General features: G+C 40.8%; 4 protein-coding genes across 10 annotated transcripts; all 4 read left to right on the forward strand.

Annotated features, from left to right (window-relative positions):
- Positions 1 to 3,113: 3,113 nt before the first annotated feature.
- LOC311036414 (uncharacterized protein) lies at positions 3,114 to 9,302 on the forward strand. Its single transcript, XM_084045102.1, has 5 exons — positions 3,114 to 3,208; positions 4,355 to 4,475; positions 4,811 to 4,965; positions 5,601 to 6,358; positions 7,137 to 9,302. The coding sequence occupies exons 4-5, from the start codon at positions 5,855 to 5,857 to the stop codon at positions 8,040 to 8,042; spliced, it is 1,410 nt and encodes a 469-aa protein (XP_083901228.1). The 5' UTR covers positions 3,114 to 3,208; positions 4,355 to 4,475; positions 4,811 to 4,965; positions 5,601 to 5,854; the 3' UTR covers positions 8,043 to 9,302.
- A 2,450-nt stretch (positions 9,303 to 11,752) lies between these two features.
- mavs (mitochondrial antiviral signaling protein) lies at positions 11,753 to 21,715 on the forward strand. 2 transcript variants are annotated; one of them, XM_084045101.1, is made up of 6 exons: positions 11,753 to 11,852; positions 14,405 to 14,536; positions 15,644 to 15,824; positions 16,247 to 17,082; positions 17,137 to 17,520; positions 19,300 to 21,715. In XM_084045101.1, exons 2-6 carry the CDS (start codon positions 14,405 to 14,407, stop codon positions 20,191 to 20,193), a joined length of 2,427 nt encoding a protein of 808 aa, XP_083901227.1. In that variant the 5' UTR covers positions 11,753 to 11,852; the 3' UTR covers positions 20,194 to 21,715. The 2 variants fall into 2 exon arrangements, with proteins under 2 accessions (XP_083901227.1, XP_083901226.1); XM_084045100.1 differs by having other exon boundaries at positions 16,247 to 17,520.
- A 1,333-nt stretch (positions 21,716 to 23,048) lies between these two features.
- On the forward strand, positions 23,049 to 32,357 carry pank2 (pantothenate kinase 2). Of its 2 annotated transcripts, XR_014599775.1 has the most exons (8): positions 23,049 to 23,467; positions 24,726 to 25,078; positions 26,139 to 26,392; positions 27,663 to 27,839; positions 28,575 to 28,698; positions 29,762 to 29,887; positions 30,198 to 31,264; positions 31,309 to 32,357. XR_014599775.1 is itself a non-coding variant. In XM_084044226.1 (7 exons), exons 1-7 carry the CDS (start codon positions 23,227 to 23,229, stop codon positions 30,246 to 30,248), a joined length of 1,326 nt encoding a protein of 441 aa, XP_083900352.1. In that variant the 5' UTR covers positions 23,049 to 23,226; the 3' UTR covers positions 30,249 to 32,357. The 2 variants fall into 2 exon arrangements, 1 of the variants encoding a protein (XP_083900352.1); XM_084044226.1 differs by having other exon boundaries at positions 30,198 to 32,357.
- A 1,101-nt stretch (positions 32,358 to 33,458) lies between these two features.
- Positions 33,459 to 60,066, forward strand: loxl3b (lysyl oxidase-like 3b). Of its 5 annotated transcripts, none has more exons than XM_084045259.1 (16): positions 33,459 to 33,672; positions 37,999 to 38,349; positions 39,524 to 39,687; positions 41,707 to 41,924; positions 44,747 to 44,812; positions 46,368 to 46,424; positions 47,330 to 47,537; positions 48,544 to 48,724; positions 51,159 to 51,313; positions 52,310 to 52,480; positions 55,087 to 55,246; positions 55,799 to 56,042; positions 57,623 to 57,738; positions 58,589 to 58,725; positions 59,021 to 59,132; positions 59,366 to 60,066. In XM_084045259.1, the coding sequence occupies exons 2-16, from the start codon at positions 38,007 to 38,009 to the stop codon at positions 59,437 to 59,439; spliced, it is 2,406 nt and encodes an 801-aa protein (XP_083901385.1). In that variant the 5' UTR covers positions 33,459 to 33,672; positions 37,999 to 38,006; the 3' UTR covers positions 59,440 to 60,066. The 5 variants fall into 5 exon arrangements, with proteins under 5 accessions (XP_083901385.1, XP_083901386.1, XP_083901387.1 ...); XM_084045260.1 differs by lacking the exon at positions 52,310 to 52,480 and adding an exon at positions 54,123 to 54,278; XM_084045261.1 differs by lacking the exon at positions 46,368 to 46,424.
- Positions 60,067 to 62,837: the final 2,771 nt, after the last annotated feature.

A 62,837-nucleotide genomic window follows, 5' to 3' on the forward strand; every position in this document is an offset into this window, starting at 1 on the left:
GGTGGCATGCTGGAAACTGGAGTTATAGCTGTTTAAAATCCCGTGCTCATCCCGTGCTCATACGGGCGGACGGACATAACATACGCTGGGGGTCCCTGGACAGAGGGGGCGGGGCTTCAGCAATTCATGCTCGTCCCTATTGGTGGTCTAAGTCCACATACTGAATTTGGACTTGGTGGCATGCTGGAAACTGGAGTTATAGCTGTTTAAAATCCCGTGCTCATCCCGTGCTCATACGGACATAACAGACGCTGGGGGTCCCTGGACCCCTCTTTGATAACCAGTGGCACGTGTGGCCAATGAGAGGAGAGATGGCATAGGCAATCTCCAAGTCCGTGTGTGTGTGCGCGTGTGTTTGTATGTGTTTCTTCTTTGCCGTGCTCATCCCGTGCTCATACGGACAGACGGACGGACGGACGGACGGACGGACGGACGGACGGACGGACGGACGGACGGACGGACGGACGGACAGACGGACGGACAGACGCGGAGACAAAGTCAAGTGTAGAGCGGTTGGCACCGCTAAAAAAAAACAATAGCCCTCTGCATTAGTCTTGCCATGCCAGGCTACCTAACACCTACAGTAGCCTGAAATAAACCATGAAAACCATTAGGCACACCACAGCATCCTCCTGGGCTCCCTGCAGTTTGCATACCAGGCAAAAATGTCATGCATGATTGATGCAGTCATTCTCTAGCAGGTGGACTCTATGGGGACTTATGCCAGATTTATACATGGTTGTGTGCTATGTGCTGTGACGCACTGAAAATAGCTGATCTACAAGCTCACAATGCAATGCACCGTAACACGTTGTAAGCTTATAATTTAGATCAGCTATTTTTGATGTGCAACCAAATATATATCAGGTCTTTCAAGCAAGGATTTTGTTCGTGGACAATATTTTGAAGTAGGTGCTGTATTGTAAGTGATATTTATTTTGTTAAAATAAGTGTTCTATATTCCCATAGCAATCACTGCTAGAGAGTGTGTGTTCAGTAACAGCTCTTTAGTAAACATCTTCAAAGTCTGAGACAATCCCTTTCATCCTCATGTCTTTCTGCACCTCCCCTGCAATGCTCTTGGTCTCACAGTTTGGAAAAACCTTGAACTAAAGAATGTATCAAACAGTGATTCATCCTCTGTAGTCTCTGGGGAATTCAAAGCAGTTTAAAAATCCTTTAACTGATCATTAATTGACTGAGGGTTGATAGTAGTGCCATTAGTGGCTTGATTTAGCCTCAATGTCATGTCATAGTCTACAGTTTCAGTTTCAAAGCCTCTTTGTAGGCTAATGATCAAGTAGAGCATGGTCTCCATTGTTATGCTAGTCTTAGTTTGTGAGTATTGATAGCTGTCTTTGTCCACATGTTTTCCTTTTATTTTCAGACATTATGGCACATGGTTTACATCCATGTAACTTAGGAACAAAGTTGTATGATGATTGGAAATGGCAAGATTAGAAAATAGTCAAATTAAGCAGATTAGTGGGAAAGTGTGGAGCACACGACTACTGGTGACTGCACCTCTACGGCAGTGGTGGAAAAAGTACTCAAACTTTGTACTTAAGTAAAAGTATCAGTACTGCGATATAGAAATAATCTGTTACAAGTAAAAGTCTGGAATTAAAAGTGTACTTGACTAAAAGTACAAAAGTATTGGTATCAAAATGTACTTGACTAAAAGTACAAAAGTATTGGTATCAAAATGTACTTAAAGTACCAAAAGTAGACAGTACTCATGCAGACTGCCTGCCTGCCTGCTTTACTATATTGTGAAAAAAGTAATCTTGGAATATTACTATTCACTATTATAAGTCACTATTGTGTTATCACAATATTAATGTATTTAAAATTTGCCTTATAAGTACTACAACAGTCTGATCCTGCTTAATGGCATCATCCATCCACAATCCTCATAGGAAAACAGGGATCTTTTGAAAGACAATAGTTGTAATATACACTGTAAAATCCTGAGAGTTCATTTAATTCAGAGAGTGTATATGGACCCTTAAGGCTCCATTTGGTTCCATTTGTACACTCTCAGAGTTAAATTAAGACTCAGGGTCCGCGACCCATGCATGGGTCCCGACCCACTGTTTGGGAAAAAGTGCCATAGATAACTGAGAAGTCCTCTGAACATGCAGAGATTGCAGACTTCCTGAATTAATATATAGTGCCACCTACTGGTAAAACACAGGCATCAATACAAATGTATGATGTGCACAATTTCACATTTATCTCAATTCTATTGTTTTACAAATAAGCCTACTACAAATAAAACAAACCTGCTATTGACTCTATATTATTTTTGCTTGCATTTCATTAAATTGTGTAGCCTTTGTTCTTTTGTGATGACACGAAAGAACAAAGAAGACAAAATTGGATCTGGAAACATCAAGCTGATAAATAGGTTCTCTCTCCTGATTGGCTGCAATTGGCAACCACCTGAAAAATATTTTCAATTTATTAAAGAGCTGGAGAGACGGGGAGACCACTGTTACTGAACAAACACTCTATGATTACTATCAGAATATAGAGTTATATGTATTATAAACAGTGGTGTAAATCATGATTTGTGTGCATGGGGATCTGATCTTAAACAAGCTAAGTGCTTATGAGCTATCCAGTTTAGTAGACCTTGTATCGTGAATTTGTACTTCCATGTACTGTTATGTACTGGCATGTACTGTTCTCATGTCTTACTAAATAAAGTACATCAATCAATCAATCTTTACTTGGGTATTTCTATTTTCAGAACTTTTACTTCTACTCCACTACATCTCAGAGGCAAATTTGTTTATACTTTTACTCCACTACAATTATTTGAATTACTAGTTACTAGTTAGATTTTGATTATTATTACAAAACATACAAACATTACCCATTTTAGTCCTATATACATTTCGGCCATTTAAAAATAGCTGATCTACAAGCTCACAATTGGTTGCGAGTCGTGAGTACTTTTTCCATCACTGCCTATAACATGTATTATACAGAAAAAAGACAAAAGGTAGAGCACTTTAATGCACTTTTCCTGATCCAGTCTGCGTGTAGAGCGGATACGGAAACGTTCAGGCCGGATCAGACATGCTCATAGCGGTTATGACGTACCAGCGACGCAGACTGACGCTTCCAAATGAAAACGCAGTTTCAGTTCTAGATTTCCCGACTTCTGAACCTCTGATCTCCTTAACACAGAAAGGTCAAGGTGAACGGGTGCAGTATGTTAGTCCGACAGCGCATTCCTCCGACAGCGCAGCGCTCCGACGTTTCCAATACTAAACCCGAACCAAACCCGCACCCTAACCCTAACCGCACGCGGATGCCACATAGTCGGAGAAAAGGTCTGTCGGATTAACGCATGCCTCCCGCCTAGAACGGTGTCAGCTGACTGTAGATTTTAAAGGGTATATCACAAGCTGTGACACAATACAATACAGTCAGTGAAGGGGGATCTCTTGGTGTATTTCGGTTTGCTGTGTGTGTGGCTCCATGTTAGCACATTTTCACTTTCACTTTCAGCGTTTACCATATTATAAAGAGGGAATAAAAGCCCCAGATATTATTGCATCATTAATGTGTCTTTTATATAACCCAATGCTTTCTTGAAACAAGATGTTTCACATGTAATAACAGGTGTATTGGCCTACTGCAGCCTACTCTCACTTTGCCAACTCCCATTGAACATTGAACTTTTATTACTGCTCACATGTAGCCTATAGTAGCCTACCCTTACATTTTACACATTAATAGCCTATTCGTATTTAAAATTGGCTAAGTATTGTACAATATACAAGCCACTGAAATAGTCTGCTTCTGAAACCACATGCAGCTCTAGAATTGAGTGATTTCATAAGGTTCCTTAATTCATCTCCCACAACTTTACTATTGTGCTGTGGGATTCTTAATAGGACTAGTTGATAAAGATACATTACATTACATTAAGATCTAGTCCTATTAAGAATCCCACATTCCGGCCTCTTCAAAAAAGCAATATCCCGTCTCCAATTGCTACAGAACTCAGCTGCTAGACTTTTAACCAACTCCAAAAAACGTGACCATATCAGCCCCATTTTAGCTGCTGGTTGCCCGTTAATTTTAGAATTGATTTTAAGATTTTACTTTTGACCTTCAAAGCTGTGAATGGACAGAATCTGACATGCTGGAACCCTACAAGCCTGTACGCAGCCTCAGATCTGCAGATAAGGCCCTCCTGGAGACCCCCACACCCCAGCTCATCAAAAAGGGTGGCAGGGCTTTTGCAGTCCGGGCCCCTAAGCTTTGGCTTTTTTATACATATGCAGTTGTAATGATGTATTGCTTTATATCATAACTGCTGTCTCATATTTCACAGATGTCTACTTATGCCGGAGATAAACTGAAACGTCTTGCGAGAGAAGATAACAAAGTTTACAGATCATGTGAAAGTGTCACAGATCCTTGACCACCTGCCTTGCTTGACCCCCTCTGACAGAGTGAGTGCAAATGAACTGGTTAAAAGCTGCAAGTAAAAGTAATATTACTTTGACTTAAGTCAAATAACTGGACTGGACAGAAAATCGAGTCATGTAACCAGAATACTTGAAATATTATTAAAATACAGCCATTACCATTCCTTGATGTTCATTTATTTAACACTATACAATATGTTGCCTTGGACTTTGAAACACTTGTTTATTATTTTGTTTAAAAGATCTATCCCATTTTAAGGATACATTTATCCCATCTGTTCTGTTTTTAGTCTTCACAATTGCTGCCTTTATTGACTAATGTTTTTGTTGCATGTTCCTTTCAAAACTATTACATTTAGGAAGAAATAGAGGCAAAGGAACAAAACAAAGGAAATCTTGTTGCTGTGCCTCTTCTTCTTAAATGTTTGACAAGGAGAGAGAACTGGGCAGTGGAGTTGATCTCTGCGTTGGAAGCATGTGAAGCATGGGATTTGGCTGCTGACCTGAGAAGGCTGTATGACTCACTGAATAGCCAAAGCAGTAAGCATATTCTTGTGTTTGTGTGGAGACAGTCATACTGTGTAACTTTTTCTATTCAATATTTTGTACATAATATTTCACTGGTATATATTTCTCAATAACCATTCCACATACATTTATGTTCTCTAAACCCTATTTTTGTCTGCTCCCGACACTATTGCCAAATAATGCAGGCATAGGAAATGTATTTATTTATGTATTTTAAAGTTAATGTTATACATACTGTTTCTAACAACGCAGTTGTTGCTTTCCAAAATATCCATTGCGCTAGAACTCTGGGAATCGCAGTTCTGGAGCAGAGATGTTGCCAAAAAGACTGCAAAAATACATGTTACACAGTTGTATCACTCTAAAATGAATGCAATGATTATACAGGCTCAGGCTGTTTTGTTGTTCAAGGTCATGTTGAATTCCAAGCCTTGAAAGTACACCATGTCATTAACAGTTTACTATAAAGTATACATTGTCATTAACAGTACATACTGTCCCTAGCATTCTTCAAGTACCTTATTTTAATCTATATAAGTAATAGATACAGTACGGTACACTGCGGTACACTTAAATGGTGTAAAGAGTAACTTTCACATTTATTTACCTCCTTTGCTCTAGAACCCAAACCAAATGCTCCTGCAGCACGTGTCCATCTACCTCCACCACAACCAAACAGTCAAGCGGCTGTAGTGCTCCCACCTCTGGCTCCTTCAGAGCCAGCTGCCCAGGTCTCACCACCTCCAGCAGCCTTTGCCCAGCCAGAAACCCCTGCACAGTCAGAGAGTGAGACAACACCAAGCCTGGCCACTGAAGCTTCTGCCAAGGCTGAATTGTCATCAGATCCTGCTCCCCAGGCCCCACAGTCTCCCCCGATGCAAGCGGTACATCCTCAAGCAACACCTCCTGCTTCTCCTGAAACCCCTCACCATCCGACCACCACTACTTCACCGTCACCACCACCTGTTCACCAGGAGCCAGAAGAAAGTTCTGATGTAGACCTTCAGGTTGTTTCTGGTGATATGGGTCCAGGTACTGATGAAGGAAGTGATGGAGATAGTGAGGTTTCTGTGGTCAGCTCTGAGCAGACCCCTGACCCAGAACCTCCTGTTAAGCCTCTTGTCAAACTCCATGCAGTTGCTTCTACATTACAGCCTCATGCTGTCCGAACAGCAACCCCAGAGGTCAGCCCACCACAGAGTCCTTCTCCTTCTCAGACAGGCTCAGATGAGACAGATGAATCTACATCCACTATAATGACACCAGACAAATGTCCAGTTCAAGAAACTGTCCCACCAAAGGACCAAGTCTTCCGCTGGCTTCCGCTGGCTTCCGCTGTTCTGGAGCCTGAAGAACACTCTGACCCGATTGCAACACAGGTAAATAGAAAATGTCACCGTAAGCCTCAAATTAACATATATTCACCCCAAAAAAAGTGCTTTGTTTTTTCAGTTAAAAAAAAATCTCTGAAAGATACTGTTGCTTTTTAAGAATTTGTTTTATTTATTTATTTTCTCATTTGTCATATTTCTGAAGGGTGATCAAATGCAATTCTGTGGCTGTGACGACAAGATACAAAAATGTTTAGGTCTAAATTTGAATATTATATTTAGCATTTGAAATTACTTACTGTATGCCAGGGGTTTAAGAGTTAATGGAACTAATCGATTTAAACCAAATAATAATCAATAATTTAATACAAAAATCTATTAATAATCAATCCTTACTTTCATTATAAGCAAAAATCTTAAAAGAGATAGTGAAAATAACCGATGACAAAAAATAACTCACGACACGTCGCATCACTATTTTTACATGACACTGTGGTATAAAATAGAGCTTGTGATTAATCCAGATGTTGTCGATATATAAATAATTGATAGTTGCAGCCCTGTTGTATGCTCTCAGTCTTTTTTCCGACAAGGTTTGTCCTTTGAATTTAATAGATCAAATTGTGGCTGTTTATGGGGTATTTACTTAATTTTAGACAATTAAGGAAAGAAACACTTAAGTTTGTTCCCTGCTTATGATAAGAACTAAGACGGAGGGACGAATGGGATCTTATAGTGGCGCAAACCATGGATAGCTTCACTGGAGCTATTCCTTTAAACTTAGGTGCTAAATAAAATAACACATTACATTCTATCTTAATTCCAGATCACTGAAAACTGTCAGCACACAGTCTCCACAGGAACTTCCACACTCCCAGCGGATGGTCAGAATGCTTCGTTCATTGATGAGGATGATGATAGGCAACTGAGTAAGCCTGGGCAGCTCCTCAGTTATCAACCTGAACCAGCTCCTCAAGTTTCAAACGGTTGTCAGGTTGAACCTGGCATAAAAGAGGCATCCTATTCAGGTACCAGCTCTCGTCTAGAAATGAGTGAGTCTGTACTGACTACCCAAGTTCACCTCGCAACCCCAACACCCTCCCCACCACCACGTCAGGAGAACGGTGTGGTCGAGGAGCTTTTGCCACACAATGAGCCTGAGGAGAATCAATATGAGTCCCCCTGTCAGAGCTCCCTAGGAGACCACGAAGTACTGGTCAATGTGGTTCATGTGTCTGAGCCGCCATCAATCCAAAATCAAGATGGCCAGACCCCAAGCATGCTGGGAAATGTGAATCTGTGCGAAACCAAACCTATTCAAAATAACAACAGTGAGCCCGAGATAGCGATTGAAAGTCCCTCTGTGTCCCTAGAGTTTTCTCACAGTTGTGAGGTCAACCAAGGTGAGAAGGTGGTGGGGAATGGAGCCAGCATGTTGGAGGGACCACAGCTTCACATCCTCAAAGGTCAAGCAACCACTGCTTTTGCCATGGAGCCCAATTCTGCACCAGAACTGCCTGCCACTGCTGTCAGAGTATCATTTAATGCTGCCTCCAATGAAAACCGCCACCCCTCTGAGTCCAGGGCAGCTGAAGTTTTGCTGGAGCTGAAACCACAGGATCCAGTGGAGGAGAAACCCTCTAGCAGCGTGAAATTGTCTCACACAAAGTACTTTATGACAGCTGCGGGAGTGGTCATCTTTGCCATCATGGCATGGAAGCTGAAGCGTTAAAGGTATTTAAATCTTGTGATGTAAGGGAAGAGAATGTTAAGTATTTTGAAAGAGGATATTATAGGGTATGGTCAGTGCCGTAGTGAAATCACACTGGACCATGAAGGCTCAAGGCTTTCCCAGAGGTTACCCGTAGTAATTTCCCCAGAACTTTTAGCACTTATTTCATCATCAGTCTATTCCGAAGTTGGATTATGTTTTGTCTGTTTTCTTTTTTTAAATGTTGAATGGTTTTATCCCTAAACTAAAAAGACCAAATACTATAGCCTACATATTTTTCACTGGGCAACGCAAGCACAGCACCCTCCCCAATTATTAATTAGTAGGTTAATATTGGTAATCTAAATAATACATTATTTGATAATTTGCGCAAGTACATCCCCTGTTTTCAGGCTATGGTCTATGTCTACATTAGACTACATTAGACTGAGCTGAGCTCGCTATCTCTTCAAAAATGACAGACAGCAGACTCACAAGTATACAATTCTTCTCTCATCTAGAGACTGTCTCTCAGCTTTCATTGCTAATCAATGTTCATAGAACATTGATTAGACTGTTAGTGCCTTAGTGCTGGTATCTAGCACTGCACACATTTCTCATTTTGCTATTTGCACTATTATTGCTATATTTCAATTCTGGTCCATGCAGTAGGCATACTTGTCAACCCTTCAGTTTTCCCGGGATTCTCCCATATTTTAAACTTCTCTTCTAAATAATGTTTCTGTAAAATTACCTCTTTTTGTATAGTTTTCCTATTTTCCTAATTTTTCTTTTAATATGAACTGAACTGTGTTTGGGAATATTGCTTCCTTGTTTTGTGCAAGGCATACTGTATGTAAAGAAGGGACGGACACATAAATCACGTTCTGTGCCTTCTTCCTCCACACTGGTGAGGCAAACTGGAGTAAAAGGTTTGATGGAATGCATTGAAGTCAGTGGATGAACAAGCCTATGATTAACACTAGCTTTCAGCTGCAGTTTGCTTCCCAATGCAGAGGAACAAGAACTTAGAACAGCGGTTCTCAAACTTTTTGGGCTTTAGTACCCACTTTCCCTGATCTCTGAATCCAGGTATCCAGGTACACTTTTTTTCCCCGACTACATTTTTATTATAAAACTGCAAGAGAAAACCATAGCATATGATGCTATGTATGAATGATAACTCACCTTTTGAATAATATCACATTACAAATAATAAATAGAGTGGAAGAGTTGCAATTGCAAAGTGCCTCCTGAACAGATTTATTTTTAACTGTGGCTATAAGACAGGTATGCCAATGGTAATAGATGACACTTTACTTTTCTCATCACAGCATAAACATGTCTAATACTGTTCTGCTCATACTGCTCACAGCTGGTCTGACCCCTTACTACTTATATTATTTACATTTTATTATAGAAGAGACACTATTGGGTTATCATCCTAATGCATTTAACAGTAGCCTATTATAAAGACCTACACTCTGATTCCGCTTAATGGCATCATCCCTCCATAATCCTCATCGAATAACAGCCCCTATAGAGTCATGCTCATTTCATCAGTTGTACATCAGCTGTTGGTCTTTGATGAATGCCAGCAGTGTTGTAAGGTTTGCACATGTATTTAATACGGGTTGATCCTACCTACAGAAGTCACATGATAAACAATCCTTTATTTGCTGATAGTTAACACTTAAGTAGTGATTAAGTCCATTCTGACTATGCAGCCAGTCAGACTCACAAGACATCACATTGAAAGGGACAGTGGGGACCACAGAACAGAGTATGCGGTATGACTCTGAAGTCCTCTGGGACATGGTGAGTGACTCCCTGAATGAATATATAGTGCCATCTTCTGGTAAAACATAAGTATAGGTCGAAACTAGCCTGACACTCAGTCTCAGCCTGAATTTTCATTTCGTTTCACTGAATGCGAGGCTAGCGATTCAGGGGCTGCTGGAGCCAGGCTAGGTCGAAACACTTGTGTATTACTCAATGGGATAGCTAGCTACCATGTGGAAACGACTACAAATAACGATAATAATGATAATAGTCTGTTTGTAAACTATAGCCTACTACTGATCATAAAAAAAAGTTCTGTTTTATTTGTGGACTAAATGTATTGTTGCCCCAGAGAACAAATTATTCAAAACTAAACTTTGTTGTGGTCAATCTATTCCTGTTCATGCTCTCTATCTATGCGCTGTGAATACACGGCTTATTGTTCCCTGCTGGTCATTTTCTCTGCTGTGCATGTGAAAGGATTAGACTGCCCCGGGGATTAAGGACAGATGTAAACCCTCAAATCGAGATCCAATCTCGGAGCTCAGTTGGCATCACATCGGCGGTGGACAGAGAGGGAAGGTCATCATGGGATTATAAACGCAGTTCCATCGCACGAAGTGGGTGTCACTCATAGAGTTATAATATATATATCGGTGTCGCTCGCAAAAAAAATTACAACGCCACCCGTTGATAGCTTGTAGACCTGTTATTTTTGACGAGCCACTAGCCCAGGTCCAGAGCGTTAGTGAGTTCTCTCTAACGCCCTGCCAGGCGCTGTGCTCTGCTCATACACCGAAAATGCTATTGCCATGCGAGGTCTCCGTCTTTAGTAAAAAATAAACAAAACTACTTTGCCGCTCACCGAAACAAAGCCTGTTTTGTGTTGTTGGAAGTCTATTCTCCAGGGTGGGAAGCCCCTCAGGACCCCACCTACTCTGTATAATACACTTTTTGGGCAGAAAATGTAATATATCCGCCAGACGGAAATTATTGTATTTACTCCACTGCGCCCTCTACAGATCTGGTCGATGGTAATTTATATTGACCAGATCTATAGAGGACGCAGTGGAGTAAATAACATAATTTCCATCTGGCGGACATATTTTATTTTCTACCCAAAAAGTGTATATTACTCAGAGAAGGTGGGGTCCTGAGAGGCTTCCCACTCTGGAGAATAGACTTTCACCAACACAAAACGGCCTTTGTTTCGGCAAGTAGCGAAGTACTTTTGTTTATTTTTTACTAAGACGGAGACCTCGCACGGCAGCAGTGCCGGCTGCAGACAGTAATAAGCAGGGGGGCATTAATTATTCTAGGGGGGGCACCTGCCTGTCCCTCACGCACGCGCGCGTAGCGCGCGTGCGTGATGGACCCGTGCGCGCCGGCGCGAAGCGCCGGCGCGCGATTTTTTTCGGTTATTGGATGGATATTTTACTTTTTTGGGGTGTTTTGTAACTCTATTTCGGTTAATTCGGTTCATTTACCTTGCCCCTATATGCACCAACAACAAATACAATTACAGCATTAGGCCTATAATGTCTTTAATGTAATGTCGGCATTGCATCTCCACAGGCACAGACTCCACAGCGGGAGAAAAAAAAGGCAGGCTATACTGCGCTGCGCTGCGCTGCGCTGCTTGAAAAAAAATAAAATAATAAAAACATCTGGCCAATCTGAACTGGGGGGGCACAAAGTCTAATCTGGGGGGGCATTGCCCCCCAATGCCCCCCCATAGGGCCGACACTGCACGGCAGTGGAGCTTTCGGTCTATGAGCAGACCAGCGCGCCTGGCAGAGCGTTGTAGAGAACTCACTAACGCTCTGCACCTGGGCTAGAGCTACACCTCCAGCGCCTGCGCCACTTTGCCATTGGTTCCCTCTTTTTACGCGCAGCTTTTTCGTCCAATAAGAAGCATTGACAAACGGGATCTCTTTGAGAAGCAAACCGTTCCAGTCAGTCAGTCACCAGGCTGCTCTGCTCTGACAGCAAGAAGAGCCTTTCTATTCAAAGAGATTCACCGACTTGTGATCCTCTCAACACGGAAAGGTGGGTGTCTATGCATATGACATCAATACAAATATGATAACTACTTGTATTTATATCCCTACATTGGACGGCGAACTAGTAGGCTACTTTAATAGTGACATAGCCTGTATTCATATGCTAATCTCACACCATGCAGACATCATGTATGTTAGTCAGAATAATGATTTAAAGCTCTGAACTTTCGCTGCGCACAGTTACTATGAAAGAGCCTGCAGCCTCCTGTCGCTAAAATGGTGTTTGTGCAGCCTTCAGGCAGACAGGCATGTCAAGCTGTCTGAGTAAAAGTTTGGGAACGTCTTTATTTCCTCTCATATCATACAAGTTCGTCATAACTGGTCTACTACTCAACTGGTCCAGATGCATTTTACTGTGTCGTAAACTGGCCATTTTTTTTGGCAAAGCAATAGCCTAATGAGGACTTAAGATTTTACTAACAATGGCTTTACTGATAGGTCTACTGTATGCTTGAAATCTGACCTATCTGAAAAAACAAGGAGGCTGCCAAGAAAGAACTATCATGACCTGATAGTTAGAGGACATTCTTTTGGCACAGTCCTGCATAGGCTAATTGTCCTTGCCTCAAGGTGCTTTTTTTCCTCCATGGCCTTGCACCTGTCTAGTTAATTTGCAATCAATCGTCAGGAAACGAATTAGTTGCTAATTTGCTGAATGGATTAACAGTATACCTATAACTTGTCACATTATTCCACATAGTAGCCTATAAATTATAATAGTAGCCTAATCTCTACATATAGAGATTATAAGGCTTGGCTTCTGTGGGTAATAATACAAGATTGCTTGGAGTCCAGGCAGAAGACTTTGCTCCTTGTTTCCTGTCTGTCTTTAGTGTCCAGTGTCCACACACTGCATGTCAGCTATCCTTCACCTAGCTGGACTAACCAATAGATTAAAAGACTATAAACGTTAACATGCTCTTTGACGCAGGCTGGTGTTGACAGGACACCGCCACCCCGACTTAACTTAACAGATTATTTCAGATGACTGTATGGGTATAAACAGAGTCTAGGGTTTAGAGTGTATTCAATATACAAAACTACACGTGCTGGGTCTCCACTCAACCCTGAAAGGCCATTGGAATGTCATGAGGGGGCGTGTTTGGTGTGAGAAGAGACATGTATTTTTTGACATGTTGAAAATTGCCCTACCCACCAGTCATATTAGAGTCTAGAGGTCATTAAATGAGTTACTAGTCAGTCAGGGCCTATCAAACCTCTCCCTATTGAGAAACACTCTTTGAAATGCAACAATGTTTTATTTTCCTCCAAGAGAAATACTGGCATTTAGTTACCCTGTAGCCTGCCTCCGAATCAGAATCAGCTTTATTGTCACAGGTTTACAGAAGTAAAAAAGTGGGTGAAATTCGTTTTTGTGCATAGTTTTGTTATTTCCATAGAAAAAAAGAAAGGGAAGAAGAGGGGGAGGGGGGGGGCAAGGGGTAAAGGAGATCAGTTGTGTCAGTTGGCTTCAGACTTAATTTAATGAGGGCAAGTCACAAGCTGTAGCCTACTACTACACTGCAGAGAAAAGGAAAAACGTTTTATTTCGGTTCGCTAGTTGTGCATATTTAAGCATATTTTCAGTTTCACTTTCAGTTTACCAAAATAAGAAATACTGTAAAAGCTCCCAGCAATTGCGTCATAGTGTCTTTTCTTTTAACTCAATGATTGTGTGTGAACCAAGGTGTTTTCCATGGAATGACAGGTCTATTACGCCATGATAGGCCTACTCACTTCCTAAAACTATACATTGTAACGTCTACTCAAGCTTTTTTGTGCCCATTGAACTTTAGACTCTATTTTAACCATGTTAGTTAGACCTAATGAAAACACATACATAACAACACATACTGTGCTTCTAATTTGTGAGGGAGTCCTGTTTTTTCAAGTACCTTTTTCATTAAAATGAAAAAAGAAAATTAATGAGACAAGTAATTGAAAAAATACAGCCCCCTCTTGCATTAGGACAACATCAGTCACCAGAAGCAGAGACGTGTGTTTTCAATTAGTCTAACAGGGTTAAGATTGAGTTTGTAGTTCAATGGGCTTATATATAGAGAGGGGGGGGGTCTGATAAAATTAATACCAAATCAAACAACGTAAAAACTGTCTGGGGTGTGGTGCACACAAAAGCCAGAGTAGATGTAAACTGACCCCAGAAGTGTTTTAAAGTGAAATACCCCTTAAAGCTATAGTGCCCAGACAGTATTCCTGTGATCCAAGAGTAATGATATTAGAACAAACTGCCAGCTGTTCCCAGATAATATTCTGTGGTCCAATACTTATTATATTAGATCAAACTTCCAGCCACTGAAACTTTCAGAAGCTCCGGATAGAGTGCTTTCCTAAGGTTCATAACGTTACTAGTTAAACAATAATTAGAAAATAGCCTATGTGGTGAGTGAGTGAGTGGACTGCTTGCTCTCCTAAAAACCTACAGTATAGCCTACCATATTATGCTATTAAAGGTGGTATATGCACATGCAGTTGTGATGATGTTTTGCTTTGTATCCTCACTTCGGTCTCATATTTCAGATGTCTGTGAATGATGAAATGAATGAGAAACTATACAATGGCTACTTGCGGAAGAAGATGGCGTGTATTGCCTCCACGGTGAAAGTGAGACAGATCATCCCTCACCTGCCATGCTTGACCACCCATGACAGAGTGAGTTCAACCACATGAACCCTAATGTCCCTATTCTGGGCATGTCCTTGACTCCTAATAGGTGAACATTTGGCAAAAATAGACAAACATTCAGAGAAAATGGCATATCTACAAGCAATGCATTGTGAGCTTGTAGATCGTCTATTTTTACTATTTGACGTACAACTTAGTATATAGGGTTTAAGTTGTTAAATGAAGCCGAGGTTGAAATGATGCAAGTAGAAGTAGTGTTACTTACTGTATGTTAAAATTGACTCTAGTCAGATTAAAGGCACTGGTTTAGAAAATAACTAGTAACTAGTAGTAAATGTGTAGTTTTAAGTACCGTAATTTTCGCACTATAAGCCGCACCTGAATATAAGCCGCAGCAGCTAAATTGAATGATTTGTACATATATAAGCCGCACTGGACTATAAGCCGCGGGTGTAAAATCCCTAGATTTAGGAGGTCCCCTAGTGGCCGTTAGCTATATAAATCCATAGATAAGCCGCACCGTTATATAAGCCGCAGGGTCGAAAAATGGGGAAAAAGTCGCGGCTTATAGTCCGAAATTTACGGTACTCAGTAAGTTTTGCATTTACATTGTAGGTATTTAGCTGCCATTCTTATCCAGAGCATCTTAGTGCCAACTGCATGACACGCTTCGTTACCATAGATAGATCACCTACAAGTGACAGGAGGATCTGTGATCTCGGAGAATTATTAGTTCAGAACAGAATTATGAAATGGCGCCGTGTGCCAGTAGGCCAAGAGCTTTGTTGAAGAGGTAGCAGGGTTATGTCTTGATGTAAAGATGTGAGTTGAGGAGAGATATGGGGGTGGGGTCTAATTGGTTAGCCTGACAGAATTTGATGGGTTGAAAACAGCCCATGATGTTTATTAGACCAAATACAGTATAGTTTATGGGGCAGGCAGAGGATGTAAATGCAACCACACTACAGTGATATCTGTAAAAAGTAAAAAAAAAAAAAAAAAAAAAAAGGAACATCACTTAGATAATCTATCTAGAATACTAAATAAATAAATATTCACCCATTAACATTACTTGGTGTTAATTTCTTTAATCTAACAATGATCCCCTGTCCCTTTTAAAACTATTACCTTTAGGAAGAAATAGAGGCAAAAAGAGAAACCAGTGGAAATTATAATGCCATGCAGCTTCTTCTTGCCTGTCTGAAGACGAGAGCGAACTGGCCTGCGGAGTTTATCTCGGCGCTGGAAGCATGTGAACACACTACTTTGGCCGCTGAGATGAGACAGGAGTATGACTCACTGAGGCCCCAAGGCAGTAAGCAGATCCTTGTGTTTGTGTGGAGATTTCGATTATTGTGTGCTTTTTAGTTTTTTGATGCTGTAACGTTGGAGTCCTTTTTTACTTCAAGTTAATGTATTGAGGCACAGACTGGTTTGTTGTTCAAGGCCAGGTTGAAATCACAGCCTTAAAGTATACCTTGCCATTATCAGTTTAGAGCTTACTATAAAGTATACCTTGTCATCAACAGTTTACCATTTCCCTATTTCTGTGTTTTTACCTGTGTGTCACCTCGTGATAAGTATATAATGTAGAATGAATAGTATTCTTCAAGTCCCCTTTTTATCTACATACAGTAAGTAGTACATCAGATATGGCACACTGTAAGATTTGAAAATCACATGTTTTTAAACAGCGTGAAGAGTAACTTCGGCATTTCTTTATCTCCTTTGCTCTAGATCCCAACCCACCCGCCCCTGCAGCACATGTTGTCACAGCACATGTCCATCCACCACCACCATCTGCCAACCAATCGGTGTCCATTCCAGAGAGTGCTAGCAACAATCAAGCGGCTGTAGTGCTCCCACCTCTGGCTCCTCCAGAGCCAGCTGCCCAGGTCTCACCACCTCCAGCAGCCTTTGCCCAGCCAGAAACCCCTGCACAGTCAGAGAGTGAGACACCACCAAGCCTGGCCGCTGAAACTTCTGCCAAGGCTGCATCATCATCAGATCCTGCTCCCCAGGCCCCACAGTCTCCCCCGATGCAAGTGGTACATCCTCGAGCAACACCTCCTGCTTCTCCTGAAACCCCTCACCATCCGACCACCACTACTTCACCGTCACCACCACCTGTTCACCAGGAGCCAGAAGAGAGTTCTGATGTAGACCTTCAGGTTGTTTCTGGTGATAATGGTCCAGTTCTTGATGAAGGAATTGATGGTGATAGTGAGGTTTCTGGGGTCAGCTTTGAGGTAACCCCTGACCCAGAGCCTCCTGTTGAGGAGACCCCTGACCCAGAACCTCCTGTCGAAGTCCACGCTGTTGCTGCTGCATTACAACCTTTGCCTCCTCAGACAAACTTAGATGAGACAGATGAGCTTCCTGTTGAGGTGACCCCTGACCCTCCTGTTGAAGAGACCCCTGAACCAAAGGCCCCTGTTGAGGTGACCTCTGACCCTTGTGTTGAGGCGACCCCTGACCCAGGACCTCCTGTCGAAGTCCACGCTGTTGCTGCTGCATTACAACCTTTGCCTCCACAGACAAACTTAGATGAGACAGATGAGCTTCCTGTTGAGGTGACCCCTGACCCTCCTGTTGAAGAGACCCCTGAACCAAAGGCCCCTGTTGAGGTGACCTCTGACCCTTCTGTTGAGGAGACCCCTGACCCAGAGCCTCCTGTTGAAGAGACCCCTGAACCAAAGGCTCCTGTTGAGGTGACCTCTGACCCTCTTGTTGAAGGGACCCCTGAGGTGACCTCTGACCCAGAACCTCCTGTTGAAATCCCTGCAGTTGCTGCTACATTACAGCCTCATCCTGTCCAAACAGCAACCCCAGAGGTCAGCCCACCACAAAGTCCTTCTCCTCCTCAGACGGACTTAGATGAGACAGATGAGTCTACATCCACTATAATGACACCAGAGAAATGTCCGGTTCAAGACACCACCCCGCCAGAGGAAAAAGTGGCTCCCACTGTTCTGGAGCCTGAAGAACAGTCTGACCCCATTGCAGCACAGGTAAATAGAAAATATCACCTTAAAATAACGTGTCTTCTACATGCATGACACGTCGCTGAAGCATGAATCAGGCTTGATTCTGACAATGCTTTTCAAATGGAGCGTGTTTTTTGCGGAAATACGCAAATGGCGACATCTTTCGTCATATTTTTTTCATTATAAAATGGCCATTCAACAGTGTTTATGAGCCTGAGGGTGATAAAATGCATTTAAATCATAAATGGCTATGTCAAGAATACAAAGAGGTTGAGTTTTGTTTAACCCAGTCACATTTCAATCAATTATATATGATAAATATGTTTTAAATATAAGTTTTAAAGTATGTGATAAGAACTTCACAAGTGGTGACGTCTCGACAGATTTGGTCTCTAAAGGCGGGAGATGCACAAACGACCTTTTAGCGGAGGAACCAACCATGGACAACTTCACTGGAGCGGAACCTTTAAACTTGGGTTTCGGTAAATACAGTACCAGTGTTAGGCCCGTGGTGGCCCGTGGGCCAGTGGTGACATCTGGCCCGGCAAATGATTTTGTAAATAATTTACAATATCTGACAGTCCTACAAATAGGTGATTCTCAAAGTGGGGTCCAGGGGTCCTTGAATGGCTTCCAGGGGGTCCCCAGCTAAATTGTCATTTGGAACTAATTAGACCTTTAAAAGGTCTAACTCTGAGAGTGTACAAATGGCATTTGTACACTCTAGGAGTTATGGGGGTCTGTGACCTAAATTTTCATACCAAACTGGAGATCCTTTTAATTAAAGGAGCTACACCATGAATTTAAAAAATAATAATAATATTTGATATCATATTGTTTATGTCCCTCAAACGTTTTTCAAAAGGTTTGAGCCTAAATCAAGCCTCAGATATACTCATTCCAACTAACTTCTCTCTGGCTTATAAAGCACTTTCACCTGCAATACCACATTGTCCTGTTTGGCACGGGGCGCTATTGAGCCAGTTTGTATGCATGTTATGTCCTGGTTCTGTGTGGAAAAAGTAAAAAAAATAAATAAGAAAAAATGAAAAAAAATAAAAATGAAAAAAACATTTTTTTTTTTTTTCTTTTGGTTAGAACTGAAAAACGGGAGGAATTGTTCCCAGACGTGACGTAGGGTGGGGGAACAAATCTGACGGACTGTTTTCAGACCAATTTACATAAAAAACACAGATAGCCTATGAAAGCCTGCATGCTCGAAGTCGGGTATTTGTTGGAACAGAAGAGAGGTGGGGGAGACCAAAAACACACAAAAATGAAGAAAAAGTTAAAATTCATGGTGTAGACCCTTTAAAAGGTTTGAGAAGCTCTTATTATGCACTTTTATCCATGTTTGGAGTGAATCACAGGCATGTGTTTCATAAAGTTTCTCTCCATATCTAAGAAGAGACCTTGGGCTCCTATTCAATGAAAGAGCTTGTTTATCTCTGTTCAAAAGGGAGTATGTCTGTCTATCTGCAGTTTTTTTTTTAACAAAACGTCCTCATTCAAGAATGTAGCCTTCACAGAATTATTATATGCACCTATGCACCTATTATCTGCACCTGTGACATTTGATTACACACAGTTCTATCAGTATGCAGTTAAAACACACAAATCTTTCTTTTGTAACTTTTATAGCAATTCATATATTCATTATTGTATAAAGTTCCAGATCGTAAATAAACCTTTGATTGTGTTCTGGCCCATCATCTAATGACTTAGAAATAAATTGGCCCAATGCCAAACTTACTTGCTGACCCCTGCAGTATACTAACGCATGACATTTCATCTTAATTCCAGGTCACTCAAAACTGTCTGCACACAGACACCACAGGCTCTACCATACTCCCAGCTGATGGTCAGAATGCTTCATTAAGTGACGAGGACGATGTTCATGCGAGTAAGCCTGGGCTCTCAAACGAGGAACCCTATTCGGGTAATACCGCTTGTCTGGAGTTCAGCGAAGCAGCAGCAGACTCTGAACTGACAACCCAGGTTTCTGCTCCTGCTGTGGCCTGTTCAGGTGCTATCCTGGTTCACCAAGCAACCCCAGCACCCTCCCCACCACCATGTCAGGAAAATGGTGTGGTCGAGGAGCTTTTGCCCCACAATGAGCCTGAGGAGAGTCAATATGAGTCCCCCTGTCAGAGCTCCCGGGGAGACCACGGTGTAGTGGTCAATGTGGTTCATGTGTCTGAGCCGCCATCGATCCAAAATCAAGATGGCCAGACCCCAAGCATGCTGGGAAATGCAAATGCGTCTGAAACCCAACCTGTTCAAAATAACAACAGCGAGCCTGAGATTGCGATTGGAAGTCCCTCCTCTCAGTCCTCTGTGTCCCCAGAGTTGTCTTCTCACAGTTGTGAGGACAACCAAGGCGAGAAGGTGGTGGGGAATGGAGCCAGTATGTTGGAGGGACCACAGCTTCACATTCGTAATGGTCAAGCAACCAGCGCTCTTACCAAGGAGCTCAATTCTGCACCAGAACTGCCTGCCACTGCTGTCACAGTATCATTTAATGCCACCTCCAATGACAACTGCCACCCCTCAGAGTCTGGGGCAGCTGGAGCTGCACTGGAGCTGAAACCACAGGATCCAATGGACAAGAAACCCTCTAGCAGCACAAAGTATTTAATGACAGCTGCAGGAGTGGGCGCCTGTGCCCTGCTCATGGCATGGAAGATGAAGCATTAAAGGGATTTAAATCTTGTGATGGAAAGGAAGGTAATGTTTTAAGTCTTTTGAAAGACGGTATGGTGCCTTATTGAAATCACACTGGACCATCAAGGCTCAAGGCTTTTCCACAGGGTGAGGTAATAGTTTAATCTTTACTCAGTAATATCTATCTATTTTCAGAACTTTGATCGCTTATAATCATCAGACTTTTGCTAAGTTGGATTATGTTTTATTCGTGTTTTTTTTTCTCCAAACATGTTGAATAGTTTTAGACCAAACAAAAAGGACCAAATACTATTGGCGTACCCTGTTTATTTGTTTAACATTTTTTTTCTTTTGATGAATTGACTAAAACTGAGTTAACCTCTCAAGGTTATTTGTGTACTGAGTATAAATATGTGGTTTGTAAAGGTATACCCTGTGATATCATATCATGATATAGCGCTTATGTATTCGCTTGTCTGATGAGCACTTTCTTGTTAATGCCCTCGAATGAGTGTCTTCCAGAAAAGCACTCTTAACTGCATATTATAATGTTAAATATACTGTATAAAGATATTAGTGTCATCACATTCCATCATTCTTGCTTCTCCTGTGTAGTAATTTAGTTAGTATTGGGCCTAGTGGTAGCTTATGCACTGTATTTATTTGTGTGTATAAATAAATATTTACATGTCCTTGAGAATTAAATTAAACATAAACTCTCGTATGTGGGTGAAATAAATATATAACATATTTTTGAAAATGTATTCCAAAATCTATTTTAAAAGGATGTTTGCACAATTGTATATTTTTGAAAGATGCATGCAAATATATATTTTCTGTATGGGTTTTAAAGTCTTCTGATATGTGAATTTCCAAACAAAAAAAACAGCCATGCATGACATGCTGTTTACAAATGGGTTATATACAGCAATACTGCTTCAGTAAGTGACCAACAATATGCACAAATCTATTGTCTTGAGACTGTGATGTCAATGGATTCTTTATCCTGTGAAAATATGAGTACGCCATTTTCTTTTCAATTTCTTTACCTGTAGATGTAAAGTAATTGAATGTGTCATGTCTTGTTGGGTGAAAAGATGTGCTTATAGAGTTTATATTGATTTGGTATATTTAGATAATTGTTTTGCACATGAATAGGCAGTAGGAGAAGACGCAGAGGGCATTTTAGAACCGAAGGGGAATTTTCGCACGCTGCGTTCTTTTCCGGGTTTGTTACTTTTTTTTTTTTTTTGTTACCTTAATTCGGTTAATTTGGTTAATTCGGTACAAAAAATGTACTCCATGAAGTGTAGATGTCTGAGGTTTTTTATTTTGACTTTTTCTTCACCCCCCCCCCCCCCCCCTCCTGCGTCCCTGTTTGTCACTCACTCATACTGTACAGGTACACAAGGGCACTGGGCAGTAAATGTAAAAGGAGTCGATGCCTTATCATTACAGTAATAATAAAATATGTTTAATCTCAACTAGAGTTATCTAAATCCGTATGCACTGCCTATGCACTGACGATTATACCAATAAAATTTCAATATCTGTGTGCAAAGTTTTTATTTCCCACAGAGAAAGCACATACATTATTGTGCATAAGTTGTATTATGTATTTCTCTCCCACCAAAAATGCACAATCACTCATGCTTTGTAAGTATTTTATACAGTAGCCAACAGTATCTAGTCACTAGATACTGTTGGCTACTGTATAAAGTGTCACTGTCTCGTGTCTCCTATAGCAGTGGTTCTCAAACTTTTTCATGTCAAGGACCCCCAAAATTATATGTATTTGGCTGCGGACCCTCCATCCCAAAAATATTTTGTGCTAGGGACCTCCAGAAGCCAAGAGTTAACTGAAAATGTAAAAAAAAAACTACAAAAAAACACATCAAATATCAAAGATATTTTTTTTTTCTCTTTCAGATCTACAAGCTCATAGTGGCACTATGAGCTTGTAGATCTATTTTTTAATAGCCAAAGTATAAGATATGGTTCAAGTTTGGCCATAAGATATGGCCAAAGCATAACATATGATTGTGACACTATATTAACAAGTTTGCTGGGGACCCCCTGGTATCCCCCCAAGGACACCTGGGGGTCCCCGGACCAAACTTTGAGAACCAATGTCCTATAGGCTAGTTTTGTGTTCCATAAAACATTACTAGGTGTTCGGGTGCGTGAGCAGTGCACGCGTACAAGCATAGCATTTGACTGATGCCTCATTTATGCGCCGTAGTATTGCGGTGTCGCGCTGCGAAAATGACCGATCTACAAGCTCACATCGTGTCACGGATGCGACGCGAAGTGAGCTTGTAGGTCGGCTATTTTGCCCGCGCCATACCGTCGTACGAAGGAGTTTAAAACCGGGCTTGAGTGGCCTAGTTGCACTGTGATTGGCTGAGCCTTCCATCATCCACTCAGTCCTCTCCAGACCAGTATTGCCATGTCCTTTTTTTATAAGCGACTATGGGCTTGTTTTTCTGTAAAGTTGCTTGAAAATATTGGTAGTTGCGGGTTGCGTTTTTTTTTTTGGGGGGGGGGGCTTGTTTCTAAAGTGTAGTTGCTTATTTGGGCTTTCTTTCTTATGTTGCTTACACCAGTGGTTCTCAAACATTTTCAAATCAAGGGCCCTTGGCCACGGTCCGGACCCCCCCCCCATCTGAAAATATTTTTGTCAGATTTGTGTTAAAATATTTTTAAAAATATACAAAATGTTTCACCTTTTTTCAAGATAGCAGAGCTACAAGCTCACAACGCGTGAGCTTGTAGATCTGCTATTTTCAAATATCGGCCTTGTCGCTTCTTTTGGGCTTGTTTTCATAGATCTGGTTGCTTGTTTCTCTCTCATAACCTGGCAACACTGCTCCAGACCCAGACTGACATGAACCTATATGGACGTTCAAATGACACCGCTTGGTACCTGATCATCAAGCCAAGCAATTCGAGCTGCTTGGCATCAACAACAAGCCAGCGCAATCAAAAAGAAAGAGGCCGCCGACTATTAACAGATCACAAAATTGCGACATATATATATGCCGCTAATAATTATTGTTTTTTTCAATGGCGTTCAATGGCTATCAGCGCGACAATGATGAAGCCACCGACGGAGATGAAACGCCCACGAAGCAGATGCGGTCCACGACGAAGGAGATGCCGAAGCAGCGTCTGGTCCTCCTGAACGAGCCGGACAACGATGACAGCGCCGCCGCCGCGGCCGCTGGAAGCGCCTCGTCCGACCGCCGCTCGTCCAGCTCCACCACGGCGAGGCAGAGGATGGAGCTGCTGGGAAAGAACAGGCCGCGTAAGTGTGAACCTGTCGGGCCCAGTGTTGCCATATTCTGCGAGAGAAATAAGCAAACAGGTCTAGGAGTCAACGGGAGACTCGCCCCAAAACACGCTCGCCCCCATTTTTTCGCGGACCGAGACCAGTGGTTCTTGTATTTTTGTATTTGTTTTTTTACTGAGGATAAGGTTAGAAATACGTCTAGAGTTAGGCCTAGTTTTACTGAGGTTAAGTTTAGTAATAAATAAGGTTAGATTTAGGCATAGTTTACTGAGGTTACGTTTAGGAATACCAGTTGAATACCGCAGGATTTCCCCGGGGCGACTGTTTTGGGACGAGCGTTTTGGTATTCCATATGAGCACAGCTATTTGGAAATACAAGCTCACAATGCGTCCCTAACCCTAAGATGGAGAGGTTAGGTTATAGGGACAAATACATATTAATTTGGGAGTCTATGACATGAAAATATGTAAGAACCACTTGTTTAAATAATAATTAAAAAAAAACGCAACCACCAATATTTACAAGCGACTTAACAAAGATTAAGCCCAATGTCGCTTATAATATGCGGACATGGCAACACTGGTGTCGGGCTCCGTGTATTCACTGGAACGGGATCGTTGTCTGTATGTTTACAAAAACGGAAGGCGTTCCCATGCTGAAGGATATAGTGGTTGAAAAACAATGAATCCTGCGAACGTGCCTTAGTCCAAACAAAAGCCCCATGTTGCATTCAAATGTTGGCTTTTAAAAAAGGCGATACAATGACCATTTATAATGAAATATATATTTAAATGTTGGCATCGGTGTTACGACGTACAGCTAATGAACGCTATATAGACAGGACCTGATTTCCAACAAGATGGCGTTTGTACTGTACACATTGTACTATTGCTCCTGAGAATGGTTGCTTGCAACGATCAGGGGATACACACTGAACAATCGATCCTACTTTTCCTCGTTGTCAAATAGCATTTAAACACCCAACACATTTAAGTTGATATTAAAGCCTGTTTTAGGTAGACATGGCTTCTGTAATTATGTCCACTCCATTGTGTTATTAATTTGTGTATCATTCCATACTGCAGTTCTGAAATCATGTCCACTCCATTGTGTTATTTGTGTATCATTCCATTGTATAACATACTGCGGTTCTGTAATTATGTCCACAGTACTCCATTTTGTTATTTGTGTATCATTCCATAGTATAACATACTGCAGTTCTGTAATCATGTCCACTCCATTGTGTTGTTTGTGTATCATTCCACACTGCAGCGTTCCCATGGTTTGGCATGGACATTGGTGGCACACTGGTGAAGCTGGTCTACTTCGAGCCCAAAGACATCACAGCAGAGGAGGAGCAGGAGGAGGTGGAGAACCTGAAGAGCATCCGTCGGTACCTGACCTCGAACACCGCCTATGGTAAGACGGGCATCAGGGATGTGCACTTGGAGCTGCAGGACCTGACGATATGCGGCCGGACGGGGAACCTGCACTTCATTCGGTTCCCCACGCACGACCTGCCAGCCTTCCTCCAGATGGGCAGGAACAAGCACTTCTCCAGCCTGCACACCACACTCTGTGCCACTGGAGGTGGGGCGTACAAGTTTGAGTCTGATTTCCGCACGGTGGGTCCACGGATAATGACCTTAGTTTTGTTTTGATGTTCTAGACCAGTAATTCTCAGCCTTTACGATTTCAAGGATTCCCAGTTTGAAATGCACAGGCCACTGACACCTATTTTATATGATTTTTCTTTTTATCTCTGGGACCCCAATCTACAGTGTAAAATCGCCTGTGTTCATTCAGATCTGAGCCTTGCACGGCGTGCAGGAACCTATTTGACCAGGAGCACGCGCAGGCACACGCATAGATTTAAAACGACTTGAAATTCACACCTCAGCAAAGTTTACAAAGCTTCCCGACTCACAGCAGGTACATTAACATAAGAATGAGCCTAGATGCATATCAATTGTCCATTGTTTGACCTGTACTGTAGGTGTTAAGCGACGTGCATGTCACGTCATTAAAATACAGTGCAAGCACATCCCAAATGCAACACTGGGTAACACTGAAGAACACAATTCACTTCACTTGTACAGATACAAGGCCAACAGAAGGTTAGGACTCCCAACATGTCAGAAACATACGTTTTGATTGATTGAATATTTTATTGACAATATAAAAGTACAGCACTACGATACGAAAGCCGAATCACAAAAAGCCAAAGGCTTGTTTCTATTAAACATTCAACATGGATATAGGCAACTATACAACATACAGATGAGTAATCTAGTTTTCCTGCTTCAGTGTTTAATATTACTTTGGCCCTGTAAAAAAGGAAAGAGTGTTTCATCTAAAAATATAACGGCTGGGGATTGATTATTTTTTTGACTCACAATTATCAATTCTTCTGAAATAAAAGTTTCCTGTTTCCCACACACACACACACACACACACACACACACACACACACACACACACCCCTCCTGTTTCCTGCTATTCTGTTTGTGTGTCTATGCTGACACCAGTCATGCTTTCTGTTTTCTCTCTCTCTGCCAACCTTATAATTCCTTGTTGTAATGTAGGATGTGTGAAACAGTTCTTAACAGCTGATAGATTAGCATATACATAAACACGAGTTATTATAATCGTTTCAGCAATAATTGTATTCTTACTATTTTAAAGATGGCTGACCTACAGCTCCATAAATTGGATGAGTTGGACTGCCTAGTTCGAGGAGTCCTGTACATTGACTCTGTGATGTCCAGTGGCCCGTCAGAGTGTTACTACTTTGAGAACCCGACAGACCCGGAGCACTGCATCCAGTTGGACTACACTTTGGAGAACCCTTACCCTCTGCTGCTGGTCAACATAGGGTCAGGGGTCAGCATCCTGGCTGTCTACTCTGAAAACAACTACAAACGAGTCACTGGGACCAGGTAATAATAACCATAATGGTAATTATAATCGATAATTAAATGGAACTCAAACTAGAGATGTAGCCGACTACACGACCAGTCTACAATTAAGGGAACACTCAGAAAACACATTTAGATCTATAAGGCCAAACGTCAGCAGAGAAAAGATAGAGTATATACAGTAAAAGCCATTTGAAATACTTAATATATAATATCCAAATAAGATCTTATTTTAAATGCCTTAGAGAAGTAGTGCATTTTCTGTCCGTGGATTATACTCATGGTTATCCTACAAAAAAAATATATCTGAAGAAATTTGTTGTTGAACTGGTTTAATTTCAGACAACAATTAGGAAATGTTATGCATTTCTCATCTGAAATCCAAATGGTTCATTCAACTTAAATTTGCTTTACCCTGAATTCTGTCTTAAAGACATGACTCTGGGATATAAAGAACCTTGAGCACTTAAGGAAGTAGGAAGATCATCATCTATCTACATGCTGTGACTGCGGTGGGATTTTCATTTTAAACACTTTTCACAGAATAAAAGCGTGTTTTGCACAAATGATAGTTTAAGAGACAAGTATTTCCCTGTCAACTAGCAGGAGCAGAACCTTCACATACAAGAGATAAACCTCAAACCCAGTAAACCATACAATCACCTTTCCAGTTGATGCTGGACAGAGGCTTTTGTAGGAGGGTGCCGGTTTGGGGGTGGTCAATGTTTGGTGTCGGCTGCCCCCGTGACTCCCTGGTGCCCTGGTGTTAAAACTAACAAGATTTTTGCTCCCAGATGAGGCCATTTCCTTTACTAGCCATTTGCTCATGAACGTTTTATTTTATTTTGTAGGTAGGATATCAAATTAAGTCAGTTGTACTGTAGGTCTAGTTACTATTTGTTGGTTGGCTAATGGCCCCACACACACACACACACACACTTTTTGTTTCCACTAGTGGGGTTTCTGTCTAGTGACCTTGAAAGGGACTCTTTGATTTAGTTTGTCTGGCACATAACTGCTTAGTTCTCCCCTGAACACAATGCCCTCTGTGTTTTCTGTTAGAAGAGGATGTACAATATGGCCAGTTTTGATTAACAATTTAGAGATTTTAATCTAATCTTGTTGAAATTAGGATTTGTGAGTGATATATTGGTAGTAGACCAGGGTTTTTTGGTCCTGTATTTTACACTATTAAGCACTACTTGCTATGCAGTCACATTAAATCAAGTACAGTAATGTTACAGATGTTGTGTCAAAAACTAAGTGTGTATGTTTCTGTGTCTCTTCCCAGCCTTGGTGGTGGGACATTTCTGGGTCTGTGTTCCCTGCTGACTGGATGCTCTAGCTTTGAAGAGGCCTTGGAGATGGCCTCTCAGGGTGAGAGCACCCGTGTGGACAAGCTGGTGCGCGATATCTACGGCGGGGACTATGAGAGGTTTGGACTGCCAGGCTGGGCTGTGGCCTCCAGGTATCCACTACAATAGTGTTTAAATTACATTTGACTGTTTCTAGTGCAGACAGGGAGGTTTCTAGTTTATGATGAGATCTAAGACTCTCACGATAATGCTCTGAACTTATTATGTACTGAACTTACTATTATTATAAATGTTTTTACATTTAAAAGCTTCTGTTGAGATTTTTTAATTATTGGCCATTTAGCAAAGGGGGCAACAACTACAGTCAATCACTCCCAACACAACACTAGCCAATACACTCACAAGCAGCCATTGAGTGACAGATCAATATTGGAGCATATTGAAAGCGGATACACTCTTTATCAGCTCTGTGTGCACATGTGCCATGTCTGTGCAATACAAATATTAAACAATGAAGCATCTGAATATTGAAATTATGTTTGAATAGCAACCTGATGAATGAGCATCAAAATGTTATTTGAGACAAGCCCTAATGGCAGCCATGATGGCTGCTTGCAATTGTATGATTCGTGCAGAACAAATTCACTCATTAATCCTTACACTGAAAGGTTGAATGTTCGAAGATCCTCTCAAGTAACTATAACTTGGAATGGATAAATAGATGATGGAAAGCACTAGACTAAGTACGTCTCATGGCCTGCAAACGCTCCTATTATCCCAAACTTGTGTAGTATTGAATATATGAAAAAAAATCGAAACTATTGGGTACAGTCTAAAGCATAATGTTCCTGTTAATCTTTTTTTTTATTTTTATTATGTGTGGGCAGTTTTGGCAACATGATGTCCAAAGAAAAGCGGGAGTCTGTTTCCAAAGAGGACCTGGCCAGGGCCACGCTGGTCACCATCACCAATAACATCGGATCCATCACCAGAATGTGTGCTCTTAATGAGGTTAGTTGGACACAGTGGATACAACCTCCTCAACTAGGTTTTAAGTATTATGATCATTACTCAAATTGTACATTGAAAAGGCATATACAGAGAAGAGAAGGAAAATGACTTCTCAGCTTTAGCTGGGATTTGAATCCCTGCAATCACATTTAGGGATGATCCGAACAGAATGTTTGTGCCCGATGCGATCACAGATTTTAATTTGTATGTATTCATTTTGTTGTTCGTATGATGCTGATCCCAGTACCAATTGCATGTATTTATTTACTTTGACATTGTACATGCCGAATTATTTCCATGCTTTTCAATTGTAAATAGCACATAGGCTAGTTGAATTGTATTCAAAGATCTGTGAAGCAGTTAACTTACTCAATATTATTGTTCCACTTCCTCATCCCATATCACAGTATACGTATGATCTGCCTCCACTGTCGAGCACAGTGCAGTCCCTCTAATCCACCAATAAAGCCTTAGAGTAAACTGGCATCACAAGTATGAAATATGCCTTGACATTACATTAGTCATTTAGCAGACGCTTTTATCCAAAGCGACTTACAATAAGTGCATTCAACATAGGTAGGGAACTAAATTACTAATCACCAGAAGTCTTAAGTGCATTCTCTTCTAAAACAAGCAACTAAGAGTATACCTACCGCTAAGGTAAAAGTGCAGCATATCAGCTTCTACTTTCTTAAACAGATGAGACAAATAGGAAAATCAAATGAGCAAGAGCTACAACAAATACGTGTATCGCATAAACAAGATCCAATAAAACAAGACATTATATCTCTTATTTTCTCTGTGCTTTCAGCCTCTTTACGGTGCTGCCTTGTGGAATCTTGATCAAGCAGCATTGTACAGGGCTATGAAGGCGCAGACGGATATCTGCTGTGTCACTGTTTATTATCCATCATTATTTTCTTAGCTTTTGTGAAAAGTGTAAAGTGATCTGAGATCATATTTGTCATTGCAAAAGTCTGTGAACAGGGAGTAACTTAAGTTTTCACAAAATTAAAATGGTGTCCTAATAAGTTGCTCCCTTCTGTGTCTTTCTTCGGTGAAGAACATCGAGAGGGTGGTGTTTGTGGGTAACTTTCTCAGGGCGAACACGCTCTCCATGAAGCTCCTAGCCTATGCCATGGACTACTGGTCCAAAGGCCAGCTCAAAGCACTCTTCCTTAGGCATGAGGTAAGCTCTCCTGTCCCAGTAGCTAAGCAAACATGAAGACAATTCACATTCTGTGGTTAATGGGGCTGCTGAATGAATCTTATCACATGGCACAGTTATATTGAACTTTTAAATTTAGAATGGCCATGGTTGTTGGTATGTTCCATCAATAATCTGTGTGCCATAGTTATAATTACTTAATCATTTACACAACAGTAGATACAAACAGCTCATGAGACTCCACCAAAATGGGAACACTTATAAACAAAACAAAGCATTACTTAAAATAATGATTTACCATGGAATAAAACAACTTTATTTTTGTCTTTAGGGCTACTTTGGAGCAGTTGGGGCTTTGCTGGAGCTGCTCAATCCATCCTAAGCCATGCAGCACTTCTTACCTGAAGCACTGACCATTAGCACTTTAGAATCTGTCCAAATCGAACACTGTATCCCAAAGGTCAACACCGTTGGTCCAAGGACCATTTATCCATTAGGAAGCCACTGCCCAAAACTTATAAATGAAGCCATGTAGCCAACTGTCTTTCTAAGGTCTTTTCCAAAATTCCTTTAAAAAAAATCACCACGGTTGCGTATAATTTGGTTAAAAAACATCTGTGACTGCATAGACTAGTCTCAACACTTACTGTACTATTGGCAGAGTTTTGAGACCTGGTTAAACAGTATTTGTAAATCGTTACTGTACTAAAAAATGTTGCTCCATGGTTGTCAGATAGTTGGCATTTGTTTCCTATGACAGTGCACAGATTACCAGAGCATAGAACAGTAAAACATATTAAATGACATGACTATGTTTCTGTGATTGACATCTTAACCCAACACAATAGATGTCACTGGAGTAAGCCCCACCCATGTGGTTCTCCTCTCAAAACAATCAAAAAAGAATGGTTTTCAACTGCTCTGACCGTTGCATGTTTTCATGTGAGTACAAATACCAACTCTGACTAAATTGAAAATGTGAAAATGGCTATAACTTTATGTTCCACATTGACATTTAGAAAAGCTGATGAAAATAACACTGCTTTTGTTCTCTCGTTTTCCCCCTAAACTTTGGCAGCTTTGACCAATTGTATAGTCACTTTTAATTTCAGTACTCCCCTAAAATGACTGTTACATTGGGTTTGTGCGTTAACTGAGACACTGACTGTTACATTTTTTTGTGCAGCTGATTGCGTACACGTGAATAGAGGCATATTGTAGAATTTTCAGAGCTGGGTAAGACTGGTATTTTGGACACAATACCATATTGGAGGGAGGACTGAGCGACATAGGAATATACCTAAAGTCCAACATGGCGGCACGTCCCTTCTGGAAGCCAATCTCCACAATGTTAGTGTTACAGCACCTTGTCTATTTGAATACTTCTTACAGCACCTTGTCTATTTGAATACTTCTTACCTGAGGACATGTCTTTTATTGAGAACTCAATGCCTGCAGGTAAAGAGTTAATTAATGCTTATTTACCAAATTGTTCAGAGACACCGTTTTAAACCCTTTTCACTTTACGCTGTTTATTTCAGTTTTCCATTCACTGCCTCGCAGAGGAAGTTGTTGCGGTTTTGTGCAATTAGCAGGGATGCACTGAGAAACCAGACCACTGCTCTTGACAAAAACAAAGAATGTCAGAATTTCTTCTGTATCAAAAGTCGATACAAGCCGTGAACCTCTCAGGAATAATATCCTATTCTCACAAAGATGTTAAGGGTACACCCAGTCATTTCTACATATTGAAACAAATGGTCTTCTTGACAGTACATTGTCAAGTCAAAAAAATAACTGCGGTACACAGTATGACTCAATACTAAATAGAGTTGTCCTCATTCTTAGACTGGAGAACACCCATTGTTGCATCCTCTTTGGCAATAGATATACACAATATGGCAAAAAGTGAAAAGGGGGAGATGAAGCGTACTTAGTTTGAAAAGACTAGTCATTTTTAAGTGTGCATTGACTGAGCCTACAAGACTAGACAAAAGTCTAGTAAAATCAACCAGTCCCTTTTTGCCCCATTGAGAATAAATGAGACCTGAAGCGTCATGTTTGTTCAATAGCCTATAAACAGAAGCACTTTTGTTTTTATAACATAACTTTTCACATCAGTATTCTGTGGAAAGAAGCAAAGGGACCATGTACAAATTTAAGCTGGTTATTCATACACTGCCGTCCAAAGAGGTTTGAATTGATTTGGGACTTGTAATAGCCTAGTTGCTTTGGGTTATCAAAGCATACATTTAGTTCTTCAGGATAAAGGTCCTACTGTTTGTATTTAGGTTTCTTATTAAAGTGCCTATGGTGTTTTTTGTATTGAATACAATTATGGTTGACAATCATACGATCACATCGTGGATTTGTATACTAAGGTTTCCCTCTGTTGGTGAATGACATGTACTTTGCAAAATAAATTTGATATTTTTATTACAGAATACTGTACATGTTCTTACTGAAATGTAATAAATGCACATTATTTTCATATCTACGTGTTAACGTGGATGTCTATTTCCCATACAATAGTTTATCACATCTGGGAAAAAAAATGTTTTCTCTCTTTCCAGAAGCCAATTCAGATCAAACCATTTCACTTGTTTTGGTGGATTTTTTCCAGGTGCTGTTTTTAATAGCTTATATATATGTACAGGTCTGAAATAAGTCAGTCTCTTTACGTTACGCAATAATGAGCAAAGGCGGTTCCAAAACCATTCATGAAAGAGGATAGTGTCTTTTCCAGAGGAAAAATCCAGCCCCCTTTAAAGTTGTGTAAAAGTCCACGACAGTGTTGCCATGTCGGCTTACTATAAGCGACTTAGGGCTTCTTTTTCTGTTAAAAAAAAGTTGCTCTGTACAAATTGGTATTTGCGTGTTGCTATTGTTTGGGCTTGTTTCTAAATTGTACTTATTAGGCTTGCTTCCAAAAAAAAAAAGATTTAAACTAGTGGTCTCAAATATTTTCATGAAAATGTTTTGTGCCAGGGAGCATGTGTGTCGTTAGACCAGGGGTCTTCAATGTTTTCAGGCCAAGGACCCCCTAGCTGAGAGAGAGATAAAGCAGGGACCCCCTCTATATTGTATAAAATTGTGTTTCAGATAAACGTTTGCTGCTCTTTTTTTCCCTCTACGCCTATAACTCTTTGCCAAAAATAGCCGATCTACAAGCTCAGTGCGCGAGGCGTTGTGAGCTTGTAGATCTGCTATTTTTTGGCTTAAGTTCTCCTCAGAAAAGGGATGCTAAGGTTCAAGTTGTTAATGTAAAAAAAAAAATCATATCACACAAAGATCTGGCGGACCCCCTGTAGTAACTCTGAGGACCCCCTAGGGGTCCCGGACCCCCTGTTGAAGACCCCTGCCTGCGTTAGACTGTTTAAAAACATATGCCAAATATTCAACATTTTATTGCTAGAGATTTTGAAAATAATGTGTATATATATGCATATAAGGTTAAAAATGCTTATGTGGCCTAAGTTGCTTCTTTTGGGCTTGTTTTCATAGACCTGGTTGCTTATTTCTCTCACACAATCTGGCAGCACTGTCCCCCCCGTCCCCTCCCCTCCCATCCTCAGTGAGGGTTGTACAGCTGGCAATTTACAGACAAAAAGACTGAAAGGCATAATTGGCTGTTAGGTGGAACCTCTTGCCCCCGCAAATTGGTGCCTTTTTATTGGGAGATGAATTAGTGCAAGTTTGGGATGTTCATTTTACAGTTTTATTACGGTTCTTAAAGTTTGCGAACTCCTGGATCATAAAAGAAAGGCTAATCCTGGAATTAGAAGGACCGTTATAACCCTCTTCAGGTAAGAAAGTGAAAGTGATCTGATTCCTTAGTGGCGACCGCGATCAGACTTCTGGACGAGATCGGAATTTCGGTGTTTAATTAATCATCGGAAGTAAAAAAAAGATCACTCTACTTGTATGACCAGACATCTAAACTATAGGCCTACTTATTTGGAGCATAAAAGATGCGATTCGTACGTAGAGAAGACGGTTGAGTTATTAAATGACTACGAAAATTATTCATGCTAATTATTACCAATACTCATGTTAAAATCATTGTTTAATGTGTCAAAAGGCATCTTCTTCGAACAACTTCAGAGTCTATCTGGAGCAGTTGCCTAATTAATGTCCTATTTCAGCTTCCATTTCTTTCTCCATCCAGTATAGACGAGCAGAGCGATATCCTATCTGGAATGTTACAATCGGAAAGAAATGTCTATCCAGTGCCAAACAATGACCTAAACAGACTCCTGAATTTCTTTTACAGTGGTGTACTCTAACCAGTGGTGGAAAAAGTAGTCAAATGTTTTACTTAAGTAGAAGTATCCATACTATAATATATAAATACTCTGTTACAATAAAAGTCTGGAATTCTAAATTTACTTGAGTAAAAGTACAAAAGTATTGACATCAAAATGTACTTAAAAGTACCAAAAGTAGAAAGTACTCATTATGCATAATGTCCCATTTCACGTTTTCAAATGCATAAATGCCAGGGATTGTGAGCTTATAGGGCTGAAGTGGTTAATGTATGTTTTGTAATAATGCAAATCTACAAAGTAACTATTAACTAACGTTTTCAAATATTTTTTGTGGAGTAAAAGTACCATATTTGCCTCTGAGATGTAGTGGAGTAGAAGTCAAAGTATTGAAAACTGGAAATACTCCAGTAAAGTAAAAAAAATACCTCAAAATTGTACTTAAGTACAGTACTTGACTACATGTACTTAGTTACTTTACACCACTGACTCTAACGTCTGGTGTAGTCTATAATTCTGTCCATATGTGGTGCATATCTTCCCAAATGTGTTCAGCCAGACAGTCAAACCATAAAAGAAAGAAAGACTTCCAGAACTAGACTATGTCCTTATGTCACTGTTGGCTCTGGGAGAAAAAACAATAACAACCACTAGATGCTTATTTGAGTTGTTGGCTGACTTCTCACACTCCAAAAAAAAGGGAAAATAATTCTATAGCCTATCTAGATTGTAGGCTACATTGAGTCTGGGAGAGATTTCAGAAACCAACAGCAACCAAAGGTTTTGTGTCACTAAAGGAAGTTTCACTGTGCTGCTGATGGAGTTCTTTTGAATCTACCAAAGTATAAACAGTGAGACACACTCTGATTTCATTAACAAACAGGTCTCAAGTTATAACAACACAAGAAGGTTGCCCTGTTTATCTTTCAGTACCTCTGTCAAGGCAGATCTTTGTGTGTGTGTGTGTGTGTGTGTGTGTGTGTGTGTGTGTGTGTGTGTGTGTGTGTGTGTGTGTGTGTGTGTCAGAGAGAGAGAGAGAGAGTGGTAGATCAAGCATGAAGAGAGAGAAAGCAAATGGGTAATTGAGAGACAGAATGAGGATGAGGAAATATCTGTAAAAGTCAATATGAATGGACTGAGAGAAAGAAGATGGAGTCAGATAAAGAGTGGAAGAGAAAAATAACTGAGTGTGTGAGAGAGAAATGACAAGGCGATAGTTTGACAGATACAGAGGGAATAGGTGGTCTGTGTGTGTGTGTGCGCGCGTGCGTGCGTGTGTGTGTGTGCGTGTGTATGCGTGCATACAGGCGTGCGTATGTGAGACAAGTTAGTATTAAATATGCGTATCCATGCCATACACTGTGAAATTGGACTCAGATGTCTCAGCGAGTCTCAGACATGTGCTGGAAAGGGTAGCTTCAGTTTGTGGTCTCTGGACAAACACACACACCACACTACTGTATGTGTGTCTCTAGTGGAGCAACCCCCCCATTGAATGTTCCACTCTCAACCACTGCAGTGTAACTGTCAACTTATCAATAGCAGTCTTATGCACAACTCAGTAGGTAATCGAGTGGTAGCCTACAGGAATTTATTTATGAATTTCACAGTAAGGGTGCCTGGATTGGTCATACCATACATATTTTCTAGCTGGTTGGCCAGGATGGTTTGACTTGGCCATATTCATGTGTCATCCATGTTGCTCTTATGACATAAGTTTTCAATTTTCTTAATGCATGAAATGACGTGCTTGTCTGTCTCAAGATACGTTTCCTTTCCCACAACACTATGGACATTACTGTGTACAAGCTCATTTAGGGCTGCTGCCCTTTGCATGTTTGTGAACAGACTAGACACTATAGAGGCCTATCGTCATTAAAAAAAATGGTCAGGCTGCCAAAATTATGCTGAACATATTTTTATTATCTCCTCAAAGCAGCTTTTCTCACTGTAGCATAATCCTAAATCTTCAGAAATAACTGGGACATTGCAAAACATTGCACTTAAGAGTACATTTATTTCCTCAGCAGTTAGTCAACCCTGCATTTCTAGCATGGCATCTGGGATTATAACAACCTTTCAGAGGTGACTATGACCACCGCAGGTCACAGTAGGCCACCCGTGATCAGCCATGTCAGTTAAGGCAGAACCATTCTTAAATTAAATTGAATAAACACCACAAACAATTATCTATTTTGTGATAGCCTATATGTTAACTTGATTGTCATTTGAGGCTCATGTATGTTTAAATGTCTGCTGCTATTCCGTTCTCCATTAGAGTCAAGTAAACACTGACCAGATGTTTTAACTCAAGCAGCTGGAGCAACTCTACACTCTTACATCCATCCCACTTCTAGGAGAAGTCACTCATCCATGTGCTCTGCATACTTTCAGCTCTGTTTCATGCCATCTCAGACTTAAGCTCTCTGCAAGATATATTGAACCACTGAAGTGTTTATATATCTGTAATAATGTGGTACTCTGGTTCAGGGTGCGCGAAAATGAAGCCAGCCAATAGCTTGTACTTCATGACCGTGGCTTGTTAGTTAGAGTCCTCTTCCAGACAATTTTTGAAGGTGTCGTTTTCCATTCTAAAGTCACAGAAATAACTGTATAGTATGGACATTTCTATTCATAGCAATGCTATGTTTCTGTGCCAAACAAACGTGCGCACTCCATTTGGTAGTTATTCTTGGGAACGGAGAAGATAGAGATGGAGTAAGAGCAGGTGAGAAATGAAAAACATACGATAGAAAGAACAGGTCAAATAATCAAAAAGATGTATTCATAGAGATAGAATATGTAGTAGCAGGTATGCATAATGTTTAGAACATTAGTGTAAAATTTAATCCATGGGGACCTCCATGATGCGTTTGCTCAATATGATGATGCATTGGTTATTCTAATTTATATGGTATAGCATGAAGCGTCATCGAGTGGCTGTGAATACGGAAGTAGGGAGCTTAGACCTATCTATACTTTTATATTGTGTATATATTGATGTCTAGTCTCACGTAGCAAGTCGATCAGGGACCTCCGTCTACTGAATATGTCTGGTGACATCTAAATTCAATGAATGGCCTAAAACTGTGTGGAATTCAGAGATAAAAAAAAATAACAGCATGGCAGAATCATTTGTTTTTCAAGGCAGTGGGGGTAGGTTTGTTAGCATTGGCTTTCTCTGCTTCTAGCCCATATTGAATTTAGATTTCCCCAGACATATCAGTAGGCAGACATTTCTGATTGTCTGGCTACGCAAGACTAATTCATGTCTAAAATACTGTCACAGGTGTTGTTACACTTCCATTACCAGCTGCATCTCAGTTGTCTCATGGCTTTATAATCCCTTCTTATCCTCTCTCTTCCCCTTTATCTACATTATCCCATTTATCATTTAAATAGATTCAATAAGTCAATTAAAATACAGATCAAAGCTTTTGCCAGTTTTTTCTTTTTTCTAGGAAAGAACATGTGTTTTTAATATTTTGTACACTCAGTCTATTTAAAACACATGGAGTGTCAGGTATGTATTGGCCTTGTACTCACCTCGTAAAAGTATTGCTTATCAAAGCAAAAGCTGACTTTAATTATGGACAAATTCAAACAATAAAATGACCCTTTGTTTTAGATTGCATCATTTGACTTCACTTAAACCAGTCTGTTACTGACTTTCTACATTTGACCTACAACTCAGTTAATTGAATATTGCAATACAGTAAATGCATTATCGAAACTGTATACTGTACATACATACATACATCATCTTTATCATAATACAATTACACGTTTCCACCCAAACATTCAGGTGACAACATCCTGACCTTTAAACCTTGAACCTGACTTGAATTTGAATTTCCATATCTGCAGGTGCAACGATGGAGAATTCAAGACGGCGGCAACATTTAGCCATCAGCCTTCTATTTGGGTTGTGGTTTCCTTCCTGCCTCGCCCAGACCACGCCCTCAGCCACAGCCTCTGTCGCGACCACAACCTCCCCCCAGCTCCGTACCACCCCGGCCCCCGAGCGTCTGAAGATCAGGATGGTCGGATACCCCCGCAAACACAACGAGGGCCGCATTGAGATTTTCTACAAAGGAGAGTGGGGTACCATCTGTGATGACGATTTCTCCCTGGCCAATGCCAACGTGCTCTGCCGCCAGATGGGTTTCGTCTCTGCTACGGGCTGGACACACAGCGCCAAATATGGAAAAGGCCAAGGTAGGAAGCATTGGCATGCATTAGTTATTTTGTTGCTATTCAATACCTTAATGTTTCTGATTTGGGGGGGAAAAAATAGGATTTGTGCACATGGAACCTAAATCTCAATTTCCTGTAACTTTCCTTTCCTTTTCCTTTTCTACCCCGGATTTGAACCCGGTTTTGCACAAGTGCAGACATTTTTACCATTGAGCTAATAGAGCCTGCTTTCTTGTTCAGGTTATAAATTTGAATCTGGACCTTCAGGTCAAAATTCATGTCAGATCCTTTGTCTAGGTGGGACATGACCTTTGACACGATCTAAAGAGCAGGGAGACAAAATAACATTGTATAAGTTATATTGTATTAACATATACTCTACCATACAGATTGGACAAAATTACATTTTACATAGTGCCGCTTTAAGATCAGATAGATATTTGTATCTATATTTTCTATTTGTTTCCCCAAATCAAGATCAAAATGATTGATGAATTATTATTCATCAATTTCATTGTCGTAGATTATTTTACAGGTTTAAAGGCACTGCTGGATTGCTGGATAGATTAGTATTGAAAGGATTCATATTTTTGGTGGAGCTGTAGTCTTGCAAATTGTATCTAAAACTCATATTATTTTTTGGCAGGTCTTAAAATATTGGAGTTTTTTGAATTGCTGCATTCCCAGACTCGCCTCAAAATTGGAACCATCTTCCAAAAATATACAGTAGCGAAACAAGAACATTTTGTGGTTTTAACATTTAAAGCATGTTGAACCAAATATTTCTCAGAGCCTAGGATTATTTTGGAGCTGCTATTGTATATTAACCTGTTAAAACCGGGAATGGATCTGTATCATTTTAGATTTTTGCATTGGCTATTCAAAAATAGTAGATATACAAGCTCACAGCGCGTCACTTCATGCCGCGAGCTTGTACATCTGCTATTTTTGAACATTTTTGAAACATTTTGAAAGTGTTTGAAAAATGTTGAATAATATTTGATTTTTTTAACACAAATCTTGTCTTCTGGGGGTCCCCTGGCACAAAACATTTTCAGATGGGGGTCTGCGGCCAAATATATATCCATTTGGGGGTCCTTGGAACAAAAAAGTTAGAGAACTATACTGATTTAGAAGGCATTGGTAGAATCGGCCTCAGGTCTTAATGGGTTAACTGTATGTTGCCCGTGTGCAGGGAAGATCTGGCTGGACAATGTACAGTGCAATGGAGGCGAGAAGAGCATCGAGCATTGCAAATCTCGGGGCTGGGGCAACAGCGACTGTACCCACGATGAGGACGCTGGGGCGGTGTGCAAAGACGAAAGGATACCTGGCTTTGTGGACTCCAACATCATTGACGTAAGCCTCCAAAAATACTTTTCATTTAGATTATGCCATAATTTGCCTGGTCTGGTCTGTGTGAGCCTGTTTAACACTATAGCTAAACTCTGCAGCTATAAGCCCACAGTTGCAGTGACAATGATCGTAAACATTCTGGGTTAGTGAGGCTGAGAGCTTGTAAGAAGCCTGTAAAAATGCTACCACTTTGCCCTCACTTTACCTTGCCAATATACTGTAGGTTTTGAACTCACATTTTATGCGTCAGTACAACTCCACCTGTTTCCATATGTTCACCCCTAGTGAACATATGGTGGTAATTAGTCTATAGTCTATACCATGTGTGTGCAATCATTAAAAAGGCAGCAGGTTGTCCAACTCTATGACTAGAGTGGTATAGTCAATGGAAAGGTTTTCCAGCTAAACCTGCTAGTCCCCCATTTCATTTGCTTACCCAATAGCCTGTGATGCAGTTTTTTTGATGGACTATTCTGAAATGATAAGGAATGATAAGGGATAAGGAGGAGAATAATGATGGGTGTAGGCCGTTGCTTTAACTATAAGCCCTATTTTATACTTTGGCTATTCATAACTAGCTGATCTACAAGCTCAAAATACATCACATCACATTGCATTGTGAGCTTATTATTGAGCATTTCTGCATAATAGCATGGTGAAAGTGGTTAAATTCATTAAAGGAGATAGTGACTGGGAGATCACAGGTTTGATCCCTGGAACTGGGCAAGTCAGTGAGTAACACTCCTTTCTTCCCTTTCTGTGGCGTACCTGAGCAAGTCACTTAATCTGCAATGGCTCCATAGCGGCCACCATGGCCAATAGCAGAAGGCTGTGGTTTCTAATGTGCACCTCTCGGGTGGGGACGTGTTGAGTGCAGGGCCTTTTCAAAAGAAGAGCATGCGTGCTCAGCAACCTCTCCATAGATAAAATAGGATAACAGGATAATAAATTGAAGGCTACAATTAAGCACCATTTGCTTCAACACCACCAACACATTCCAGCTGTCTGCTTGCCTCTTTTTTGCAGTCCATGTTCATGAACGAAAGGTCTGAGGTGAACAAGGTTAGACTGGGGAGCTCGTCACCACGGTTCCCTGGAAACAGCAGGAACTCTGCATTCTAACTGGACAGCAGATCCATTGAAATGGCTTGAATCACTGCCTTTTGATTTGACATGGCATCCCTTGCCAAGGCACTCTGATGTGCAGTATTTCAAAAAGAAGATGGTTTTCTTAACAGATATTGCTTTCTCAAAAGCCGAGTTTTTGCTTCCTTCTTTACGTCCATCCTGTTGTTATGAGTCAGACTCTGTCAACTGTGACGTCCAGACAACAATTTAGGAGTGCAGCCAGCTTCTTTTCCACTTACTCAACATCGCAGTGACTCAGTGAAAAGCTGGCAAGCAGCACCATCACATCACTTTAACCATTTACAAGGTGTTAGCGAGGAGGAGATTGGAACCCCCCCATCCAAGATTATAGTGTGTAATGGCTGTGAGTGTGACTCACATGAACCATTTACAAGACGTTAGTGAGGAGATAAGAAGCCTCAATCCAAGATTATAGTCTGTAATTGTTATTATGACTCTGGGCGGGGAGTCACAACCATTACAGACAATGATATGTACTCAGTGAATCCTACAGTCAAGAGGTATGCTTAACTTTAAACCTTTATTCATTATAGCATCTTCATAGAAGACTACATGTCTATTATATCTCTCCCTGCATTTGTGTGTGTGTTTGTTGGCACTGCTCATGCACATGCATGCATGCATGCATTTGTGTCTATTTGATGTTCATTTGTGTAAGTGTGACTGTAGCTAAGAGTCCACTACAAAGTTGGGGTTTCTTTCAATCCAATCAAGTGAAATACTCTTTTGGTGGATTATCAATCAATCAATATGGCTGATTCCAGCAACATTTCACAACAAATGTTTGAAGATATTTGAAGGGAAGAATTAAATCCCTGAATCGAATTAACCCAAAATGACCTGACCTCCTCAAACCTGTTTGATTCCCAACAGGCGCATGTTGATGAGAACAAGATAGAGGAAGTGCGGCTGCGGCCAGTGGTCGCCATGGCCAAGAAGAAGAAGCTCATCACTGAGGGTGTGGTGGAGGTGAAGTACAAGGATGGCTGGGCTCAGATCTGCGATGTGGGATGGACACCCAAAAGCAGCCGCGTGGTCTGCGGCATGCTGGGGTTCCCGCACGAGAGGAAGGTCAACAAGAACTTTTACAAGTAAGTGAACCTTTCCCAGAGTTTACAGTCCCATGGAACGATGACATTTCCTTAACCTGGCGAGGGGAAGTAACGGTGCTTTGACCAAACCACAAGCAGACTTCTCAGGCTTTGTCAGATAAAGACCAGTGTTACTTACTATGGACATGATAGGGACAGGCTAAGCAGACATTCCTCACTGTCTGCCAACAGCAGCAGGGCTGTCCAGCACACGTGACAAAAGAAGAAGACGAGCCTCTGTTTGTTTGTCTTATTTTATTCAACTTGGGAGGATGTTTGTGTTTTTCTAGGGACAGAAAAGAGATGGGGGGGTTTCTGTTTCCCAATCAAGTCACGTTTTGTGTTCTTGTTTGTTACTTTATAGAGGAGACTGAGGAGCATTTTGTTAACTGTCTGCAGTGATGGAAAACTGCATGAGTCCGTGTGACAGCTAGGGAGAGAGACAGTGAAGAATTTGTGTAACTCAGTGTACCTGCACACAGCCCGTGTCAGAGGTGTGTGTGTGTGTGTGTGTGTGTGTGTGTGTGTGTGTGTGTGTGTGTGTGTGTGTGTGTGTGTGTGTGTGTGTGTGTGTGTGAGAGTGTGTGCGAGAGAGAGAGAGAGAGAGAGAGAATATATATTCTTTCCAAATGGGGATCCATTTGTACACTCTCAAAGTTAAATTAACACTGTACACGGTACTGTAAAAGCATGTTATGAAATATGACTTTGCTATAGTATACTGCAGATCACTGGTTCTCGGTGTGGGGTTCAGGGTCTCCCAGGGTTGTTTGAGGGGGTTCCAGGGGTCCCCAGCTAAATGATTGATAGTTAGAATGCAAATGAGTCCAGACAGTGGGTCCAGAGAGTGTACAAATGGAACCCAATGGAACTTTACAGGCCCATTTGATCTCATTTGTGCACTCATTGTTAGAGTTCAATTTACTGTGTAAATTGGGGTTACTGAGATTTGAAAAATCATATCCAATGGGGATCTGTGGCCTAATGCATATCAAACTAGGGCTCCATGAAATGAGAAAAGGTTAAGAATCACTGCTGTGGAGTGAAAGTGATTCTATCATTGGGGTTCTATAACAGGTTTCCTCTCTTAAATCAGCCAGCCAATATGACAGCACACATCACACATTCCAGGCCTTCCTCCAACTCACGCACACACACAACACACAAGCACACTTCATCTCGTGCAGATGGTTCACAGTAGTATGAGGGGAAATGTGTGTTTTCTCTCAAACGTGTGTGAAGGCGCAGGTCACTGAGGAACAGCGGGTTCAGGGGGAGGAGCGGTGGGGGGGTGTTCAGTGTTAACTCATGTGCTGTAACATACTGTAGAATAAACCGATTCAGGGCGTCCCCAGTAGAATTATGAACAGTTTAATGTCAGTATTATTTCACCAACTAGAAGTTAACCCAATGAGTGAATGTGTATGAGAATGACTATTCAAATCATAGGTTTCACTACTTATCTCTCCACCTACAGTATACTGTAGAATTCTGTACTAAATTGAGTTAATCTAACAAGAATGTTCACTTATGGGGGTCCCTGTCACAAAATCAATTAAAATGGGGGCCAGTGGCCTAATATGTATCAATATGGGGTCCACCATTATATGAAAATGTTGTATTTTTATTTTACTATACTACCAGTGTGGATTTATGTGCAGATTAAGGAAGATTAAGACTTGCAGATGGGGAGCTGCTTAAGCCATTTCACAATTTATTGCTGCCCTCTTAACTCCGAATGTAGCTATAATTTTACTTGAGTGCTGACAAACCACACAACACCACGCAGACGCAGACACATGTAAAACATATCATGGTTTACATATTCATAAGTTTCTCAAGACCAACATCAATCAATTTAAAGTAGCATTCTTATAAAAAAGTACTCCAATTTGGTTTTATGGATAAAAGATTGCCTGTGGTGATTGTATCCTGTATATTGATTTGATATTTTCACAGCCTTGCCTAAAAAAACATTTTCATAATATTGTATGATGAAAATTAACAATGCTTGTTGCTACTATGTTCAAAATAAAATAAAAATGAAGGCTCGACACCCACCGCCTTCAGACCACTGTATCAGAAAGGCTCAAGAGTTGCAGTGTTACGTGACTATTCCAGACTATAGCAAAGTTTTCGCAGACACAGAGACAGCTTGTCAGGCCAGTGTGAAGTAGTACTGTATATAGAATATACTGTATGTTTTCTATAATTCTGTTTGCTTAGCTGTCTGCCTTCCTGTCTGCTACACCATTCATGCTAGTTTGAGTCACAGAGGAGAAACAACAGTGACTGCAGTATTTTAAAAGTCCATATTTGCATGCTTTTGTTTGATTCATTGGGTTTGTTTGGCCATTGAATTTACTTTAATCCAACCACATTTTTGCGTCTTTATATATATTTTGAAGGGATTTTGTTTCCACAAATTCAGATAGGAAGACTGTTTTGTAATACACAAATCATGCAAAAGTGCTTACTTCTGATCAATCCCTCATAGTATTTTGCTGATTAGATCCACGTACCTTTGCAATTAGGCGCAGTGAGCTGTGTGGCATGATAGCTCTTTAATTTGGTTGGCTAGTTCCTAACATGGTATTTGGTTTTGGACAGCTAAAAGAGAGAGAGCATGCATTTGTGTGTGTCAACGAGAGAGGAAATATGCAATTTTATGTGGAGAAGGACAATCAAACATGCATGTGGATGCCTGCATGGACATTATACAAGTCCATAATTTACATTTACTTTGTACACATCCATATTTAACATGTACATCACAGTCAGTACACTGCATATGATGGCGCTGGGTTGTTTCACCGTTGCAGACGTCTGAAAAAAAGAGCAGCGGAGAAAGTCACCAAACCAAAGGTTCTAGTTTCAGCTGCTGGAAGGTATTATTGTAGAGGGACAACCCACCGTCAGCCTGCTGACCATACTGTGTATGCTGTTAATGACGTGGGTTTCCTGTACCAGTAGTAAATAACCATGTAGCTGCTGTCTGTAAGCAAGTGTTCTGTCTTTCTCATTGAGTAGTGTTGGTGTTTGTCCAGCATGTGAATAGTTTGTCTGTGAGTGTTTTTTTGTCCAGTTATAAATTATAACTGATATGTCCAGGGTTTCTGTTCTATGGGATATGTGTTTGTTTTGTTGCTTTATGCCCTTTTCACTCTGTAAAATCCTGAGTGTTAATTTTACTCCGTACAAATGTAACCAAATGGACCGTAAGTGTTATATTGGATAAATTAACACAGAAGATTTTATTGTATAGACATGGCACAGATTATACACACTTGCACAATTGATGGTCAGCAAGCTATCAGCATATATTTTTTAAGGCTTTAGCTAAGCATTCATGCTGCACAAGCCAATCTCAATCAATACAATTACTAAGTATAATACATCACAGGTATTTGACTTTGGCACCAAGGTTTAACAAGGCAGATTAAATATATTTGGTGCTCAAATGATGTGGGTATTTTGCTAATGCTGCCTTGATGTGGCAAATGGCGTCAATCTGTGCTGTGTTTGAGTGACCGCAGTTTCATTTTCCACGGGTTTACTCAAGTCTAATCTAATGCAACAGCTGGAAAATATATTCCTCACTATGGCATTCTATTTGGAGTACACCAATAATTTAACAACCATGGTTCTTAAACTGAAATTAGTTACAGACCCTTACTTCTGCTGAGTTTTTTCTTTTTTAATCTAATACATTTCTTATTTGGGACCTGTATTTGCAAATGTTTAAGAATCTCGATTCATATTATACAGCTTGACATTTTGTGCAACTTCACATTATGCCTTCATTAGGTCTACATACATAGGGATCTGACATCTCTGTTGACTATAATCACACAGAAACCGTTTTGCTCTTATAGGGTTTCCCACCCCTGAGTATGAAGAGCAAAATGGCCACCATACGAAAACAGTCAATGTCTTCATCCTAACCCCCCACAAAATGAAATGCCATAAGGGAATAAGGTCAATGTGGTAACACATTGACTGTCTTGCATATAACAGTACAGTAGGAATTTAATTATTTATGATAATTACTAATCCAAATATTGGTGTTTGTACACTGTATATGATGCTCTGTTCATAACTCAAGACTAAATAAGTCATCCATATCATGTAATGTGATTCTCAGACGTGTTTGTGTTCTTGGCATTCTTTAAAAAAGTGTCACTTTCAGCACATTTTTGTACTGTATCTAAACACATAATATTTGTGCTTCTTTTGTAACATGTTGCATTGAAAAGTAAAACCATTATGGTGTCCTTAACTAGACCCACCAAAGTGCTGAAAATGATGCATTGCTCATGATGCACATGAAGCTACAGTTTTCCATTGTCTTTGATTGTACATCACATAACCATTGTCACTAAGGCAATAATGTCTGTCAGATCATCCTCGCCTAACCGCATCTAACCACTGTTTACATTGCAGGCAGGCACCCAAAGCTAAAGCTAACTCTAAGTCTAAACAGAACGACTCTGGCAAAAGGTAAACCAAGGAAGAACTACTTCATGGGTACATTCATATGGCTAAAATAGGTCTGAGACGGATCACACACATGCTACATGGGCTTCACAAACAGCTGACAACTATAATGGATGAGCCAAAAAGGTTGTTGGCAGAAACACAAAGGCATTTCCTTCAGCCCTTAATTCTTTCCATAGTCAAATGGCTGTCCAGCACATGTTGTAGCTCCTGTTAGGATCCTTCATCCCTTCATTTTGGCATACATATTGTTATCCAAATTTCAGGAATATTTCAAGGGAGATCAAACCCTTTGTCCATTCAATAAAACCGGCATCTGTATTGATTATTACTATGCAGTAAGTAGTAGTGAAATGCTGTCATTTTATGCTGTCATAAATACAATTATAATGCCTAATAGACCCAACCTCTAAGTAAAGTGTTACCGACAAGGGTAATTCAATGTTTATATAGGTGGTATCCAGGACCGTGGTTTTGGTGCCCCAGATATGATTATGGAACCTTTGTAAAACATTGTGATAATGTGGGTGAACTGAGCTGACACTCATTTAATAATGTGAACTGATCGGTCTGTATTGTGATAAACTACTAAAACAAGCTCAAAAAGTATTTTTATAAGCTAGGGGCCATTTTCAGTTTCCTTTGTAGGAGAGATGTGTGGTGTGGCTAATTCAAACTCACTTTATTAATTCATTCTTAGGCAGACTCATATTTAAATGTGTCCTTTTCATCTTTATCTTTTGCATTTCAGCCCATTGTTGTTGTATACATTAAAGAATTCATTCATCCATTCATTCTGAGCCAGTCCAATGAAAATGTATATTTTAAAATAAAATATTTCTTGTGAATTCATTCATTGACTTTTTTATTTATTTATTCACTATTGTCTTTGCTCCTCTCCCCTACAGGCTGTACCTAGAGCGTCAGAAAAACCTCTACCACGTCCACTCAGTGGCCTGTACGGGAACAGAGGTCCACCTGGCAGCCTGCCCACTGGAGTTCACCAAACCCAACACAACTACAACCTGTGATGGCGGCATGCCAGCCGTCGTTAGCTGCGTGCCAGGGCCACAGTTCACCCAAAACATCGGCTTGAAGAAAAAGATGAAGACTTCGGTAAAGCGTCTAGTAACCAAGGAAATAGCTAAATGGGCTTTCAGTTTAAAAAGACCATACCATAAGTTTCGGACATACTGTGTAATATCATGCATTAAGACATTTCAGCCAAAGACATTAATCTGGGGGTCTTTTAGAAGAAAAGGTTTGAGAACCACTACAGTACGTTAAGTCACCTCACAGCACCAATAAGGGGGTTGGCTTTCTACAACTTTTTCCCTTTCTTTAGTTGGCCTAACGGTATTTCTGAGTTGCCTTTGAGCATTGACTAGGAGTTGGTATCCCTGGCCTCATTGCTAATCTTAACCGCGTTCAACCTGGCGTCACTATTTTGGGCATGTCATATTGTCAAATAGTCAGATTTTCTCAGAAATAGTGAAATAGCAGATGCAGAAGGTTGTAGATTGCCTATTGTCTCTATTCGTTATCCAATGAAGTACTGTATACAGAGATGAAGTGGTTAATCCTGACAATTAGTAAATTATTCACAATCTGACCCCACCCAGGTCAACACCTAGTGACTTGGTATAACTGTAGCCTAAAGGTTTGAATGTTGGCTGGAAGTGAATGAATAATGCTTTCATGTTCTGTAAACAAATACCTTTTAGCAAGGCATTTAATTCTCAACTAATTCTATTTATTTTACCACAGTAGACAAGTGGGTTGTACTGGGTTAGCTAGAATGTAAATGAGAGTTTATACATGGTCAGTATTGATTTGTACAGTTGAGTATTTAATGCAAAATAACTAGCATAACTGTGGTGGTTGTAGTTGGTCTACCTGCTTGTGTCTATCCTGTTGTTGGGTAGGTTTCAATATATCCTTCGCCCAAACAAGCTTTCAGTTTTAGCTCAGTGGTAGAAATTTTGGGACCTGGGTTTGAGTCCCAGGTAGGACATGAAAGTTATGGATTGCAGCTTTACATTAAAGTAACATCTAAGTTGACTCTCAGAAGGCCAGAAATTAAGATGCTGATAATAAATGCATGTTTATCCATGTCATTTAGAACAACGTCAGGCTGAAGGGAGGTGCCAAGCTGGGGGAGGGCCGCGTGGAGGTCCTGAAGAACAACGAGTGGGGGACAGTGTGTGATGACCGCTGGACCCTCCAGTCAGCCAGTGTGGTCTGCAGGGAGCTGGGCTTTGGCAGCGCCAAGGAGGCCCTCACTGGAGCACGTTTGGGGCAAGGTCTGGAATGTTCAGTATATTCACCCTGTGAACTTTCACTCAACTTAGTAAATTAGCTGCTGGAGCATCAGGGGTGGCGGTATCTTTGTCAAGAGTAGAACACTAGTACACAGTACAAGTTTTAAAGTTGCAATCCAACATTTATTTTAATGAATGCATTTTTATTTTAACCAATGTGTATGATAGAATACTAGTTACGTATACAATATACGTAACTAGCACATCTACTGTTTTTGGAGATGGTCACCCTACTCTTCCATTGATAAATTGTAGACCCTGGTCAAGGAAGTATATATAGAGTAAGTGGTTAAAAGCAAGGAGAGACTGAGACGGAGTGTATTTTAAAAGCACAGTTATCAGTCATCAGCTGTCTATATAACGCTAGCAGGCCAATCTCACAGGTCATCTCCAGCTCAGCCCTGATGATGTGATCTCAAGCAAAGGAGACATTCCAGGAAGGGTTCCCCCCTTTGTAGCATGTTTTAAGTCAAATTGGAATGCAGTGATGGACAGCCGCTCTTTGTTACAAGTTTTCATGCAGTCATGCATGTATACATAACTTAGTCTAGCTGGGTTTGCACTCATTAGACAGGGAGATAATTGTCCTTTGATCTCCAAGTACACATTACACAGAGAGAATGCATTTATTGTATTGTAAGTGACACTGAGTAACACAGCATCAGTTAAACGCCTCAACCACATGAACCCTTGCATCCCTATTCTGACTGAGCATGTCATAATAGGCAAACATTTAGAAAAAATAGCAGATCAAGGAAATATATAGTATACCCAGTGTTCATTTGTACCTCAGAGAGTGTAAAAATCGAACTAAATGGACACGTAAGGGACCACTTGAGTTACCAAAGGACTGAGGATTTTACTGTGTAACTGACTGAGCACCAGTCAGGCCTGCTGGAGCGCCATCTGTGTTATTCAGGTTAAGATATGGATCATTTCATCTGAAAATGGTACACCGTGTTTCATGCAGTAGTATCAAAGAGCCATCTGGCTCCCACACAAGTCACAGGTATTTAGTTTGAAGATTAAGTTGAATTCTTCTTTTATCGTCTATCTGATGCAGTCACACAGGCCTCTGCATGTATTCCATTTCAGCAGGAAGTCAAATAATTTAGTGGTTGAGAAATGTAGATTTTAAGTTAATAGTGTAAGGTTCAAATTATCGACTTGCAGACTGAGCAGCCAAAACTAACCAGGAAAGGAACCTAAAGCTGAATGAAATTGTGTGTGTGTGTGTGTGTGTGTGCGTGCTGTTTACACAAATGTTCACACATCATGTGCGTGTGTGCATGCTTATGTTTGTGAGGGGGCTCATTAGTTATTCTTCCGAAGAACACAGAGGTGTGTGTGTGTGTGTGTGTGTGTGTGTGTGTGTGTGTGTGTGTGTGTGTGTGTGTGTGTGTGTGTGTGTGTGTGTGTGTGTGTGTGTGTGTGTGTGTGAGTGAGTGAGTGAGTGAGTGAGTGAGTGAGTGAGAGAGAGAGTGTGATAATGTTTAACGCGTGCATAAATGTCTGTGCAAAAATGTGACCTTCATTACGTATTCGTCTCACAAACATGGAGGAGTACTCAGGAACTGGACTAAGCGCTTAAACAACTAGCTTTTTCAAGGACACTACCCTGAAGTGTGCGTGCGTGTGTGTACAGAGTCTGTGTGCTACCACAGAGGAAGTGGACTGAGGGGGCTCATCAGTGAATGTCTTTGAGGGAACAGCATACCTGCTGTGCCCCTCAAACGGATGCTGGATCATCATCACCACACCTCTCTCTGCATTTGTACACATTTTAAGGCTCGGAAACATTCCTGCACGTCACTGACTCTGGAAATGTGCATCATAAGAGGAATGTTTTTATGGAATTAGGCTAAAGTATTCAGCAACATTCTGTTCGCTTTAAGTCAACAATTGAAGATTATACACTCCAATGCCAGACTGTCTAGGGATTTACACTAGCAAGTTCCCAGTTTCAAACCTGCATCTCTAAACTTTAGGCTACCTCCATCTGTCTGTCACGCCCAATCCCAGTAAGCAATTGAAGAACCTCTACTCCAACATTTTCAAATCATCATGGTGGTGCCATAACAGCCCACTTACGTTTTGGCCTATAATTCTTCAACCTCAAGTTGTACAATCAAAATATTTTTTCCCTGGATTCCTTCGATCATGACAAAACTCCCCATATAGGCCCCAGCCATTCGTGCCAGACTAAAGTTTCCCCCGTTTCGCATTTTCTTCAAAACATAGTTTTTGCTACTACTCCTACAAATTTTGCCTTCATGTGGGACCTGGGTAGGCAACCCGGCTTGGCGGAGACTGGCGCTCCAAGGAGCGCACTTTTCTAGTCTGACCCTCAGTTCATCTGTCTGACTGCCTCTCCCCATGTGCCTCTGTCTTTCCTTCCTCCTGTTTGTCTGTATAGGAATGGGACCCATTCACATGAATGAAGTGAAGTGTCTTGGGCAGGAGAAGACCATTTGGAACTGTCCCTTTAAGAACGTCACATCAGAGGACTGTGGCCATATGGAGGACGCTGCGGTCCGCTGCAACATACCTTACTTGGGACTGGAGAACACGGTCAGAGCTTCACCTTATTCCTTAATATTCATCTAACTCCACCTCACTTGCTAAACGTGTTTTCATTTAATTTATGAATTTGTGTTTCTGGTTTGATTTAATAATAGTAAAATAGAAGTTAAAAAACAGTTTTGTAAGGTAGTGTAGATAAACTGAGGAATGTAACTGTTTTTTACAGTTTTTAATACAACGCTGTTTAACTATTGATTTATTTTTATTTATGAGAATATGGCTGAATAGTTTTGGTGCAGTAACTACATTTTTTGGTATTGAAAACAGGCACCGAAAGGACTTTATTGTTTTGTTTTGTATACAGTGTATTACATATCCATACTTCACTTGTTGATCATTTTACTTCATGAAACTGGGTTGTAGTGAGATGAGAGATGAAGAGCTAACAAGTATCATTGTACAATAAGTTGTGCAATTTTACATCTTCACTGTCATCCTACAGTACCTCCCAAGCAAAGCAAACAGCTTCATATCACTGTTGTTGTAGAACAAACACTGTCATTTACGAGGTTCCATACATTGGGTGAGGTCTCAGGACCTATCCTAGGGTCCTAGCATCCTTGTTAATTCTATTGTAAAAGTTTAGCCATACATGGTTATCACTGAGCCAGCATGGTTTTCATTGCAAGTCTTTGCAAATGTGTTTTTGTCCAACAACAGTGGTATGCCTTTAACAGACTGTTGCCACATCATAATGTGATACAATATTATTGTTCCATCTGTCACACAAGCATTCATTTTTAATTGGTGTTTTTTATATTGTATTTTTCTATATTGTATTTTTCCTAGCTTGTGTCACCTTCAGATAACCGTCTGTCTCTGTTGCGGACAGACAATAAAAACGGAGGAATTAAAACCTAACCTTCTAACGATAACAAGCTGGCTTCTACCAATGCTAGCAAGTTAGCTGTACTGCTGCCCGTACCCATGTGTACAGTATTTTGGCTTTGCGCGCTTTGTGCTTAACCCTTTTGGCTCACACAGATACGTCTCACTGGAGGACGCACGCGGTACGAGGGCCGTGTGGAAGTGATGGAGAAAGACTCAAATGGGACCGTGGGCTGGGGTCTGATCTGTGGAGAGAGCTGGACTACCAAAGAGGCCATGGTGGCCTGCAGGCAGCTGGGCTTGGGCTATGCTAACCACGGCTTGAAAGTAGGTTATTAACCCACGCTATGCTGCAAAATAAAGAGCGAGATTAAGCTTAGTCATGGCCCTTTCCATCTTGAATTCAGTTTTTAAAAGCTGCTTTAATGAAAATAAGTGGAAGAATCTTCTAATTGGGTGAGGGTCATTTTGTTTATTTCCAATGTAATGTAGCCCGCAAGAATGTCTTTGTTGACTCAAGTGGCATTCTCTTGAAGCAGGTGACCCACCACATTTCATGAGATTGAGACGTGTTTCAAGAATTATTTTCAAACAAGCTCAAATAAAGTGCATCGTAAATAAATGTTATAATTATCCTCCTCCAGTTTCTGCCATTTCTCCACTTTTCATTAAAGAAAAATACGATTTTAAGACTGAATCGAAGATTAACCGACTTATTAAAATGGACATTTGTTCAGAGTTGTCTAGCAGAGTAGCCTGGACCTTTACTGCAAGCAGGATCGTCCCCCTGTTGTTCAGAGAGATTCCTTCTTGGCTGTATGGTAGATGTTTGGTTTCCCACAAGGAAGGCCCAGATTCTAATTTAGTCTGCAAAGTCATGTAACCATATATTTGGAGTTTGTGACGCAAATCTTGGAGAAGATTCTTACAGTATATTCTTCTGATCTACTACCCTACTTTAGTGGTGTGCTATTTAAGTCCTCTATTTTCACCCCAGATCACGAAAATCCACTTTCATCCTCCAACCACAGCACTCCCTATTTGGATATTTCAATTGTTCTCCACCGTAGTTTGCTTTCCTTAATTGGTACCATACACTTCCCATGTACTTTCCAATTTTTATATCACCACCTCTCCATTCTCCTCACCAAGTGATATTCTCATTTTGATGACAATTTAAAGATTGATTTCCGAACTAGCATTTCACTACAACCTTAGCCTCGATCTCCAGGCTTTTATTGTTTAGTTTTGCTAAAAAATAAAAGCCTGGAGGAGCGCGTCGGTGTACCCGGTATGGGAAGTGTTTCATTTCCCCAACCAACCAGAGTGCAGTGGGCGTCGCTCGTAATGTTGTGTTAACGGGGCGGGGGTTGACGGACAGATCGGTGAACCAATAGGATCAGGCGCAATCTCTCCGCGCCTCTATACACCCGCCCCTCTATACCCAAAAACAGGAGCGCTGGTGCAGCCTACTACAACCTTGACTTCAAAGTCAAAGACCCACAAACAAGGGCTGACTTGACACCACTACAACAGGGACAACATCCATAACATATTCTCATTACAGCCTTAATGTGAAGAATCTCCAACCAGCTAATAAACCTCTTTGCTGAGCCACTCAAACCAAAGCCTAAGAGTGACTTCACATTGGTTTGGAAACCATAAAAACTACTTTTCTAATAATAACTAACCTCACCGCTGCTTCAGTAATAAACTACTACCTGCCCCACTGAACTATACAATAAATAATAGAATAGAAATATAATCCAAAAACAGAAATGTGCCTGTGGCATCAAGTCATGCGATTAATAAAAACAAGGCAAGATACAATCAAACAGCACAGAATACAACATAGATTGACTAACAACAAAGTCTCCAGACAGTACATGAGCCCCAGGCAGCCAGGGCTCACAGACAGAACAGGAAGCCCCTGTCCCTCTACTGACCTCCAGCAGGGGCCTCTGTGCAGGTCCGGATAGTGGGCGGTCGGACCACGTATGAGGGCCGGGTTGAGGTTCAGGTGGGGTCCAGGTGGGGCACAGTGTGCAGTACAAACTGGACCACCAAGGAAGCCATGGTGGTGTGCAGGCAGCTAGGGCTGGGATACTCCATGCATGCCATCACTGTAAGTACATTAGGGCAAATCATTCACTTCACCAATCAAATGTTTGTGAAATGCAATGATTCACAGTCAAATCCTCAATGTTAATTTAACTCGTTTGAGTTCAATTAACAAGAAAAGTACTCAAAAAAATGTTTATAATAAAATATTTGATCATAACATTTATTTTATTGTGTTAACATTTCCACTCAGTGTTTCTTCAAATGTGGAAATCTCATGTTGGTGAAATTAAAAAGCATGGTAACAGTACGCAATAGAGAACTGTTCTGAGTGGTTTAGCATGAAACACAAACGGCCCACTTAGTGAACAAGTTGAATGCCCTCCAGTGAACACATTGTGTTCTCAATGACGAGCCAAAATGACTCACACACATCTGGTTTATTTGAATGGAGGTTAAAAGAAAAGAAAAGAAAAGAAAACATGGAACTCCTTGAAGCTGCATTTGTTAATAATAATCTCCACTGAACATCTTTCAATGGCCTTTTGTCCCTGTGATTTTTAAAGGTGCATTCCATTGCATAGCATGTAATAACAACAGTATTGAAGCACATCAGTTGCATATTCTGTATTGTGATTTGTGACACTGAGTAAAGCAGTACCAGCTAAATGTAACATACATGCACAGCCAATGTGTAACTCAGAGAGTGTACAAAGGTAACAAATGGCCCATTTGGTTTGTACACTCTGACTCTCAGATTGAGGATTTTAGTGTGTTGTGTTGTGTACTGAAAATGACTCAAATCACTAATAGATGCATTGTTTTATTTGTTTGTTTGTTTGGTTGTTTGTTTGTGTCCAACTGTCTCTAAGGAAACGTGGTACTGGGACAGCAGCAATGTGACAGAGATGGTGATGAGTGGGGTGAAATGTACTGGCAGTGAGATGACTCTGAGCCATTGTCAGCGGAGCAAAACCGTGAGCTGTCAGAAAGCTGCAGCCAAGTTCGCGGCTGGAGTCATCTGCTCTGAAAGTACGTGATAACAACACTAAAGGGCCGTCCAAACCAAGAACGATAACTATAACAACAGCTACTGTATAAATATGTTGTTTTAAAAAAAAAACTCAAGTGGATGGCGGAGTTCACACTACAAACTCCTATTCCAAGACAAACTCGTGTCAGATCTGGATTTTTTTCTCATGCTTCCCCTTTGCTGTCTCCATCTCAGCTTCCCTACTGTCTAAAAGAAAAAGAAAAAGAAAAAAAAGTGGCTGAGAGCAGATATTATAATTTCTGCCAAAACAGGGAAACACCAGATTCTGTGTGGTTTTACCACATTTTATGCACAAGCAAAAATATCAACATCTGTTACATAGAAGAAATCTCATCCAGATCTGTCACATACTGTAGAAGAAATCAGATCCTGATCTGTGTCACATTATAGATATCTTTCCGGTGCGCGACACCAGACACAACCAAGTATAAATTAGAGATTAGCCCATGCTATGGTTGCACTTATTAGTCACTCTATAAAAGCCTCTACATGTAAATAAGTAATTACTCCAACTCTGATTCTATGCACAGCGGCGTCTGACCTGGTTCTGAATGCCCCCCTGGTCCAGTCGTCTGTTTACATTGAGGACCGGCCTCTGCACATGCTCTACTGTGCCGCCGAGGAGGACTGCCTGAGCAAGTCGGCTGCCAAGGCCAACTGGCCTTATGGCCACAGACGCCTGCTCCGCTTCTCCTCTCAGATACACAACATCGGACGAGCCGACTTCAGACCCAAGGCCGGCCGTCACTCTTGGGTCTGGCACGCATGCCATGGGTAACAGGAGCTTGCTTAATTAAGATCTGTTTCTTGCCTTTTAAGAATATGTTCCCTTTCTTGTCTGTTTCATTAGACATTACAGTAGAGAGGGGCTAGAAAGAATGAGTGGTACCTAACCTAACCAATGTGATGGGCCAGATTCAATACCTGGTTGAGCCACCACATTCACTGAATAAGCCTTTTTGAGGGAAGCTAGTATCTGAAGCTATAATCTGAAAGACAGTTTTATAGTACTACATAGTAAAACCCCATATGGATGCATTTTACACTCTCAGGGTCGGTTGCACCAAGAGGGATTAAGCTTTAACCTGGTTTAAATCAAGGTTTATCTATTAATCCAGTTGCACCAAACTTTAAACCTAGTTTCCACTAACCAGGTTTAGTTTTAAACCATCCTTTTAATCTTGGTTTTCATTTTCACAGTAAACCTGGATTAATGTTAATCCTGTTGCACCACTACTTTAAACTCCAATTTAAATGTCAGTAAGGGATTAATTCTAAACTTGCAGTACAGGTGGTTTAAATGTAAACGTGGCAGCATATATCAGATGGCTTCAAGAAAACGAAAGAGTAGCTCAAAGAAAAATAAGGGACCGTCTAAACCCAGTCGAATGTTATGATAATGCTGAATTTAAAAGGCGGTACAGATTCAGCAAAGAGTCTGTAATGAGAATAATTGATAAAATTGGGTCTGCAATTGAACATGGCAGTGACAGGAATGCAGCTATACCACCCTTGCTCTATCCTTGCTATAACACGCCTGCCCACATGATCTCAAAAGTGAATAAAAAAGTAATTCTAATGATATTTGGCTCAAGAGAAGAAGTATTCCTTTTTATTTACAGCGCAAATCCAAGATGGCGGACACACAACAAAGTTTAATCCATGAAATAATCACTGTTTAAAGTTTTAATCACTGTTTAACGTTTTAATCACAGGTTAAGGATTTAAATCACAGATTTGTTAAGCAATGCTTAAAATTAAGTGGTGCAACACAACTCGAATTAAAATAAATCCTAGATCAACAAATCTTTGATTAACCCTAAACTAAGCTTTATTTAATCCCACTTGGTGCAACCGACCCTCAGAGTTTAATTAGCAATTGTACCAGTCTGAAAAAAGTAAGTTTACAGGGATAGGGTTTTGGGAGCTTGTAATGTAGGATATGATGAATTACAGATCTGGAGGATAAATGCTCTGTCCTCAGTGACCCCAGCTGGAACAGGACACTTTATTAGAATACAGTAATGTCCTCGTATTCCAGCATTCAACCACATTTCATGCACAGGTACCAGTGCCATGTCACTAAGAATCATTTTGCGTTTCATAACATTAAGCTCTAGAGAGGATGGTTTGACCTAAATATGCCATGACAGTGCACTTCACATTTTAGAGACCCATAAAAGCCCTGCTTTTAGTAGATATTTAATCCCCCATTTATTGAGATGTTTCCTTTACCGTGGCTACCAGTGTGCTAAATCTACTCAGTGCTCCTGAACCTACATCTAATCCATATTTTTGAGTGTTTGAGTCAGCTCAAACACATTTGAGCTGACTTGAAATATTTTTTATTACAGGCATTATCACAGCATGGATATTTTCACCCACTATGATCTGCTGAATACCAACGGAAGCAAGGTGGCTGAGGGACATAAAGCTAGTTTCTGTCTGGAGGATTCAGAATGCTTTGAAGGTGATTCTGACGGACTATTCTACTTTACCATGGGACATCCAATAAACATTCAAGAAGTGCTACGAAGTTTAGACAACCATGGCAACATTTATAAAATTAGCACCTGCACTCAGGCACTGTAATTGCAAATAGGCACTGTAATTGCAAATGTGTAACTATAACGAAAAAACATAACATGGATGCACCTGGACGTATCATCAGTGTTGTAGCCTGGGGTCATAGGATGTTTCGGGTCTCGCAACATACACCCTCACCCAGGTGACCCAGCCAGGGTTGATCAAGCCCCGACTTACGTCCCAGTAGCTACCCACGGTCAGTCCTAAATAGGGAAAGACAGGGCCACTCAATACGCTTGTCCGAAACTACTCGGGCAAGCGTAGAGCTCTGGCACGTGGAGGGGCTAGGCTCTGTGGATGGCCTCCTGGCCGGGCTCCTCCTCCGTCTCACCAGGTCCAGGACCTGAGCGTTGCACCAGACTCCCCCGCTCCAAACATTTCATTCTGGTGTGATGGTGTGACACATAACTAGTGTGTAATACCATGTACTGGTCCCATGAACATGTGGTATAGTGGATATAACACACTTGTGCGTGACTGTTGTGTCCAACAAGGGAGGAATGTGCCCAGTCAAATTCCTTGTGTGCAGCACTGTACTGTACTTGGCAAATAAACAGATTCTAATGTGCTATACATTGAACCCCAAACACCTGGCACTCCAAGCAGTGCCAGGTGTTTGGGGTTACATGGAATTATGTATATTTCACCGTAGTTTGTGAATGTAACAGTAATTAGGCTACTCTTGATTGTTTTGTGAGTTTGCCTTAAATTCTGGTAACCAAACTTTTTTCCAGGTGTTTCTAAGCGGTACGAGTGTGCCAACTTTGGTGAGCAAGGCATCACTGTGGGCTGCTGGGATCTGTACCGTCACGACATTGACTGTCAGTGGATAGACATCACAGATATTAAGCCTGGAAACTACATTCTACAGGTAAGCAGTAGCTGAAATATAAAACAGGGCTTAAGTGTTTAAACTCATGGAACCCCCAGGACCCCACTTTGAGAATCACTGGTAAAGCATGTCACCAGCACTTTCAGCCTCTTTATGTAACATTCTGGACGGATGTGTAGAACTATAATTATGCCAAATACAAACTATGACACACAAGCCAATTCTGGTACCACCACGGTACACTATTCTTCAATCAAATTGAAATCAGTCTGATTAGAGATTACAACTTCACAGTATGATGCTCCATGGACTTTTGTCTGTCCTGCCCCTTCAGGTTGTGATAAATCCTAATTTTGAAGTGGCTGAGAGTGATTTCACCAACAACGCCATGAAATGCAACTGCAAGTATGATGGTCATCGCATATGGCTTCATAACTGCCACACTGGTAAGCAGCTAAACACCAAAGTTGTTTCTCACTTAGGTTTGAACACAGCCTCCATCTCTGCTTGTATGAATGAATGAATGACGCCCTTCCTCGTCAGATCTGTGTGTTTACTGCGTACTTACTAGTGTCTCTGTTCTCACCCTTACACTTTAGTAATCTCCCAAGGGTGTCAAAGCAGAATAAGAAGGTTAAAGAATCCCTTCCCTAACTATACTCTCCTTCCTCCATTGTAGGTGATGCCCTCAGTGAGGAGGCAGAGAAGAGGTTTGAGAAATACCCTGGACAGCTTAATAACCAGATCTCCTAGTGGCCACATCTGCATCCAGTCCTGTCACACCAACATGACAACAAAAAGTTGGGGTCATCATTATGTGTAAACAAAAACGTCTCTAGCTTGAGACACTTGCCTATACCGATCTACATCCCCACCTATCACATCTGATGCAACTCATTTGATGTTCTGCGTTGGTAACAATTTCCATGGAAAAAGCCAATCAGCTATCACAGGCGTCCCAGTATTATTATCATCGTCATTATGGTGAAGATGTTGTATGCAAGTTTTTATACTTGTTTTCCTGTCAGTACTGTCAAATGTAAGCAAGCATACGCTATTGTGTTACAGGCGAATGAAAATGATGTCACACGTGTCTTTTTGTATGACTGCTGTCTTATGTGCAGCCTTTTATTGAATGTTTTGTCTGAGTTGTGAATGAAGTATTTTTTTATAACCTAATAATTTCTACTTGGGAGCAGCCAGGGTTAGACCTTCCTGATCTGTACAATAGTTTCTATTACATAAACTATGAGAAATCTGTGGCATTAATGGGAACAACCATTGTCTTCTGATCCAGCTGTATGAAAGTTCATACTGGGCATTAGTGTGTGGTATCATAGACTTAGGGCTGTCCTGTGAATTAAATGCCATGTTTGATCCCCCAACAGTCAAGGTCCAGGATGTGAACCATGACTTGTGACTTGACATGGACTGAACTATCTGTGATAGATACATTATACATTCATAAATTGTAAGAAAAAGTATCTAGTGTATACTTTTAGTATTGTGTAGGCTACTACTATAATCACTTAAGCTAATGGTATGAATTGGACACGAGTGAAGGGGAAATGCCATATGCATTTGTTGTTTGGAATGATGCATGATTGCTTTTTCTCATCTACCCTAAACTATAGTTTGGACTAGCAATTGGGTGACTTGGACTCAACCAAGAGTTTGGACTAGCAATTGGGTGACTTGGACACAGTCTTGAGGGCTGGAGACTTTGGACTCAACTTTGACTTGAGGTCTATGGTGACTGGTGAGGTGGACTTGGGAACTGGAAATTTGACTTGGACTTTAAGTGACTTGACTACAATACTTCATCAAAAGTGTCCTGTCACCTGTGACTTTTATGAATACACAACCCCTAACAGTTCACTCTGGAGTTTAGAAGCCTAAAATGCACATGACCATGCCACTCAAGAGAATGCATTCAGTGTTTCGCAGAGATAGATTTCTTTGTCTACCATCTTGTTCATGCTGATGGTTTTGACCTAATTTGACCTCCACTCACATGTATGTATGTTTGAATGTATTTATTGCCAATGTCAAGGTGCTAAGGATGATTCCCACACCGAAGATGGTGTTTGCACAGTAGCATTATTGTGTCACTAAGTTTTGTGTTTTGAAGACTATCTTAAACCATCTGTAGTGTAGTCCCTCTCCTTACTAACACTCCATTTGGGGAAGGAAATAAGGAATTATTGGGCAAAAATAAAACATTACAAAGATTAAATGCTATATTTATGCCAAATTAATTAAATCCGTGCACCAAATAAAACGGTCAAAGAAAGAATGGGTATGATGTGTCTAAAAGACTTGTTACATAGGAAAGAGTTTTATATGAAATGTTATAAAATGTGGCCGAAGTAGGACAAAATTTGGCCTATTAGCCAGTGTCCACTATAATAGTTCAACAATACTTTAATCATATAATTCTAAGAAGCCTACAACACGAGTAAGGTTGAACATCCACAATCTACACCGGTTAGTTGCAACAACAAACAACACATTTGGACACAAGACAAAGTTTGACTTACGAGTCAGCAGCAATTGTAAAAATGTTAAATCACTCAGTACCATTCTCGCAGTGTATAAGATCAACAAATTTAGATTTTTGCTGGTTGCAGTCTTCATGTTCATAAAACCATTATGGAATAGTTTGCACTCTTCAGGATTGTCTAGTTTCAAAGAAGGTTCTGTCCTCAATTTGTAAATATAAATGGGACAGTGACAAAATGGGGTTGGCAATATGACACTATAGTGATTGAACTAAATTTGGCCCAATACCGCCTTCAGTTCGGTCACGTTTGGACTCACCAAAAGTTTGTTTCTTGACGCGCTCGCCTCGCCCACTCCAGCCTGGCTCCTTCCAGCAGCACTTGTATTGGCAATAATAATAACACCCCTAAGTCACCCTTGTGTTGTGTTTCCTAAATTCCTAAATGTGTGCTATAACGTGCTGTAAGAACTGTTGCTTCTCTCTGAGTCCAAACACACCGGGGGTGCGTTCGGAAATTGCGCACTGGAGCGCACTCGCCTACATATTAGTTTGTATTGGCCAGTGCGCTCAGTGCTGTATTTCCGAACGCACCACGGGAGTCGCACACGTGTGTTCATTATATCATTGAGTAGGTGACGTGAACCACCACCAATGCGCCATATGCTCCCTTGTGGCTTGGCAGTGCAATGACACCACCAAATAAGGCATATAAATCAAATAAATCAAAAACACCCATATTGGCTCCTACAGACACATTTAAAAAACGTATTTTAAAGGCATGTATCAGGTTAGTTACAATGTACATTTTGTGTTGGTTTCATGTCATTTGTTTTTGTTTATTGATAATTTGTTTGGGTTGGACTTCAAGATATAATGTCAATGTCCTAATTATTAGTAGTGTTAGGAGGGTCTGTTGAGCATCAGGGCCAGGGGCCTATTACACGAAAGGAGAATTAAATAAGCCTGGATTTAAGTCAAATCCAGGTTTGACAAAGTCTGGTCCATACAGCCTGGTTTATTCCGTTCCATGAACGCCAAGCCAGGCTGAAAAGGAGCGACTTTGTCAAGCTAGAACTTGTCAAGCCAGGCTGTGTCGAGCCAGGATGGTAAAGCCAGGCTTCACGTATTCCTATAAAAGACCATGAAAGTCAATTGCAGAATCCTTGAACTTGACCAATCATGGAGCCCAAAACCAGAGCGGCGTTCTTCTCTGTGGCTGAACAGCAGCACGGCAACAGCTCATGGAACAGTGGCATGTAACAACAACACTACACACACTGACTACAAAACTGAAAAACGTTAATAAAAACAATATGCAAGTATAATCAATCAATCAATTCTTCAGCGGTGGTCTCTTGTAGTTTAGTAATGAATGGCTCAAGCTGCTCTCAGAGCCCCTTTTATGCCAGGTGAGTACAGGTGATGGTCCGCGGCCAAATGTATATCAATTTAGGGGTCCTTGGCATGAAAAAGGTTGAAAACCACTGTTCTAAATGGCAGTGGTTCACACACTTTTTAGCTCAAGAGTCTTAAGGCTTGGGCCCCGGCTCCTTAACCTGACTCTGCCAGATGGGGGCGGTATTCGGATCTGGCTGTGTCAGGTTAATGATCTACAGGCTGTAGATCATATTTCACACTAAACAAAAAT

This window comes from Gymnoscopelus microlampas (genome assembly GCF_963454915.1).
Source record: "Gymnoscopelus microlampas genome assembly, chromosome: 20".
Lineage (NCBI taxonomy): Eukaryota > Metazoa > Chordata > Actinopteri > Myctophiformes > Myctophidae > Gymnoscopelus > Gymnoscopelus microlampas.

Bases quoted from the DNA above. Each gene is read 5' to 3' on its own strand.
- pank2 (XM_084044226.1), top strand. From the start codon at position 23,227: ATGGCGTTCAATGGCTATCAGCGCGACAATGATGAAGCCACCGACGGA. The intron at 23,468-24,725 runs GTAAGTGTGAAC...TCCACACTGCAG, and splicing joins GCTGGGAAAGAACAGGCCGC to CGTTCCCATGGTTTGGCATG. The intron at 25,079-26,138 runs GTGGGTCCACGG...ACTATTTTAAAG, and splicing joins TTGAGTCTGATTTCCGCACG to ATGGCTGACCTACAGCTCCA.
- LOC311036414 (XM_084045102.1), top strand. From the start codon at position 5,855: ATGCAAGCGGTACATCCTCAAGCAACACCTCCTGCTTCTCCTGAAACC. The intron at 6,359-7,136 runs GTAAATAGAAAA...TCTTAATTCCAG, and splicing joins CTGACCCGATTGCAACACAG to ATCACTGAAAACTGTCAGCA.
- loxl3b (XM_084045259.1), top strand. From the start codon at position 38,007: ATGGAGAATTCAAGACGGCGGCAACATTTAGCCATCAGCCTTCTATTT. The intron at 48,725-51,158 runs GTCTGGAATGTT...TTGTCTGTATAG, and splicing joins TGGAGCACGTTTGGGGCAAG to GAATGGGACCCATTCACATG. The intron at 56,043-57,622 runs GTAACAGGAGCT...TTTTTATTACAG, and splicing joins GTCTGGCACGCATGCCATGG to GCATTATCACAGCATGGATA.
- mavs (XM_084045100.1), top strand. From the start codon at position 14,405: ATGTCTGTGAATGATGAAATGAATGAGAAACTATACAATGGCTACTTG. The intron at 14,537-15,643 runs GTGAGTTCAACC...TATTACCTTTAG, and splicing joins GCTTGACCACCCATGACAGA to GAAGAAATAGAGGCAAAAAG. The intron at 17,521-19,299 runs GTAAATAGAAAA...TCTTAATTCCAG, and splicing joins CTGACCCCATTGCAGCACAG to GTCACTCAAAACTGTCTGCA.